At 36.9% G+C, this 72,089-nt stretch overlaps 2 protein-coding genes across 2 annotated transcripts in view; one reads left to right on the top strand and one right to left on the bottom strand.

Annotated features, from left to right (window-relative positions):
• The window catches only part of LOC139712155 (extracellular serine/threonine protein kinase FAM20C-like), a 19,457-nt gene extending 7,309 nt beyond the window's left edge, over positions 1 to 12,148 (bottom strand). Inside the window, exons 1-5 of the mRNA XM_071623991.1 lie at positions 11,850 to 12,148; positions 8,836 to 9,036; positions 7,860 to 7,958; positions 5,759 to 5,871; positions 4,383 to 4,566 (exon numbers count right to left, since the gene is read on the bottom strand). Of these exons, the coding sequence (XP_071480092.1) occupies positions 4,383 to 4,566; positions 5,759 to 5,871; positions 7,860 to 7,958; positions 8,836 to 9,036; positions 11,850 to 12,148 (896 nt within the window). The remainder of the gene's footprint in view (positions 1 to 4,382; positions 4,567 to 5,758; positions 5,872 to 7,859; positions 7,959 to 8,835; positions 9,037 to 11,849) is intronic.
• Positions 12,149 to 17,556: 5,408 nt separating this feature from the next.
• Positions 17,557 to 68,786, top strand: LOC139712157 (cytoplasmic polyadenylation element-binding protein 3-like). The gene is given in 9 exon segments (XM_071623994.1): positions 17,557 to 18,355; positions 18,357 to 19,313; positions 26,332 to 26,461; positions 32,804 to 32,977; positions 35,460 to 35,549; positions 37,955 to 38,073; positions 40,885 to 40,999; positions 58,604 to 58,785; positions 66,277 to 68,786. Coding segments are annotated over 9 exon segments (2,244 nt in total). The 5' UTR covers positions 17,557 to 18,103; the 3' UTR covers positions 66,502 to 68,786.
• The last annotated feature ends 3,303 nt before the right edge of the window (positions 68,787 to 72,089 follow it).

Genomic DNA, 72,089 nt, shown 5'->3' with positions numbered 1-72,089 from the left:
AAGATGGTGCTACCACTTTGAAAGTTGGCATTGGTAATACATAGAATGTGTTAATAGAGCATGCTTCATTTTGGCTTAATCTCATAATCCCTTCACTGTTGTTGCCATGGCATTTTATAACCTGTTTTTTGTCCCATTCATTGCACAGCCAGCATTGCTTGTTAAGATTAAGTGCTTGAATAGACTACTTCAGAGCCTCTCTACTCTATGATATTTTTTCAGAGTGTCTTCTTTCTTTCAAATAATAAGATTGGTCAGGAAAGTTCATTTGAATTAAGTTATATGTCATTTTAAAGCTTAAAGTCTCTACATTCAAACTGAAGAAAATAATGACAGACACCTCACATCCACCCAATGGCTGTTTTGTGTTCAACCGTTCTGGAATAAGGTTGTGTCCACTTCAAACTCGTCGAGCACGTTTTAGGCAATCTTTTATCCCAAACTCAATACATATGTTCAATGCATCAGTTAGACGATAATATTTTGATGGGTTTGGGAATATTTGAGTGTGAAGTTGATATCAGGGTAGTATTTATGTGAGGTCACTGAATGGCTTTATGTTTTTATGAGTGGATAAGGTTGTGTTGATTGAAGGTACTGTTTGTCAATGGAAATAATTATTCGAATGATCTTTAAATGATCACATTGATTTTTGATGGATGTAATTTTGGGTCAGTTGTGTTATAAAATATTCTGTTATTTGGGAATTTTGTAGTTGGGCTTGAAGTGTAAAGTTTATTGCTATGAGATCTGGCTGTGGATAGATTCATTCAGCTGCCGTTCATTTTTGTATATTTGACAGTGCCCGACATTATTGTCCTGATTGAAATGTTCACCGGTATGTTGGTAGTTTTGTTTGTAACCAGGCTTGTTTGTAACTCACATTTTGAAACAGGTTGATTATAGCTGCGGTTCATTCTTTTTATATTTGGCAGTGTTTGATATCATACAGTGCTTATATAGCGTTTTAAGGAGAGGGATATTATTGATTATTAATAATAGTGTTTTGATGAAATGTTTATTGGTAGGTGCTTATGTTGGTTTTGTTCGTAACTCATATTTTGAAACAGTTGTATAGCTGCTGTTCATATTCTGTATATTTGGCAGTGTCTGACAATATTGCTCTGATTAAAATGTTTACCGGTATGATGTTGGTAGTTTTTGTTTGTAGCTCATAGATTTTTTTTTTCTTTTTTAAATTCCTTGTTTCATCTGCATATACATGCTCCAGGGAACAGGATTATGGGCCAGGGACAAATTTCACATTCCTCTCTCCTCCTCTCTCTCTCTGTCTATCTGTATCTCTCTCTCTCTCGCTCTCTCTCTCTCTCTCTCTCTCTATCTCCTTCCTTGGTGTGGGTTATGGAGCAAAGGGTTTTGGGTATATATTGTAAGTATAAATGTTGAAATAGTATTATATATATGTTTGAAGGGATTTGATGTATTTATTTAACTTTATAATAGGGAATATTAGAGGGTTTATTTAGCTATGTTATGTTTGATATTACTGGTTGTCATGCTGAGACTTATGTTAGTTATTTAGGTGTGTGTGTGTGTGTGTGAGTGTGTGTGTTATTTTGAATTTTCTGATATAAGTTTTGTTTGTAGTATTATGTTATTATTTTGTAAATTTAAAATTGGGGGTTGAGAAGGGTTGAAGTAGTTTGATTTATACAATGTATAGGGTTATAAAGAATTGATATATTGTATATGTATTGTGTAATAGATTTGTAGGGTGTTGTTTGTTTTCATTGTGCTTATCATAGACGTAATCATGTAATTGTGATGTAAACTATGTGAACTGTTACGATCATTTTGTTGTAATGTAATGCCAGTGGAAGCCAAATTTCTATGTCTGACATAGACCAATAAAGAATGAATGAATGAATGAATGAATGAATTCAGAATCTGCCCTTAACCAAAATTCCATTTATAGCAGTTTTTGTTGGTTTTGTGATGCATGGTCAAAAATGAAATGTGATGAATGAACATGTGTCTGAATAAGGACAACTATTTATGAAGACAAAATTATGCAATTCTAAGTGTTAAGGTGACGGTAACCAAGAATAGTTGGAAAATCTTGAATGTATGCATTTTGTGACATGAAGACAATTATGCATTTGAATAGGCCTACTTATCCTGAACAAGTTTGCTAGGAATCCTCTCATACTATGGTACAAAAACAACAGCAAAACATGCAAATATTATTCTCGTCTTATTTATTTGTCTAATGAGCCATAAATGTTTTAAATGTGTTTTTTTTAAGGAACAATGCAGTTACAGATTCACAATGAAAATGCTGTGCACTGCCAATCAATGTTGTGTATGTTTGATAAATGTGCATATTACATGTTTAAATCTGGTTGTTGCCCAAAACTATACAAAACATTACAGTGTCTGGTTTTTTTTTTTCATATTTTAACTTCTTTTACATTGACAAAAGGAATGTATTTTTTCATTCTGATAGGCAGACAATGTCCCATAGACCTCATGCACAGCATGCAGCACACACTTGAAACAGTTCTGCATGCCTATCAAATTCACACTTACTGTTCTGAGGATGTCCTCATTTGCCCTTTGTGGTGTGCAAATTCTGTGATTCTGATTTAAACCTACAGGTACTTGAATCCCTTTATAAAATACATGTCATGACACAAAGGCTTGAATCTGCAATCCCACCATCAATAACTTAATCAGTACAGACTACATGGAAACACAAAATAAATGAGAACACAAACCACATGAGAATGTGAACTACACGTACATGACCACAAAAACTATATGAAATTTTAAAAAAATACATGAGAACACAAGACACACAAAAAAAAACCACAAACTACACAGTGGGAACAAAACCTGCATGAAAAACACAAAAGTGCATATGAGAATATAAAATACATGAAAACAAAAAACTGGGGAAATATAATATCAACTACATGAGAACATGAACTACAATAAAACATCAACTACCTGAAAACACAAACTACATGAAAACACGAATTACTTAAAACTAAATGAGAACACAAATGACATGAGAACATTAATTGCATGATAACATCATGAATTACATGAGAACACAAAATACATGAAAACATAAACTGCATAAAAACACAAACTACATGGGAGCAAATACCATATGAAAACACAATATGTAACCGTGCATCACAAAACAAACAAAAAGTTGCACACAGTGATTTTGTATGAGGACTGAAAATAGGTGAAATGGGTTAACCTGACCAATCTTGAGTTTTTCATATTTTCTGAAAGAACAAGTCTTTTTCAGTATCATATCAAAGTTTGGGGCCATAAAACAAACAGGAACTTGTATTTTCAGCAGTAATTCTCAAACCTTTTTTGGTGGAATAGTGTGAATACACTGTGTTTCTCATAGAACCCTCTTCTCATTTCTTAAAAACCCTGTCCATACCAATCCTTCACTTTCAACTCTAATAACTGATTAAAGAATGAAGCTACTGCATTGAAAGTTAGCATTAATCATCTACAGAATGTGTTAATGAAGCGTGCTTAATTTCAGCTTAATCTGATAGTCCCTTCATTGTTGTTGCCTCAGTGGTCAACATCCTGTTTTTTGTTCCATTCATCCCACAGCTAGCATAGCTTGGTAAAGATTAAGCGCTTGAATACCCCCTGTACTTCACAGCCTGTTTTCTCAGTTCTCACTTTCCAGAGTGTGTCCTTTCTTTCCAACATTTAGATAGGTTAGGAGAGTCCATTTGTATTGAGTTATACATCATTTCAAAGCTTAGAGTCTGCTTGTTCAGAATCTGCTCTTAACTAAAAATCCATGTCTGGCGACTTTTTGTTGGTTTTGTGGAGCAAGGTCACATATGATCAGAAAATGCATTATAACTAAAATTTTGGTGAACTTTGACCTTGAAGTTGACCCCCTGACATTTCAAGCAAATGATTTCAAACAAAGTGGTATAGACAAATGGAGTTGTGGCTCCAGAATGACATTTTAATCTAGGTACAGGTATACCATTTACCTCGACCTTTCACGCTGTAAGGTCATGGGATAAACGCCCTTTTGTTAACAACCTTCCAAATAATTACCAGCGAACATTCCATAAATTTTCATTTAAAACATGCCATTTTGAATATAAGATCAGTGACCTTTGCCCTTTGACCTTGAGGGATATTTGCCCAAAATAAGTGCACTTGACCTCATGTAGCATACCTTGGCCTGCTTCCAAGAAAATCCAATTGAGCACTTTAAATCTCGACAAGATGAGAGCCTGCTGGAAGGACGGCGGCATGGACCAGACGGACCCTTTGACAGATAGACCAAAAAACAAAACAAAAAACAAATGCCTTTGGCCCGGCTGGAAGAAACAAAACACTATCAATGTACATGTACTTACACAGCTGCTTCCCTGACCCCATGGCTCCACGGGTATGGCTTGTCCATAACAGGGTCCTCATCACTTTTGTAGTTTGGCAGAAACTGACACATAGACACCTCCAGCATCTCCCCTTTACCACAAACAGGGTGATCTTTGTTACAAAACCATGGAGCACATTTTCCAGTGAAACAACGGTTGATACCTGTATGCACATTAAAAAACAAATTCCACAAATCAATTTTGGGAACCTGAAAAAAAAAAACATTTACAATACTGCATGCCATTACAATAGAATCCACTTGCTACAAGAATTGCTACCAATGGGTATACAAAGACTTCTGTCGATCTGTTTTTGCTTTCAAAACACATGCCAAGGAAATGTTTGTGTTATGGCTATGGTTTCTGTGAATAGGAATCCATGGAATAAGACATACAGAATTTATCAAGAAAATCATACATAATATCTTAAACATATGAATTTGATAACTTCTCTATAATGCATGTTCGATCTTTGTGTTATTCTGCCATTCTTTAGCTGATTCTGACAGCATTGTTGTATTAAAGTTATTATGTCAACTCAACTGAGAAGTGGAACTGAAGTCTAAGCAAGGCTTCGACAAGGATATATGTAATAAAAAGAAAAAGAAAAAGAAAAAAAAGGTAAGACCAGCTCAGCAGTCAGTTTGTTGCACTGATGTGAAGGTCAGAGGTCATAATCAAAGTTTAGAATCCTGCAATTCTGGCCAATCAGCCAAGCATAAGTCAAATTTTAATATTTCATTGGCCTAGGAACTGTGGTTTTGCTGATCTTTGATATGACTGGCCAGCAAATTACATAAAAGTACTAGAAGTGAAAGAAAGTGTCATAACTGTACTGTAAAAGTGAAAATTTTTGTGGTGTTGAAATTTTTGCGCATTTCGTGCCACCCAAAACTAGTGCGAAAATAAAAGCATGTGAATATTTTTGCTTGCCATATGTTCAAGTAGTTGATGTCTTGATTCCACGGAATTAAAAACATGCGAAACTCTTCTTACCCCACCGAGTGCAAAAAAAAAAAATTAGTCACGCGAAAAGATCCACTTTTACAGTAGACACTGTATCATTTTCTACAGTTAGGGTTTCATAGTGATCCCATCAACATCTTCTCAATGAATATATCACATTTAAATGTTTAAAGACAGAACACAAAAATATTTCATGCTTCTGTTTACAGACATTATTTTGGAACTTACCTGCCAAAAGCAAGAGTCTGATAATGTTCAAAACAATTAGTTCCAGATGAGAGAGTGATATACATGCCTGAAATTTAAAGTCTCCTCAAATGATACTATAATTAGAATATACAGGAAGGTGGTTATGCAAAATTTACACAAGTTATCAATTCAATTATCACCATTTGTGAAAAAGGTATTGAGGAGCTCTTTGTCAATCGTCTTCTCCATTATGTCACGCGACATGTTGATAACACGGCCTGCACATGGTGGAGATCGCCGGAAATTGAGAATCCTGAGGATAACATAAAAACAGGTTGAAATCTGATATGTTACTAAATGTGCATGGCAATTCATAACATTTCACTGAATGCAATTTTAAATTATCTGAACATACAAAGTACAAGGCCCTACTCATATACTACAATCTTCTTTGAGTCATTCCTGGTTTTAGTTTGTTTGGTGTTTTTTCTTAAATCAGAGCTAGTCACTGAATTCTTTTACTTTGAGCAATTGAATAATTTGTATATAGTTTGAGGTTTACAAGCACAAGTCAGGTGGACTGTGCCTCATCAGAAGAGAAGGGGACAAAATTTGGCAGTGGGTGAACTGACAAAATACTTATCTTTCACCAATCGATTCAAACATTCTTGCATGGCATGCTTTCTTCATTAGAAATGGTACCACAATAGGTAATGTTCCTTATTTGCAAGGTGAGGTATAGCAAGGGTGATATGAAATATTGACTGCTGATAAAGGGTGATATGAAATATTGACTGCTGATCTTTGGAACTCATGACAGGAGTTTATTGACCTTTGAACTTTTTTACCCCTCATCTTGTAATGGAGACTTAGATTTAGAGTGCACAGTATAAGCTGAAATTATAAATGAATATATCAACAGGTATATACGTTCATGATCAGCTATATTGATAGCCTTTTCCCGACATCCTGCTCTGACACTTCACCCAATCAAACTACTTCAACCTTTGATATCCTCACCTCAATAACAATCAACCATCACTACGAAGGTTGCAAGTATTCAAACAAACAAAGAATAAGATGAAGTTTGGACACTTGCCCCCCACTCTCCAGTTTGACTTCAGGCATGAAAAGAATGATAGCACAAGTCAAGAAGCATCACAGACACACAGACAAACAGACACACAAACAATTACACAATTAAACCTTAGACAAATCTAACACAGGTATACATACAAATATTTTCATGATTGTAACTTAACAAGAAAGAAAATTGACCACACCACTGACCATTCTTTGTTTTGCATCCTTTGTTTTTACCAATACAAAAATATTTGATGACTTGTAAATGAGACACTTAAAGTTATTAAAAGAGAAAGTCCATTCTGACATTATGTTGCTTTGTATGAGAAGAGAAAGATCAGAGAAGCAGATAAGTGAACATTCAGGGGAAAAATTAGACACACAAAAAAGTTATGAACTGATAAACTTTAGAAAATGTGACAAATGGGCAACTCTGTGTGGCATAGGTGTTGAGCAGCTTTCCATGTGTCTGACACACTAAATTTCACTTATTTTCATTTTTGTCTAAAATTTTAGTAAAGGCAGAACTTAGCTACTGAGGAGAACATGCAATCACCCTACTCTCATTATGCCATGAACAGATCTGAAGAAGAAAGAAATCTTCTTTGAGAAAATGAAAATTTGATACTTTTTTTTAAATAAAAGGAATGGAGAGCTGCTGAACATCTATGTCACACAGAGTTGTCAATTTGTTTTGCTCCCAATCTTTAAAAAGTTCATTTGTGTGTGTGCGTGCATGTGTGTATATGCTTTTTTTTTCCAAAAAAAATTCACTGATCTACTTTCCTGATTTTTCTGTTTTCATGCAAAGCAACATAACATCAAGATCATGGAATTCCCTTTTAAAGAACTTCAGGTTTGATATTTAAAGCATGTCAATGTGGCAATTCAAATTTATCTTCTGTGATAACTTGCAGGATTCCCTCTCTGCTTTACTGCATTAAGTTAATTAAGCTCCAACATCAATTTTCTACGTTCATAAGCTTCCTGCTCCCAAATTTTGCAAATAAAGTGGAATAAATTTTGTGACATAGACAAGTCTGGAATCTGAAGAATTAAGAATGAATAAAAAATAAAACTAGATAATCTATGCAATGTTAGAGCAATTAATAAGACTTTAATGGTTATGGGTCATGTGATATACAATGTTTAGAGTATACTTAAGAACAAACAGTTAACAATCTGTCATGCAAGAAGACTAGATTTTATTCTATTTACCTGTCTAGGTGAAATGCAGCAACTTCTGCATTATGTCTTTCAATGTCCAACCAGAATGGCTGATCTTCATTGTAACCATACACAAACTTCCTCGGATTCCTGAACAGGAATAATGCAATGAGTTTGAAAATGGGTCAAATGCTATCCAACAGGATATGTCCCTGTGTGTAGGCCTTTTTGACTACGGTATCTTGATTCAAAGGAGTGTGAACTGCGTGGTTCTACGAAGTACTCCACTCTCACATCAATTGATGCTACAGTGTAGACAAATTCATTTTGATCCATTCCATTTATGTCCCATTTGTCATTAATGCAAACCTCTTTCAAAGTTGAAAAAAAAAGCTGTCAATGACCCATTGTGGCATGCTCTGGCAGTACATTTGTCTGCAAGGCTGAAACCATCTCAATAAAGGGCAAAGAGTGAAATTGGGTCAGAAGACACAAATTTACCACTAACTTCATAAGAAATTACTTTTATAAAATCAGCTTTAAAGCTTTCATTTCACTGACACTAAATTCACATCTCCTGCACAAAGAAAGCACTTGAGCAGAATCTTTGTAAAAGTATCATCTTTATTTACACAACATCAGCAGGGGCGGATCCAGGAATTTTGAAAAGGGGGGGCGCAAAGAATATTTTTGTTGCTACTCCTGGGTTTCCTCTCATTTTTTTCTTTTTATTTCTTTTGTGTTAACGAAAAAATTAAGAGGGGGCACACGCCCGGTGCACCCCCATCTGGATCCTCCACTGCATCAGTGTAATTTCGGATGATTTCTAAAAGGACATCAGTCATCAGTTAAAAATACCTCCATACAATGTATGTCACTACAGTCACAAAAGTGTCCCCAAGTTGTGATCAAAGGAAGTAAGTAATCTCTAAGTCAGTATATTTGTATGAGCAAGGAGGTTTAAGGCACAGATCAAAGCCATTCAGGTGACTATAATTAAAAGATTTTGAAATGTTTATTGGGTAACCTCATTGGTTTCAGCATGGCATAATTTCCATCGGCGAGTCTAACTTGCAATTTCAGCTGACTTCCACCATGATAGAGAGCAACAGATTTGATCTCTGTTTTGACAAGCTCCTTGAGCAGTGCAGGCATGTATCTTGCATTTCTGCTGTACATCTGATCTTGGGTGATGTCATCAAAGAAGCGCTGCCAGGCTGGCATGTGTCTGCTGATAAATACAGAAAGAACCCTGTTAGCAGCAGCAAAACAATAGCTTTTCTACAAGCTTTAGCCACATCATATTCACTCTTTACTGACTGGGAAAGATATTAATGTCAATCTGCAAATTTGGGGCAGGCATTATCATCAACATATTATGTACAGTGCACTCCCGTTATAACGAACACGGTTATAACGAAATTTCGTTATAACGAAGTAAATCTTCTGGTCCCAAAATTATCACCATTAAAGTCTATGGTAAAAAATTCGCTTATAACGAACACGGTTATAGCGAAATTTCCGTTATAACGAAGTCTTTTCCGAGCGCTACAGACAAAGACAAACAAAAGAAATGTGCTCCGTTATAACGAAATGCGAATTGCTTTCGAAAATACCTAGCGGAACAAGCATTTATAGCATCTCTGCATGGGTGAACGCTTCACACCACTGTGTCTTTGTGTCACGCACAGTTTCTGAGGGGAACTTGCGTTTATTATTGTGATACAGTTATCCCATCACATTTCACATAGCTTTCCGGTGTATGATGAGTATTCAGCAAACAGAATATGATATGTACGTAGTTTCCTTGTTTTCGTTATATATTGTATTTGTTCGGTTATAACGAAATTTCGTTATAACGAAAGAAAACTGCCGGTCCCGAGCATTTCGTTATAACGGGAGTGCACTGTATTCCCACTATTTCAATGAATAAAATGATGATAATAGATGTAACCACTGATGATAATGATGTCAGCAATGTTAATCAAACTTGGTAAATGACTGTCATCATAATTATAATTTGTATTAAAAAATCATTATATTATACTCAACATCATTATAATTTTAGATACAGATAGTTTGTTCCTCGTTTTAAACATCATATGACATCAATCACACAAATTGTATATTAAGATCGTTATCATCATGATGGGCAAGTCAATGTATGATTTTCATTCAAAAAAATGCTGTTATGGCAATGCATTGATAGATGATGAAAATTATATGAAGTTTGCACACCTACAAATATGTACATACAAATTTGTACTATTGTGGTCACATGTGCCAAATTTCAAGTGAAATGCTTAAAAAACTAAGGGAGTTAGCTAACTCCACTGGTAATTCATATGATTTCTCATTCAAAAAAATGTTGTTACCATGGCAACACATTGTTCGATGATAATGACAAAAGTTGAACTTTGCAAATTTACATACAAATACAGTTGCAATATGTGCAAAAATTCACATCAAATGCTCAAAAACTGAGGGAGTTCAGTCAATCCAATTTTTTTACCACACACAAATAGGGTGTCTTGCACAATTGCATAGTCTAGCAGTAATACGTGCCAAATTTTAGGTCAATTGCTCAATAAATAAGGGACTAGTTTAATCCACAAGATTTTGCAATAGACCAACAACCCAACCACCCAGCCAACCGATCACCAGTCCATCCAACCTCAGAGTGATTCCTTTACATGTAACCCCATACACACTGTGTGTGGATGAGGGTATAAAAACAATATCAAAATAAGGCCCTCTGTTTAAAAAAAAAAATACCAACACAACACAACTATGGACAACAAAAATAGATAGATAAATCAATCAATTAATCAATGCACAAATGCAGGGTCACTTAGACATCTAAGAGAGTTGAGAAATAAGCATTGGCCTGCAGACCTTTCTGTGACTGATATCAAACAAGAATTAAATTGTAATACCCAGAGTAAATGAAAATTAAGAAAACAATGATAAGGAAAAAATCACAGTTGAAAGTGGACACAACTAAGAGAGAATTGTATGCCAAAGCAGGGAGGTGCTGGCCAAAGGCAATTCAAGTATTTTAAATGAGGCAAAGTATGTGTGACATAAACTATATATATATATATATATATATATATATATACACACACACCTATACATATATATATTTATATATATATATATACAATAAGCACTTGTACTTACATTTCTGTTTTAAGAATGAGCTCTCCAAAATTGAGAATCATTTATGCACAAAATATCTATACACGATTTAATACAAAGATTGTAAAATGTTGAATACAATGTACTTGGTACATTTTTGTGGTATATAGAAAAAAAAAGAAACTTAGAACTGTATGTATTTACATGTAGGCTTTCAGAAGGTGGATGCTCATTACAAATTTATAAACACTTTGAGAAAACATCAAACTCAGACTACACCAAACTATACCTCACAGATACACATACACACACACACACACACACACACATTATACATTATATATATATATATATATATATATATATATATATATAAACATATAATATGAACATATAAACATAATATTAATCTTTGTTCCAGTTTTGTTTTTGATCTTACATAATAAACTGTATATACACATATTATAAACAATAATTGTAGGTTCCCTACATAAAATGACAGATGGTGTCCCCTCCCCCCCCCCCCCCCCCACCATATTTGCCATGGCTGCATAATCATGTACTGTCTATGCCTTAGTATAGAGGACAATATACAGTGGCAATACTTTTTCATGATGAGGGAGGAGTGAAAAGGGGGGATAGTACGACTCATTAAACAGGCCCTATACTTTTCACTAGTGGAAATACCATGCAGGCATGAAAATGTAGCTTACAGTGCATATAAAGATGTGTGGAGAGTGGGGGAATCCACAACATGATGTTGTTCTAACCATATGAAATCCCGTAATACACGTGTGTATGGCATTGCATACTTGTTTACATTTAGAACTTGGATGACACAATACAGCAAATTAAACTCAGTTGATAATGGCCGACCGCCAACCTATTATTATGACCTACCTGGTTTTCTCTCTGTTCAGCGGTTTGGCCTCCCAGTGATGTTTTTGCCTCCGATTGGAGAGTATCCACTGGTCATATCCACTTGCATTCTCATGATCAGAAAACCAGCCTTCTTGACCTCCGATCAAATTAATTCCTTTCAAAATATCAGTGTTTTGCAAAGTTTGTCTGAAAGATTGATGGAGAGTCTCGACTCCAGAGACTAAGTCAACCTCCCTCAGCACTGTGAAAATCGTGATTAGAGTTGTGCACGAGAGAAACACCCAGCCCCAGAACATATACCGCCACCGTATCCTCATTTTAACTTCAAGAAATGAAATCCGATGCTAAGCCGTTCAAAGATTTGTCTTTACTTGAAAAGATCAGTGTCAAGGGATCTTCCATGTCAAGTTGAGAAAATTTAGTTATGATGCCTACCTGGCTCTGATCGTGTCACACAAGTTCTTTCTCCGAGCGGATTGAAAACAAAAAACAAAAACAAAAACAGAATAATACTCAGTAGTCGAGCTAGAGGTGAGTCATGAAAGGTTCTGAATAGTCTAAGCCCACAGTCGTTAAAAGATGACATCTAGCTGCAGTATTCATAAGTCACTGTCGCGTGCCTGGTGCCCGCGTTCAAGTCGCGTTACACGAAAAGCAGCTTACCGCGCACGATGAACGCACATGAAAGGGACTCCCACGCAACACCTCTCCTCGCCAACACGACAGATAGACAATCACGATCATTACACGATTACCTGTTCAGACACAGGCTAATGCACACACTTGAACACACTTCAAACAGTGCACACGCGCGCGCGAGGGTAGGCTTAATACGTATTTATGATTTCCACCATAGTTAAACCATGGCCTGTGCATCTTCATGGTTACTGGGTAAACGGGTATTGTGCATTTCATCTTGACGGATCTGTGTACATGCCCCCTTGGTTTATAAGTAACTGTATACGAAGCCAGCACAACCTTGAAACTGAATGAGAAGAGTAGTTAGTCCCTGGTTAAACCAGCAGTATTCTAGGCCTAACAACAAAGTATTCTCGAGCGAATCAGTTTCACCCAGATTTGTAATGTTGTATATACGTTTTCCATATTCAAATCGAAGTTGAAACCCCTTTCTAGCTTGGAATGGGTTGTAACAATCATTGAGTCAAATTTTATGCCGTAGGCCTAAATGCGTATTATCAGCCTATTGAGACCGATAGATCCTATCAACTGTCTTTTAAATCTTACAAATTCACTGATAAGAGTCACAGATAACCATGTACTCTCTTGTATAGTGCATTTACAACTATTGCCCAACAAAGTGCGTGACCGACAGCACGTTTTTAAAGCCTTTCTGGTAAAAAAAAAATACATAAAAAATAGATAAATAAACAAACGAAATAAAATTTTAAAAAAAAGGAAAAAAAAACTTAACGGTAAGGATCGTATAGTTTTGGTTGAGACCTACATATGCAGGTTTTTAACATTTTTGGTGAGATAATGAGCAATCTCGTATGAAATATGAAAGAGCATATTTCTAAGAGGAATTCCAAATTTATTTGATGAAAATAGGTTTCGAAATGGCTGAGCTTTCCACATTAACGCAATCCTAATAAGATATGGGACCCACATTTTATTAGGATCGCTTTGTTTTACTTTGTTTTTGGATATCTCAGTCATTTCAAAACCGATTTCCATCAAATTAATTTTGGATTCCTTTCAGAATTGTATGCTCTTTAACTGTTCACAAAGAGGTTTCTATAGTATCTTGCAAAAAAGTCAAAGGCTGAAACCTCCCCTCAACCGATACTTGACCACCCCCTTAAAGTGACTCTTACTGTAGACTACAGTATCTGGTTGAGGTGGGGATTCATGTTCTGAACATTCCTGAATGAGATAATGAGAACCCTCTTATAAAAATGAAAGAGCATGTAATTTTAAGAAGGATTCAACGTTTATTCGATGATATAAAAAAGTGATAATAAGGCAACAGACCACGCCTATAGGATATCTTTGTTTCACCTTATTTTTCAATATCTCAGCCATTTCAAAACCGATTTTCATCAAATAAACTTTTGATACCCCTTAGAATTGCATGTTCTTTGACATCTTCATAGAGTGGTTTCTGAATATCTCACAAAACGTTAAAAGCTAAATCCTCAACTTGACCAGAACTGTACACACCCTTTAACCACGTTTTTTTATCGTTGCTGTTACTGTTGTTTTTGTTGTTTTTTTGTGCCAGTTCCGGGTTTTTAAAAAAAAAAAGAGAAAAAAAGTGGAGGCGCCAGCGTTAGACCCTATTAAATACTATGTATTGCACTTGTAGGCCTATTTACAAAAAAAAAAATAAAGTTTATTTCATCATAACAATTATTGTTCACATTTTTGTATATATCTAACAATACTTGACATTTATGATATTGATTAACATTTAACATTGGTTGTTTCTATCCCTTCAGCTCACATTTTAAATCTATTCTGAAGCATTAAAGATGGGTTTTGTTAAATATGCAAATGGTAAATAATGTCTTTAATGACAAGCATTGGGATACATCACAAATGCATCGAGATACACATTACAAATTTCAACATTTTCTGAGAACTTTTGGTCAACAATTCATTTTCTAGTATATTATGATACGTGATCATATAGCAAGCAAGCTTCTGTTTCTGTTGTCGGGGATGCATGCACGCACTGCATGCATTGCTTATTAATATGTTGCGTGCAGTTATTAATTTCATTATCGATTATAATAAAATGATGCTCTTTCTCAAACGAAACAAGATTAATGAAATGTATTCCTTTATTTCGGATCAATTCATGCTATACCTATACTACAAATTTTGAGATATTCGTTTAAAGATTCAAGTATATCGAAGCCTTTTATGGCATTAATAATTTTGTCGTATGAGCAAACTACGACTATTGGCCCTCCTTGGATTTTTGCTTTTTCTTTCCCAAGTATACATGGAGAATTTTTATCGATGCATATAGGTTCGAAATGAAATGAAGAAAAAGACACATCTATGTTTGCTTGTAAAACAATCATCGTCTCACATAATAGGCCTCTGGGTGCGTGTGTGCGTGTATGTGTGTGTAATGTGTGTGTGTGTGTGTGTGTGTGTGTGTGTGTCTGTGTGTGTGTCTGTGTCTGTGTGTGTGTGTGTGTGTGTGTGTGTGTGTGTTTGGGTGTGTGTGTGTATTGATAACATTTGAAGAAACAATGTACATGTTGCAAAGTTGATGTAAATAAAATGTCGCTTTCTGTATAAAAGGCCTTTTGCTAGACAAAGAACGTAATTCAATTTCCATGTACAACAACAAACTCTTTTTGGTCAGTGCGGAGATCGTCCTGGCAGTTAATTGGGTGCAGTTAATTTTTTCTCGCCGGTCTCCTTTGTGCTAAGAGCTCAAGTTCAAAGAGACGCACAAGCGACTTAAAAGCAGTTACGTAATGTAAGAGTTGCGGTTACTAGTACTCAGAGAGCGGAGTCGCGTGCCTCTAATCCCTAGCACAAAGAATCCCGTGGACAAAGAGCAGCCATGAGACAAAGGTTCTTACAGTATAGAACGTGAAAGCTGTAAAATTTTAGGCCAAATTGCCTCGGCAAGTCATAGTATATAATATAGGCAAAGGGAGGGGGGTTGATAATTCTGTATAGTTTTATCTGAATTGACTGTATAACACATGCACGCGCTGCCCCTCGAACGAGGCAAGTGAATGTTCATAGACCTATATACTAAGATATTGTATATAGGGTACATTTATCCTATGATGATAATAATAATAATGTAGTATAATAGTAATAATAAAAATGATAATAACAAAAGCAATGATAATCATAGTAATAATAGTAATCATGATAATAATAATAATAATAATAATAATAATAATAATAATAATAATAGTTAGAAAGCGCAAAACCTGTAGACATATTATATTCTTCTGCGATGCAAAAGCTTTTGAGGTTGTGCTTGATGATAATGAACAGTAAAATTAAAAGATGTGTTTTGTGTCGTGATTTAAAGACTGCTCCGGACTTCTAATGGTAGATCATTCGAGAGTTTGGGAGCTGCACAGGCAAATGCTTTGTCTCCCAATATTACTTTTGTTTTACGTGTTGGAATTTGTAAGAGAAGATACACCTATACACCTGCAGGTGATCAGGTATATACTTCGCATGCTATATTATGTAGGCCTATGTATATTGTAAATTCCAATAACTTGCATCAAAGATTTGCAAGGATTAGCTCAATTCGGGTGTTTGCCGCCATTTTCAATTTTGGGGTGCTAAGTAAACTGGGACATCATCACTCACTTCTCCCTTCATTCAAAGTTATGATGAAAATATCAAAGATTTTTGTTGCTTTCAATTTCATGTGCTTTGAATGCAACTTTTTCTGACGGACAATAATGGATATACACGTTCTTTAGTAGTATAACGTTTTTCGATGAAGCTCTTCAAGTGTAAAAAAAAAATCACACACTTACACTTTCAGGTCTACGCGCGCACACACACACACACACACACACACACATATATATATATATATATACATATATATATATATATATATATATATATATACATACATATTTATATATATATATATATATATATATATATATATATATATATGTAAATCCGTCCGACCAGGAGCAGACGTATACCCTTGTGTGTATGTCTGCTTCAGAAACGGATTTTAATCTAACATCACATCGCATCCAGGTCGTTGATGAAGAATGCAATGACTAACCTGTTTGGTGTCTTGTTTCTATAATCATGCACTCTCCTCGCCAGGATAAAGAGTTTTTAGTCTAATGCCATTTTAGGTTTTTATCACTATGTTATATATATATATATATATATATATATATATATAATTATACAATATGCCTGTAATAATTGTCTAGGCTATGTTACTGTCTGTCCCACTCCCTATACCCCAACCAGTGTCCAACTTCTCACAGAGGGTGGCCTAATTCACCCCGTTCAGAAGCTTTAATTTTTTAATCTTTAGGGCCTATAACGTTAGGCCTAATACAATTACTAGTACTAAACTTTCAGAAATAAAGTAACAATTCATCATGTGGCCAAGTACCAACAGTCTGTGAGTCCGAGATATGAGTGCCCATTCTACATATCAGAAAATTTATGCAAGAAAATTCATCAAATCGCAATTTTTGTTCCACTTCTCCCTATTTATGGTATTATACTCCCCTACATGGTATGGCACCACGATTACAGTTGAAATACCAGGGGCCCGTTGCATAAAACTTACTGTTGAATTTCAATGGTAACTACCGTCAAAATTAGGCGTCACAGCCAATCAGCATCAAGGATTATAAAATTTACCGCTAATTTGAAGACTTACCGCTAGAAAGGAGCGGTAAGTCCAGCGGTAAGGGTTTTATGCAACAGGGCCAAGTATTGTTATAAGCATGTGTGGGCAAAGAAATTCCGCTTTTCGCATATCGCATGCACGTGCATAATGTGTGTGTGTGTATGTGTACAGTGTGTGCCCACCGATACGCATACCATACCATCACCATACTGACCGCTGGATACAGTATGCATGTATGCTTTCATTACACGCCAACAACACACAGAATCCACCGCGCTCGTAGTCTGCGCGCGTACGTATGATTTCACTCAACGTACACGCGCGCAGCCGGCTCTCAACGACACTGTTGATGCCTGCTGCATTACATGCGATGTGTACTCCGCGGCCGTTCATCCAGCCAGCGAGCAAATTGTGCTTCACGCACAGACAAGATCACGTCTACAAAGCTACGACGCGGTGTGTACGGTATTAGTACAGTGCATTATTGCAGCTGTCCTGTGTGTCGTCGGTCACCCCACCGGTACCCGTTCATTTCACGACTTCGAGCTGGACGAGTGCACCGCGGGCAGGGTGAACTGGCCAAAGATAGCTGGCCGTGTGTACGTGTATGGAAGGCACCGTACTAGCTGTCTATGCAATTCAAGTTTCTGCGGTCGACAGTCGGAACTGACAGCGAACTGCATTTGAGGCCTCACTTTACACTTTGATGTGCTGTAATTCATGGTACCACCGCTCACGAAACCGTATAACGTTAGACCTACTGCTAGTTGAGGTGGAATCCTGAGACGAGGAGTGCTATTCCAGTAATCGCCGAAGTAAACACAAGCCTCGCAGCGCCGGTCGAACTCAGACTGCTAAAATCGTCGTTTATGGGAAAGCTTTCGAAGTCGAGGGTGAGGACCTTTTGTTGTATTGTCACCACTAAATGGGGGATATAAAATTCGAATTGAATTTACCGTATACGAGGGCTCTGTCACCGCCGGAATTGTATCCAAATCTGGGCAGTCCGTCTTTGTTTTCCCCTGATTCACTTACAATGCAAGATGACATGTTGCTTGAAAAAAGTGCAGGAAAACTGCATATGCAGCAGCTCTCTCCAAACCCCGACCAAAGTTCAGATAACTCAGAGGAGTTTTCATCTGTCTCAAAGGCAAAGTCTGGAGATTCAAGCCCTTTAAACTGTTCCCGAAAAGAATAAAAGTCAGCCTGACATTGACCACCCATCTGTTACATCTGCAGTTCTTCTGCAGCAGCAACAACAACAGTTGGGAATTGGGCTACATCACCCACAGCAGCCAGTTAGCTTGAGTCAACTGCATCAGCAAGAGTCTGCTAATAGTGTAATAAGCAGCAACACAGCTACAGTTTCTAGTGTATTCAATACCCCAAGTTTCTGGTCAACAGCTAATTCTGATGAAACTTTCTTTCAGAATATTCCAGCCATGAACGGAGCAATGCACCAGTTCCAGAATTTCCCCCTGAATTCTTCTCCATTGTTCAGTCCAACCTTGTCACCCCAGGCCCAGGCTCAGCTGAACATGCAGCAAGCAGCTCACCGTCGTAGTTTGCCCCCACAGCCAAGTGCCCCACAGCAAAACCTCTTTCCCACTTCAAGTCAGCTACAACAGGCACAATTACAAGCTGGAAATTTGCTCTTGGCCAACAAGCATCTAAGTTGGAATGCAGGACAGCCAACATCGTGGAATACAGCCCAACAGAGTCTGCAACAACAGACAAATCCATGGGGCACTGTGGGTTCCCCATCATCTGCCGCTCAGACCAGTCACCATCGTCGTTCCATGCCTCCACTTTCTACCCATGTTTCAACCCCAAGTCAGTCCTCCCAAAACTCGCTAGGATTATCTCCAAACAAGATGAAAGCAACCAGCAACCCTATCATATCACCCCCAAAATTTCATCGCAGTACTTCGCTACCAGGCAAGAGCTATTCTCAACCCCATCTGCCTTCAACAGCAGGTTCTCATCCGACCCACCAGGGCCAGACAACCTTTGATTTCCCAAGAGATGTAGGAGGTGGTGGAGATGCACAGAGCCATACGCATAATGGAACGCAGAATGGGACCCATCATCTGTCCAACAATCACCTGTCCAACAGCACTTTGTTTCCTTTCCAGGTAAGACAAAGATCCTTAAAGTCTAGATTCGGCAATGATATTTGCTCAACTCAGAAAATGTATTCAAAATCACATCTACCACAATGTAGGATCTATGTAAAATATATCAAACTACTTTTATGTCAATGTTGATTTTGTTAAATACATCATAGAATTTCACAAAATCCTTATGAAATATTATCACGTTGATAAACCACCAGAATCTGTCTGGCCTCTCCAGAATCCAAACACACACTAGAGGGCTACATGTGCATTCAAGGTCAATGCACGAACAGTGTACAAGGCCACTGAAAAATGTGCTTGTTGGGGCAAGATTGCATCGAGGACGTTGCAGCACCCATTAGTGTCCGAATTCTGGCAAGTCAGCACTAGCATTCATACATTTAGTTATTGCATCGGCATGTATGGAGACTTTATTTTTCTTTTGTGTTTTTGAGGATACCATCACATTCTTAGTCTGAGCTTGAGATACTGTACTGTAAAACATATTCGCGATATGAAATTTTCACGAATTGTGACACTGAGTACTGGCATTCAATGCCTGCATACAGTGTAGACAAGAACTTTAGCGTACATTTTGATTCAAAGTATGCAAATCTTGGCCATCGCGAAATTAAAATGCATGCGAACATTCCTCGTATTACAGTAAGCCAAAAATCTCGCAACAGAACTGCATATTTCTCAACTTTTAGTGCTTTTTCGGCTACCCTGATTCTTAACACTGGAATTAATTCACACATGCTTTGGAAAAGTTGTGCAATTCTGCATTTTTGACAGCAAAATTTGGAATTCTATAGAAGATTTTTGGAGGTGACTACTAAGGGACTTTCCTGTTGTGAACGGCAGTGCCAGTACATGTATGTGAAATTATGTGATATGTGTGTGTTGTGAAAATAATATGCTAGCTTGTGATACATGTGTGTGATAAGTGTCTGGATTATGGAGGGTGGCCAAAAACTGGTGGTTTTCCTCTAGCTACAGTTGTAGATTCCATAATCTCACAGTACATCTTGTGAATCTTACGGAGGTGCAAACGTGCGTATACAGCACCTGTGCCAATGTTCGACCTCCCTTGCCAAGGTTCGACCATGTGCAAAAACATATTGTAGAGTTAGGGTAGAAAGTAAGTTTCTACTTGTACAAGCCACGTAGCAGGTAGTCGAATTTTTGATGGCACCGTCGTCAAATAGTCCGTCCTTTCGTCCGTCCCTCCATTCGTAATCGATTATGTGGACAGCGTAACTACAGTTGTAATTAATGTTAAAAAAAAAAACAGTTTAAGGTATTGTAATGAAACTTGACTTGCCATAGACCTATTAGGACAACCATGCATTATGGCGGATGCATACCAATCGCCATAACGTCATGTCTACCAATGTTACAGTTTTATTGTTGACCCTTCCGGAGGTGAGGAGAGACTACTGTAATGGATCACCCTTGGCGTCTGTCCGTCAGTCGTCCGTCCATCCGTCGTCCATAAGATCCGTAACGCTACAAAAAACGTGAATGATAATTACTCTCTACTCCTGTGTTTGTAGCACAAATGCACTGTATACCATTTCTAGGGTGGGAAATCTCTCATTTTTCTCCTGAAAAGAGATTGATGTCTCATTCCTTCACTGTGGTTCCTGATTGTGAATGCAACTGCTGGTTGTGTCTGGAATCGCCAAGACAAAACTGGGATGGCCACTTCGTTCATGTAAAATTGTTATGAACAAACTACACAGTTGTATGGTGTTGTAGCAATTCATAAGGCTGGGTTCATATAGAAGTACTGTATACGGTAATCGCTATTCGTTATTCGCTGTTCGCTATATGCTATTCGGGCATGGCGAGTCACATAAGGTAGCACGCGTTGGCGCTGTCAAGTCGACCCAGTACACCACCACCCGCACCATCAACTCCCTATCCCATGCAGGGAAGATTCCTTTCTCCAGCACAACCATCCCAGCAATCTTATTAACAGTTTCTAAACTGAGATGACATTTGCAAGTACCATTTTTTTTACAAGAAAGCTATAAATTGAATATTATGAATAAAAAACTGACCCACCTCCACCGGGGGTCAATTTGGGTAAATCATTTAAAACTGATTATTTTTAATTTGTGAAAAGTTGAGCAAAGAAAATGGGATTCCATCGAGATTTTAATTTGTTTAATAACATTATATTTGATCATTATACACAACACTGCATCAGAATATCAGTCTACATGCTTATTTTTGCTGAAGGGCAAATCCAGACCAAAATTGTCAGCATTTTGTAAACGAGAGATGGTATACGTTGGGCGAAAATCGAACAAGCATGATTCCCACTGTACTACAGTTGTATACTATACGCAGCTACTTGTACTTTGTATACAGCATTTTCGAATAGTGCCCTCTTACATACACTGTACATGTACAGTGTACGTGTATGTGACCCGGTATTAGGAAATCCTGTCGTTCGTCTCAAGCTATTGACGTGCCCTCAGAAACATGCACCATATTATACCCGAATAGTCATACTCCTGTACATGTGAACGCAACCTAATGGTATTTCAGCAATGGCATTTTTTATCAGATTTAGTATCCACCAGCATGTTTCCATGCATCATCAGAGCTGATTTGCATCACATTGTGTGAACAAAAAATGTGCAATGTACTGCACGCTATATAGCTATAAAGGCCATGTGGTGTTTAAACACCATTAGAAATTCACAGCCCTGTGTACCAGTTGCTGTTCACACCATTGTACATGTGTATGTCCGGGATGCTTTAATACTAAATAGTTCGAAATTTATGTAATGTCAGCAAAGAATCCAGCACACAGCTGATGAATTCCCAGGAGTTCCTTTGTCAGAAGCACTGGTGTCATCACACACAGTAAACATACAGTGTACATTGTAGTGAACAGAGAATCACAGGGAATAAAGTATGCCTGTTGGGGACCTACATTGTGTTTTTTATCAGTGATTCAGATGTTTGAAGCAGGCAGTCAAAGGGAAACCTTGAATACATGTGTACATGTACACCCACCGTATGCATGCCAATTTAGACATCAATGGAGACCTCAAAACACAGAGATTCAGAGTGCAATGAAATGTTATTAGAACTGTCACTTCAGTGAGTCTAGAATATGCAAAACATTCATGAAAAGACGGTGTCTGGATGAGCCCTGTGACGCGTTAAAAAAGGTGCCCATTTCATATGACCTCACACACATTTGCGAACTCTGCTCAGTGAATTGATTTGTGTAGGCCTTCATGTCAATGATTGAAAGCAATTTCTGTCTCTTTATTTGTAGCTTAATATTTTCTTATTAAGATTCGAATGGATCTAAAGTGATAATGGGGAGGCTTTCCTCTTTGGATCTTTTTTCCATTTTTACTGCCATTTTTTCGTCAAATTTAAGAGTTTTATTGACTAGCATACAGTGTACAGCGTTTGTTGGCAGTAATGGTGCTCTGCACTGGTCTGGCGCAAACCAGCTGCTCGAATCACCAGCATTTTCTAGGCATGATGTGCGAAACATACAGTACATTGTAAGTGCTTATACCAGGTAGGCCTACAGTTTACAGAGTGAGATGCTTGCTTCAAACATAGTACACCATTTCTTACTTGTTTCGGTACCCTAAGACCCCGTTTACAGTGCAAGGCTCAGCCGCGGCTCTTCCCAGCCTCACTTCAGTGTAAACGCGCAAAAGGCCAAATGCGAGGCCAAAATTGGCCTCGCTCTGGAGGTGGTCTCGGCTGCGGCTCGGCCGCGGCCAAGCCCGGCCTTTTCTCAGTGTAAACGCAAACTGAGCCAAATGTGCGGCCAATTTTAGTCTAGCTTCCCGACCCTCTGCCCATACTATTTCGCTATTCAGGATATTAACCCCCTCAACGTCGAAAGCTACAACTTGTATTATAGTTTAAGGTGGTTTTGTCCTACAAAGGATTTTCCCTTCGGCAAAGGCCTTTGCCCGAACGGCAACTTCGTCGCCACGGAATCCAGTTGGCAAAGGGTCTGAAAACCAGACTATACCAAATTGGGTTTGTTTACAAGCAGAGCGCCACTACGACAAAATATTGAAAGGTTTGAATTAAAAGCAGGCCGAGCCCGGCAGTGTAAACGGACAAAATTGCGGGGCTCGGCCCCGCAATTGAGGCTGGGCTCAGCCGCGGCTCAGCCCAGCCCCGCACTGTAAACAGGTCTATGTAGCGTTTAGAGTGTTTAACTTCACAGTATTAAAAGTTAGAGTTCCTCTGAATTTTGAGTATGAACATGCAGTTTTGCTAAGTATAAGATCATGAGATGTTCATGCTGTGTATGTTTGTGCGTGAAGCTGGGTTGGACTCACTCAATAACATTCTCTGTACTGGATGATATTATAAATTATACAAATACTGAATGTTTATGAGTGCAATGGACAGGACATTTCAAGAAGTGAAAGATGAAATGATCTATTCAACTCGGCTTTGCCTCATTGAATGGACCAATAATTCATCTTTCACCAAATGAAATATTCTGTCCATTGCACGAATGAAAAACCTTTATTACTGGTATTTTGTTTTATACAGTATAACACCTAAAGTAGATCCTTGTCATTTGATGTTTTGATTTAGAAACGAGAGAGTAGCTATGCTGGATCTGAGATAGAGCGAGCGCTCGCTGAGCTCTTTATGCAATGTATGTGATTGGAAATATTGTAGTTACAGTGTATGTTTGATATAGATATTCTAACATTTCAAACATGTATCAGCCTAATTGATTTTATCAATTATTCCTATTTTTGCTTTGATGATGTAATTTTTGTCGAGCCCACCGGAGGTGTGGGGAGACTAAGGGATCGCCTGCGGCGTCTGTCCGTCCGTCGTCCGTCCGTCCGTCCGTCCGTCGTCCGTCCGTCCGTCCGTCCGTCGTCCGTCCGTCCGTCCGTCGTCTGTCCGTAACGCTACAAAAACTTCAATAACTCTTTACTCTGGGCTTCAATTGCAATCAAACTTCGAGGGAAGAGGGGTCATACAAAGTTTCACATTTTACCATTTATGAAGGTCACCTCAAGGTCAAAGCTCACAGCAGGGGTCAATGAATTTTATGGCCCAATGTTAAGTTTTTATGGAGCGTTTCTATTACGGGTCATAACTTTTGATCCATAACTCCATTTGTAACCAAACTTGGATGTTAGATGTCCCTTGGGGAGTGGATGATCACCACAAGGTCAAAGGTCACAAGCAGGGGTCAACGAACTTTTAGAGCCCAATGTTAATTTTTTGTGGCGCATTTTTATTATGGGTCATAACTTTTGATCCATAGGTTCGTTTGTGACCAAACTTGGATGGTAGATGTCCCTTGGGGAGTGGATGGTCACCACAAGGTCCAAGGTCACAAGCATGGGTCAACGAACTTTTAGAGCCCAATGTTAAGTTTTTATGGCACGTTTCTATTATGGGTCATAACTTTTGATCCATAGTCTCCATTTGTGACCAAACTTGGATGGTAGATGTCACTTGGGGAGTGGATGGTCACCACAAGGTCAATGGTCACAAGCATAGGTCAACGAACTTTTAGAGCCCAATGTTAAGTTTTTATGGCACGTTTCTATTATGGGTCATAACTTTTGATCCATAGGTCCGTTTGTGACCAAACTTGGATGGTAGATGTCCCTTGGGGATTGGATGGTCACCACAAGGTCAAAGGTCACAAGCAGGGGTCAACAAACTTTTAGAGCTCAATGTTAAGTTTTTATGGCGCATTTCTATTATGGGTCATAACTTTTTATCCATAACTCCATTTGTGACTAAACTTGGATGGTAGATGTCCCTTGGGGAGTGGATGGTCACCACAAGGTCAATGGTCACAAGCATGGGTCAACAAACACAGTAGAGCCCAATGTTAGCTTTTATGGCACATTTCTATTATGGGTCATAACTTTTGATCCATAGGTCCATTTGTGACCAAACTTGGATGGTAGATGTCCCTTGGGGAGTGGATGGTCACCACAAGGTCAAAGGTCACAAGGGTCAATTAACTTTGAGGGCCCAATGTTAATTATTTATGGCACGTTTCTTTTTTGCCATAAATTTTTACCTTTTTATATTTCTTTTTATCTGTTTGTAGTTATATATCTTTTTTTTTAATCTGTTATATCCCATTCGCGTACAATTTCTTGTACGCGAATGGGCGAGACACATTATGGCACTTGCCTTGTTTAAAGTTAGAGATTTACATGTATACTGTATGTTAGAGATCTTACATTGCACATACTGCACATTATGTACGATTCTATAGACCACTTTCAATAATGTTAATCAGGGCTTTACCTTCTGCAACCATGTGAAATATTTGCAATGTGTACCTGGTAAAAACTGTAAGAGATCTCATTTCACAGGCAATAGGGGGGGGGGAGGTGTTGATGGGGGAATGGCATGCACTGATTCATACAGCTTTACATGTACGTACTCCAGTTGATCACTTGAATACCAATTTGTTTCCAAAAGTTCTACATCTAAGTCTTGTAGGAATGCGTAATAAAATTATTTGATAATGTTGAATTGGTGAATTGATGAAGTCATCCCATCTTTATTTCTCACAATAAAAAATTCACACTTTTGTAGACTTGTGGGCCTGAGGTACAAAGAAAGTACAGGTACAATAGTGTCGTCATGTCTTTTCAGTGATGTGGTACAGCTATTTAAGATGAATGCATGACAGAGTCAGAGAGTCAATATGCAGCACAAACCATTTCCTTGTATTGCAAAATGCAATGAATAAAGAAGATGGACAGATGGTTGAAGGACAACAAATAGAAATAATTAATAAGGCATTGCAATTTCCTGTGACTGTTCCGTCTTGCACATTAACTATCACATAGAGATGTACCTGTATCTTCAAATGCTCAAGATTTTAGGCCTCTTTGTTTATGTTTTGTGTGTCATGTGTGTGGGGGTTGTTTGCTTGTTTGTCTGTTTCTTGTTTTTCATCTCTTTGTTTTAACATTACTGTTATCCATATAAATTATCACTTCATTAATTGCTTTTTTTTTAATTTCATTAGGATAATCCAGGACAACAAACACAGACTGCCACTATGGACCACCTCAAATTGGCCTCCCTGGAGCATCAGCTGTTTGACATCATGCGAAGTGCAGACAGGCCTTCTATGGAGTTTAACACACGTGGTACATGTGAGTTTTTCATTAGTTAAACTGTTACTTTATGAATACATGTTCATTTCATTTTAATTTGTATCCTTAATTTTTTTTTAATTGCCGTCACATGTAGGGCATCAAACAATCTTCAAAAAGTTGTATGACTAATACCCCGTTTTAAAGTCCCCTTGTCTAGGAGGACCTCTGGAAGACCTCCGGAGGATTATGACAGACGAAAATGAGCACTTTTTATACACTGAATTCAGTGGGGTTTGAGAGAACCCCCATTTTGAGTTCCCTGGTCATCTAGCTCAAGGTTGGTGTACGTTTCTATGGAAACCAGTGGTCATGCACTTATCCTCCAGAGATGCAGCAGTTTGTTTCTCCTGCACAGGTACACACACTCCGCCACAAACAGCATACCAGAACTGTGTGCCATGTTCATGCTGAGACCGTTTAGAGTCCTCTCATCTAGCACTTATTGTAAGTCTTCACAATTTCTGGAGGTTGTGCTAGAGTCGCTTGAGGCTGTCTAGCATGACCTTTACCTCAGACTTACATACGTATGTACGTTGTACGTCAGACTCACCTCGGACTCATGCTTTGTGCTTTGACCGTTTTACGGTCCCCATTGTCTGAGATAAACACGGCCATGTTTATAACGATCATTACAACAAACATAACAAACACGTTTATAATGAAATTCCAGTTAAAACAAAGTAAAAATTGGCGCTGCAGCATTATCCTCTCTATGTATTTTTTCTGTTTATTTTTTCAGTTTTAACAAACTTTAGATAAAACGAGAGAAAATTGCCGGTCTCGAGGACTTGGTTATAACGGGAGTCCACTGTATACAGTTGTAATACACTGGACTGTTCTAACAACAAACGAGATTGTATTTTCCAGTTGCCTGAGACTACATACAAACAAAACCAACAAATACATACACTGTGTACGTGTGTGTATTAAAGGAAAAAATACAAGAGGTACATGTACAGACTGTATGTAACCGATTGTGTAGTATGTAGTAGCAGGCATGTCTGTTGAGTACTTACAGACTGTACAAAGCTGGATAGATTTTTTTTTTTATAAAGATACTTGCATACTATGTACAAAATGTACCTGTTTAACAAAGTTCAATAGAGTCATGAGACAAAAAATGTGACTGACAATTTACTTTAGATTATAATCCAGAGGATTGATTTACAGGCAAAGACACACTCTGGATGGTATGCAAATGAATGATATACATGTACCAGGCATATTACTCAGGACTAATTGATATGTTTGTAGTCTATGAAGAAGAAAATACTAAGAGAGAGGGAGAGAGAGAAGAAATAGATGTCGTGCACCAAAGTTAATTTTGTTAGATATTGTCTTTGTTTTGTGCACTACATGTATTTTCCCTCTTTTCGGGGGGGGGGGGGGGGGGGGGGGGGGGGGATCTGTCACCACAGGGCTTTTGTTGATCAAACTTCAAACTAATAATGAGTTTGTTCTCTTCTGCTTGGGATGAAGTTTACCCTTGTCTTGGCTGGCACGTGCCAGACAATTTAGCACTTTCCTGTGCTATTAATGATTGCTTCTGCCTACTCATATTTAGTCACAGGAATGAGTGGAGGTTAAGTCGCTGTGGTACAGCGCTGTAGATTTTCCTGGGATAGAAATAGGAGCAGCAAATAGTCCAGACTCGTGTCAGATGCTGTTGACTCATGTAGCAACCACCATAGTGTATATTTTGGCCTTCTCCAACAATGAACACTTTCCTGAAATTTCAGTTAACTTAAGAGGAGGCTGCATGATTATTCCATGAAATCCAACATACTGTACATTGATGTACCTGTAGCAATGTAACATATTGTACTTTAAAAGTGCTTTCATAAACATGGGTACAAAAGATAAAGCTTTGAGTGATGTGTATCACATAGCTTGTCTACATTGTAAGCATGTTCAGAAGACACAAAAGGACTCAGCAGCTTAAAATTCCACAGGCAATAACTTTAATGAAGACACACACAGTGCATTACCTGCTCACAAAATGTACAATGAACTATTAAAGGTAATGTCTTTTTATGATCAGAGAAATACAACATCTATAGACTTGGCACATCAGGACTTCAAAATTGAAAGCTTTTTCAATTTGTTAAAGATTATCAAGTGTGGATAATGTTTGCAGGAACTGTTATTGCCATTGTTCTTTTTTTTTTTTGTAAGCCAATCATAAATTTTGCATTAAAAATGTTTCCAGGAATAATGTCATGGTTGATAATTTGACAATTGCTGCTAAAAAAGTATGACATGCATACAAATTACCCAATTTGGTATTGTGGAGTATCAGATTGTCATTTAGACCTACAGGTACAATTCTGTGCTGTGTCCATGGTTGGGGTGATTTTCTAAATTCTATTTTTTTTTTTACTTGAGTTGTACTTTTTCTAATGAAATTATGCAATGTAATTTTGTAGCACTCATCATTGTGAAGTTAGTACAGTGTAAAAAGTGTACATTGTACCCTAGCTTGCCACACAAATAAGCTTTACCTGTTGAAGACTGACTGATTTTCCTATAACATGCAATTCCAATTCATCCCAGTCCAAGAATACTCAGGGACTAGTCTTCAATGGGTCAAATGCATGTACACAGACATATGTTTCACCTTTCTGCACTATGCTTTACGCCTTTATGAAGGGAATGTCAATGGTGCCTCCGTTTATACACTGCTGATATCCCAAGAATGCCTGGTAGACTATGTGGTATGAGACAAAACATTGTAACCAAAATGCAGGTACCAACAAGTAGAGCTTTAAGGCCTTTTCAAACAGTGGACTTATGTAGGGAAGGAGTTGCTGCATGCACAAATCGCCTTGGAAAAGAAGGCTACAGTGCTCTTTACATGTACATGTATATAATGCAATGTACCAAGTATTGCCAGGATGTTTGCTGTCATCAGCTTTACCTGAGTTTCTTGACTGAAAAGGTCATTTTTGTGAAGAAAAAAATACAGTGTCTTTCACCATTGTGTACATTATGTACATGTACAGATTGTACATGTAGTAAATGATCACTAGTGCAGTGGTGAGAGATCTTTCCCTAAGTGCTATCTACCTTGTTTCATTGCTCTACTGAAAGCTACTATTATAAGCTGTTATTTTTGCATACAATTATTTTTGCGAGGAGGAGGTCACAGATATTTTTGCGACATGTTGTTTAAGTGATTTGACATCTGAGGCTACCTCACAAGTGTGCTATTACCCTAGCATAGGGCAACGTTTTCAAGATTGTTAGATTTGCAGTCCAACAGTAATTCATGAAATTCACAAAAATTAAACCCTCGCGAAAATAACAGCTTCCAGTATTTTTTTGTTGTATATATTATATAACACTTTGGATGTCGAAAAATCTGATCCACTTCGATTCTTGAATGTGATACAGGAACTATGGCAACCATTTTTATGGTAGGCTATTGGTTGTACCTGTCTACATTGTATTGGGGCACAGTCAAATCTGTTTATGCAAAAGAGATCAGTAAAAGTGTTGAGAGTAAATTAGTGACTGAGTGCACACTCTACGTACATGTACAATGTACGATGTACATTGTTATACAGTACACCGTACATGGTGCAAAACTACAAGTTGATTATGAGCCCATCATCAAAGTACAGTACATACATATAGATTATTCAATGTAAATGTACAAACTGTTATATGGATGATATCAGCGTGCAATGTCCAAAACTGATCAACAAAAACTGTACTCTCAACAGCCGCAGTGTGCAATAGTGTACCTGCTACTGCATGTCATGTCATGTGATGAGCAATAGACCAATCAAATAGTTTATAAAAAAAAAAAATAAGTCCATGTCAATGGTACTACTGTAGGAGTATACAATGTACAATGTATGTGCAAATTGTACCTTTGGCTTACATAATTCTAAGTTATGATATGAAAAGAGAGAGTTAAAAATCATAAAATGATATTTCCCAGATGTATTTTATCTTGTCTTGAACTGGTGGGGTTTTTTTTTTCTTTTTCTTTTTTCATTCATTTAGCAGGAAAAAAAAAGGGTCTCATTTTGTTTTGATTGTCACATTGTTATCCTCCTTATTTGAGACTAGTCCAGTCATAGACAAACATGACACACTTGTTTATGAGACACAGGTACATTGTAGGAAGAGAAATCAATGATGGCTTGTACGTCTGTGCAAAAATCAATTTGTACTACTGATTCAAGGATGCTTTGGTAAGTCACTTTCTTAAGATCTGTTTCAAATACAATGGCATTGTTTTGACTGTTGATCAAAAACATACTGGTAGGACACCTTTGTCCAACCTTGGTAATATGTCCTTCCTTTCATTTGTCCCCTCCAAACCACAGATTGTGGGGGAGATATTTGTACGTGTTTGAAAAATTTTGAATAATTACTTGCTACAATGTATGTAAGTACTGTATAGGGTTCAAGGAAAATCCCATCTGCATACCTGGGTATTACAATGCTGCTCTGTACGAAAAAAAAGGAAAACCATTCACATCATTTATTGGTATCTGCAACTTTTTCATTGAAAAAGAAAATACATATACAATGTACACAGTATCAGGTACAAAATATAAGATACATTGTAATGGTGGTTTTCACACATATATGGAGAAATTTAAACACAATACTGAATCACAATTACGCTATGTGTATTTCAATTATCACTAGTACACGTGACTAAAGAAGGCTTCGCTGATTTTAAAGATTTTTTACATTTCAGAGTGAGGAGAAGAGATGTGGCTTTTTTGTATCAGTGTGTGTGAATATTAAATTTGTTTTAAATGGAAGCCCTTATACATCAACCTACATGTACACACACATTATGTGTCTTCATGAAAGAAAACATGGACAAGAAGAAATACCGCCGAGTGTCAGTAAAGTTAGAATCTACTCAAATACGGCTACTACATGTATTACTGAGTCCGGCCAAACAGCGAAAAAGAAAAATTCAAAGCGACGCTCCAAGTACTGCTCATGTGGCTTCAGGAGTAATTGATGTGTACCTAGTAATGAGTTGTACACTTGTACATGTACAATGTAGGTCCATTATGTAGAGAAGTTAAAATCAGTGAAAATTCAGGGGAAAAGTCAGACACATGCAGAAAGTTATAAAATGAATTTTGAAACTTTCAGAGAATAACACAAATTGACAGCTCATAATATTGAAGATGTATGTTGGCAGCTCCCTTTTTGTATTGTATGGAATTATAGAATTTTATTTTACTAATAAAAACATTTCAATTTTGTCATTTATTATGGCGCTAACTGAACTTACCTGCTGAGGAGAATATGTAAACATGTGTATTACTATCATTGTGCACACTGTGAACAGTGCTTAAGGAATTTTTTTTTTCTCTGGAGAAGATGGAAATTGGTGTTGTTTGGGGGTTTTTTTTCTATAATGTGAATGAATTGCTGCTTAACATCTTGATCACACAGAGCTTCCAATTTGTCTTTCTCTCTAAACTTTTACCATTTGCAACTTTTTGTGTGTCTGATCTTTTCTAAAATGTTCAGATTACAATGTACTTGTCTATTTTGTCTGTTTTCATACAAAGAAGTACATGTATGTACATGGTATGTACAATACATGTACATTGTATGTACAACAGAACATGTATCAAGATGGAATTTCCCTTTCAGTATGTACACATTTTGTATATCTACGCATTCACAAACACACATATAAATGATGCATTCATCTTTCTTATTAGGGCAATGATTCCATACATGTATCTACTTAAAAGGACAACTTTACGTTAAGGTTTTGATTTTTTATTTCTTCACAAAATGGGGATTATCTTAACAGATGAATGCATTGTACAATTGCAGATGTGAACTGTACACTGTATATGTACAAGTTGTAGTGTTACAAGCAATAATTATTGCACTCTCATAAGGAACAGTAAAACTACATGTACATGTACACTTCAGTAGGCAGTAATGAATACATGAAGTACTTGTTCAAAAAGAAGCCAAGACTTGTATGTGCAGTGATTAAGTATAAAGTTGGAATGTAGAGCATACATTTATGTGTAAGACATGCAAAACACTCTTTTCTGTTAAAGCCAACACTTACATGTATGTGGCATATTGGTACAGAGTGATTTGTATACTGATGTGTGATTGCATCAGAATACCACAGCCAGATGTTTATTTATCTTGCATATTGTCTCAAATTTCTGTTGAATATTAGTTTAGAGTGATTTATGAGTACATGTAATTACTGTATATGTATGAATGCACCAGAATATTATAGTGAGGCATTCATTCATCTCATCATACTACATCTCTAATTTCTACTTACACAATGTAATCTCTCTTTCCCATTAATCACTGCAGGGAGCTCAGCCCTTTTCCCAGGCTCAGATAATCTGCTTGATGATGGTCGTCATGACCAGATAGTTCCATCACTGAATTCTCCTGGCCATATCTCACCACGCTCTGTGGACTACCCTGGAGAGCGATACTCCAGAAAGGTGTTCGTGGGAGGACTGCCCCCAGATATTGATGAAGGTGCTGTATGTTTTATGTGCAATGTACATTATGTGCATGTGTTTCTACGAATACCTTGTGATTTTCTTATTTTCATGAATTGTAGAAGCTGCTGTAATAATAATGGTAGCAGAAGGAGTAGTACTGGTACACATGTACAGTGTAATACAGTCCAACCTCACTTTTCAAAAAGCTGGCAATGACAGAATCGACGCCCATCCACATAAAGTGATATTGCCGGATATAAAATAGCCAAGATACGCTTTAAAAGCGCAACGCTTTTAAAGGGATGGTATAGTTTTGGTTGAGATGGGACTTGAGGCTTCCAACGCTTTTTGATGATTTTTTTTTTAGATGATGAGAAGCCTCTTATTAAATAAGAAGGGGCATATAAGAGGAATTCAAAGTTTATTTGAAGAAAAGTGGTTTTGAAGTGGCTGAGATATCCAAAACAAAGGGATCCCAATGAACCATCTTTTATTAGGATCTCTTTGTATTACTTTGTTTTTGGATATATATATCAGCCATTTCAAGACCGATTTCCATCAAATACACATTGAATTCCATTTAGAATTGTATGCTTTTTACCATGTCATATAAGTGGTCACTAAGTATCTCGCAAAAAGTTAAAAGCTGAATTCTCACCTCAACCAATATTTATTCCATCATCTTTCTTCGACTTTTATTTCATTTCTGTTGATAGCTAAGTCTGTGAATCATTGATCTTATCAATGATATGCAATGTATGTATTACTGAAACAAGTCTTGAAGCTAAGACGTATCTTCAGGCACATGACAATCTACAAATTATTACTTTTTTGTGTGCATGTGTTTGACACAAAATCAAATCAAGAAATTTACATTGCACACAATTTGAAATATGTGACTGTATTCTATCTGCAGTGGCTAATTTCTGGTCCAAAGTATGCATCATTGCTTTCATTCAAGTGCATTGCCAAAGTGTACTGATGATATATTTGTACATCTCTAAGCTAATGACATTACATTTGCCTGTGCATGGTGACTGCAGAAAATACAGTTGCTTCCTTGGTGCAAAGACAAACACGTATTACCTTGCTGTTCAAACATGAACTTTGAACTTAGATGAGCTCGATTTTAAATCAGAGTTGAGGGCACTGTTTTCCAAGATAACAGCCTTGCTATCAAGTTGCCTAGTCACCCCACCAGTGCAGTGAGTTTGCACTCTGAATAGACCTTTTATCTCAGGGATGTCATGGAGGCACAATAAAGGGTGATTTTATGAAATTGTAATGTCTAAGAAGGAAATCTGGAATAAGTACCACAATGACTTTCCTTTACATGAGGTATTTAACTTTTTCTTTCTCTGACAACCACAGATGTACACACATGTAGCTCAACTGTTACATTGTACATAGTGTCACTCTATCTTTATTTTGAGGGTTACTCTGACCTCTCAAAAATAGAAACATGCTTTTGTTATCATATTCTCTGTATTAGTACAAGTCCCAAATCCATTGTAAATAGATTGATTAAGACTACTATGAGTATCAGGATGATCATTATCATGACTACAGTTATTTCTACTAAGCGTTGTGATTGTTGTTTGGGCTTGTTGGGGGAATGCAGTGTATTTTGATGCAGTGACCACAATAATGATGTTTATTTTTATTTCACTGTCATATTGTTTTGGCCATCTTGTCAATTTCATCATTTTTCATGGCTAACACTGCAGTAAATTTTGCAGAAACTATAATCACAGTTAAGTCTAATTTCAGATTGAATCAAAATAGATTTTAAAAAAATATATGAAAAGTGTGTGTTAGCCCTTTACGTGCAGGAACATGGCAGAGCATGTATGAATCTGTCAGAAATTATAGCATCTTGGAGGGAGCAGGTTAATTACATCATGTAATGGAATCAAAGCTTTTTCTCAACTCCCCAGAGGATTTGACTTGTGCAGAATTGATTGGACCTTGCCATGGCCAGCAGGCATTTGCGTTACTGCGTTTTCAAACAATTGAACTCACATGTATAAAGAACTGTGTGACAAGATACTGTAGATTCATGCACATACACGTATACACACACACGCACACGCACACACGCACATAATGTTTTTGAAAATCAAGATGTCACAAAAATCTGTTATTTTTAAGTGTAAACACACAATGAGAGAGAGAAAAAAACTCTTACTTTAGCCATCTGCACCACAATCCAAAATTAGGTTCATCTTGAATTCTTTTTGAAACAAAATAGAGGGTCCCCTGCCAATGGGTTAACTTCATGCACTAAGCCAGGTAAGGTCATATTTCCGTCATTGTTTTAATAGGCATGTGCAGCACAGAGATTTACAGTAGCCACGGTATTTTTTTTCCATTTGACATTTTTTGCTAATGAGCGGATGACTGCAAGTATATGATTTTTTTTTTTCATTGCAGTCTAAACAGTAATAAGTCTTGTGTGTTAATTGACCCTATGCTTGTATTTGAACTTCTTTCATTCTCTCTCTCCCTCTTTCCAGATGAGATAACTGCAAGCTTCAGGCGATTCGGCAGTCTCGTGGTAGATTGGCCGCATAAAGCTGAGAGTAAATCATACTTTCCCCCTAAAGGTGTGTTGTTGAGATACATCCCAACTTATGGAGATTTGTACTTGGTCCCATTTTGGAAATTGTTTCAGGCTAAAGTGACTCAATTGGACAAGAATTTGACCAAAGATAAGTCAATGTTAAGTTAAATATGCCTAATATTAGAATAATGTAGTTCATGATTAAAGGATATATTGAAAGGCTCTCTATGATGCAGTTGTAACATTTTTACATGAAGGAAAGGCCTCTTTTTTTTCAGTTCAATCATGCTTTAACAAAATTTTTCTTTGAACAGTTAATGGTAAATCACAATTTTTACATAAATTTTGACTTTCTCTTGAATGTATAGCTCTGCCCCTTAACAGACCATTGAATATCATCAGGAATAGAGGCAGCTTGGCCTACCAACTTTTACTGATTATACATGTAAAAGGCTAATGAAATTCAAGCTATGAATTTTTTCCTGCTAACAATCAGTAACAAGTTTTTCTTTCCGCCTTTCAATACTAAATTAGTTCAATACTCTGAATCCAGTTTGCGTGAATTAGTTGTTACCATGCTGAGGAAATCTCCAGCTAGCTATCTGGGTGTCAGGAACAACTGGTTATTATTACATGCATGAAATTTGACAATTTTAGTGACCTGGTCCATTTCCTCAACACTATTACTATAAAACCAGAAATAGTCGCAAATTGGAGCCGACTGCCTTTTCATGGCATTAAATTTTCGGGAATTGCCACTGGCAATCAGTGCATATAGTGTAGACAAGAACTTCCGCATGCATTAGTGAATACTGGCTTTTGCAAAATTCTGAAAATTACAATACACGCAAAAATTTCAGGTTTTACAGTATGTCACTTAATGTCATCAAGCTCCTTTTTTTAAGGAAAGGTTTCAAGTCATGTAAATCCATATAATTTCTTGATTTTTTTCCCAAATAGTGTGGCATGATACATGTATATGGATCCCATTTGATGATACAACATAGTGACTGCTGGTGCTTGCATTACAGAGAACCTTTGAAAAATTACAGTTTGTTATTATTTACATCTGATTAATTTCAGTGAATTCTCTCACATTCTGTTCATTTAAATTGTCACTTAAAGGCTGTAATGCATTTTTCAAGGTTTTGTTGGTAAGAATAAAATAATGTTTCAGACTTGTGTACAGTACCTCACCAATGATGAAGGATGTTTTACAATACAAAGCACAGAGTCCTTACGTGAACTCATTTGCCATAAAGATAATGTAACTACTGTACTGTGTAGGTCAAATTCTCACTAGACCCTTATCTTATCAGTTAGTTAGTTGATCCACTGAAATCACTGCCCCCCCCCCCCCCCAACAAAAAAGGAAAGAAAGAAAGAGAGAGAGAGAGAACAAACGTGGGACTCCTGAGTTTGTGCTTTGCTATAAAAGACAATTTTGTGATACTAACTCACAGCTGCCATTACCATGTCTATAGAATGTGCCTAAAGATTCTTAATTCATACACTGCAAAGTTCAAAGTGACTGTAATTTTTCAAGTTTTCAGACTCAAGAAAGAGTAAATACTATTTGCTTTTCCCATGCCAACTTTTCTTTGTTATCCATAAACCGTAACATTTCCATGGTTTTCTTCAAACCCTATGGTCTGATGTAACCAAAGTTAGCAGGACTCATTTGGGGTACAGGATACAAAGTTGTTTTAACAGTTCAGTCAGCCCCTATTGTAGTATAATAGAGTCATAATGTATGTAAATTCCTCTAAAAGGTAATAAATTGTTTATGACAATATCTGCGGTGGTTCAATTGCATCTTCTAAGCATTAAAGGGAAATTAACCTCAAATATACAAATGTACACGTGGCTTTTTATTGGTGTATAACCTTTATTTTTGATAAACTAATGGGATGATTTTATTTATTTATTCATTTTTTTTTTTAGTCTTGATTTTGTCAAGGCATTGCCTGAGGTATACTGTATATGCCAAATATTTAGCAAGTCTAGTTCTTCATGAATCGAGATTTCCCAACAATTTTGCGAGTGGTTAAATTAGCAGGTGTGGATGACAGTGCTTACTGGTGAAATGTATGCAAGCATGCAACACTCGTGTCATGATCAGAGTTAAATTTTTCCCGTGTTCTTAAATTTGCAAATTGCACCTGACTCATGAAATTCAGGAAAATAGAAACCTCTCAAAATTTTCTACAGCGTATACAGCATATACAAGATTGCAATTTAATAGGTGCATTTACAATGTACGATTGTAGTGCACGGTTTTGGATACCCCACTCCATTATATGACAAAATCTTGTGATGATGCTTCTGTGAATTGTATGCTCTGCAACATGACTGGTCACTCCATACTTTAGTCATTGAAAGCTTTGATACATCAACAGTGAATGTACGTAATGCACAGAGAAGTTGTTTCTCTTTTCCGATGTTCAGGTTATGCATTCCTGTTGTTCCAAGATGAGAGGTCAGTCCAAGCTCTGATAGATGCTTGCATCAAGGAAGAAGATAAACTCTATCTGTGTGTGTCAAGCCCTACCATCAAGGATAAGCCAGTAAGTCCTATATACATGTATTTTGTATGTCATCCCACCATATTTGATGATGTACTACCCCAAGGGCTACTGTATGCTTGTGTGCTCCTTTCGTACTGTATAAGTGACATTGCTGAACAATTTGTGTCATTTTTTTTCCCCTTCACCTTCAAATTCCATCACTTCTTTTCGTTCATTCAGTTGTGACAATACTTGCACTTGTACTTGTCTCATTCCAGGGAAGTATATTCATATCTTCATCATGATTGTGATTATTAATTCTTTGGTGAATACGCCAAAGAATATGTATCTCTCTCTCTCTCTCTCTCTCTCTCTCTCTCTCTCTATATATATATATATATATATATATATATATATATATATATATATATGTATATATATATATATATATATACAGTTGAACCTCTCTTATCCGGCCTCCCTTTATCCGGATCTCTCTATTATACGGACGCAATCTCGCCGTGATTTTTTTTTTTTTATAATTACGGGAGGAAAGAGGGATTCCCAACTCCTTGAGAACTCCTACACAAACACACATGAATTACATATACTTGATACATTTCTTCATAATTATTTAGGTAAATCATCCCAAGAATTTATAAAAGAAAATGATTTCATTCTTGCAAACACGAACCTCTATTTTGGGGTCTGTTACTGAGTGTAACAATGAAAAGGTTGCAGCATACACATTACTACATGTGGTACTACAATGGGCTACATCAGTACATGTGTATCATGTACATGTACAAAGCATTGAGTCTCCCGTATCCGGCCAAATCCCTTATCCGGATGAGCCCCGGTCCCGACTTGTCCGGATACGAGAGGTTCAACTGTATATATATCTGCTAGTTTTGTATACTTGACCACTTCAGCAGGTTTTCTCTTTGCTTCTTTATAAGAAATGGAGTGGGGTTTTTTACATGCATATGGTATGTCTCGTCGTCATAATGGACTGATGGCTTTAAGTCTCCTCCGAAAAAACTTGGCAAATTAGGATAGAGGTGCTGTGAAAAGGCATTACTGCTGTGCTTAGACTACAACCAGGGACCTTAACACATGCATGGAAGCCACAGTCTTATCATAATCTTTATAACAGCTTGGTCATGACACCTCCTCAATGATATGGAATAATTTCACACTCTGTATTGTAACTAGAAATTGTAATGACAAAGTATGCCATGTGTCTGGATGGTAGTATGTTTAATGAATGTGATTATGAAGATAATTTCTGCCTTCTTGCCAGTGATGAAGAAAACTGTGATCATTTAAACCTTCATAATTTGAATAAAGTGCATTTCCACATAAATGTACATGTATTGTTCAAATTGGCATTGCTAAATAGAGTAAAACTACATATATGTAGAGAAGAGATGATGTCGTCACCTCCAAGTCTCCCATTGACCAATACTCCTATCTTTGTACTATTTCTTATTGTAGCTTGAAATCAACAAGAATATTGAAGTTCTATCCTGGCATTAAATTATTGTAGTTTTGCTATAACCTTGAAAATATTATTGGGGGAAAAAAGGGACTGTCGTTATTTAATTATTTGACTAAAAACATAATTGTACATGAGGTATATATAGATGATTATAATGATAATAACTGTGATATAAATAGCCCATTATAATTGTCTTTAATATTTCTCTGTGGTTCACATCAATATAGCACTGTATTAGATGGGTACATTTAGATGCATATGAACATCAATCATACTTTGAGTAAAAATGAACCATTACAAATATGAAAGGAGATAATATGAAAAGAGATAAGAAGGTATTTGAAGATGAGCAGTTGTTGAGCAAAATCCCTCCAGGTCAAAGGTCACCAAACTTTATCTGAAATGACATTTTCCACTCTAACTGCATGTAATGTAATTTGTTAAAAAGATCAAAATGAAAAGACGAATACTTCAATTAAAAGGTCACATTGCTTTTGCAACAAATATAAAATGCATTTCTAGGCACTACAGGTTGAATGTCCAGTGATGATGTACTAGTAACTTGGTAGTTGGGTCACAATTACAAATTAAATGTAAGATAGCAGTAGTTGGTCAAAGGTCACCATACTTTGGTGCAAAAATGCCATTCTCAAGCTATGGCTTATTCTAGAACGTAATCGGCAATATTTAGTGAGAGGGCTAGAAATTTATCAATATTTTATTCCTTGCACAGAAAGAAGGGAAAGGTATAAAATCAAGATGAAAGTTCACCAAAATGTGCACAAAATAAAATTTTGTGACTATCAATTCCTTAAGGTTAAGGTTTTCATAGCAATTATGTTACTTGATGTAATGGAGAGAAAAAAAAAATTAGATTATTCCTGCAGAGAGTTAAAGGTCAATTTTCACATGGCAGCTAGTGATTACTTGAGAAGTGGAGATATCCTAGTTGACTGTGTGCAACAGTCTAAATGCTGTAGATAAGAATATTGTGTACAAACCACTGCCAGAGTTGTGAAGTGATTGCTTCTAGTTTTCTAATGTGTGCTTTATATGTGTGATCTTATGTCTTTCTATTGTGATGATCTGCTTATGTTTTCTTCCAAGTATAACTGCATCAGAAATTATATACACTGTAAATACACTTGATACATGCCGAACTTTTCTTCAGATATTTGCCAAAGTTTATAAGGTCATGCAAATGATTTATGTTCATTTGAGTCACTGTCAACAGAGTATTGCATGTGTTTTAGCAGAATCATCAATGAACAAACAGCGTCAAAAGTGATATACATCATGTCATAAAGCTACAGATCAGCACCAAGGCTCACTAAGAAACAAATATTCGAGTGTCCTCTTTATTTCCACAGGTACAAATTCGTCCCTGGAACCTGGCAGACAGTGATTTTGTCTTGGATGGATCTCAGCCTCTGGATCCGAGGAAAACCATATTTGTCGGAGGTGTTCCCAGACCATTGAGAGCAGGTAAATGACTTGTTCAAATTTCATTGAACTTGTAGCATTAGTAAGAAATAGGCTACCATGATCACTTTATCTTGAAGGACCTGGTAACATGGTAATCATGAATCAGAACAAGGGAAGGATCTCTTCTTTTTTTTTTTGGGGGGGGGGGGACAGGGGAAGGTAGTGTAAAGCCTATCTGAAATAGTTTAAGCTACCAATTTTTTAGTCTGTTTGATGCTTTGCTAATCTCATTTCCATGAATATATCAAGTATTTGATTAGCTGCCCAGAAGGATCTACCAAAGCTATCCACATAACAATTTGAGGCTTTAACCATATTTGCCGATCTACGGGATATCCCGTAGTTCGAGCAAAGAGTGCAATCTCCAGTAAATAGGATAATATGGAGCATAAATAACTTGGAAAATGACACATATTTATAGAGCTTTTTATTGCCTGTGAACTCTGACCTGACATCCCACAGTTCCTTAGGTCACTTCCTGTCACTATTGCTTAGATTGGCAGTCACTTTTGAAGTTTACAACTGACAGAATAGGTCTACATCTATGTGAGATCGATCAATGCCGTACATATATGCGTACATACTGTACTGTACTTCACAATGGAGCATGACACGTTTCCCCTTCAGCAAGGCACTTTGTCCGCATTGCTGCTCTCCATGCAGGAGTATAAATGGGTATGTGATAAAGTGAGAATGTTTCTGTTGGTTGATCAGCATGTGTGCACCTGAAAAATGGTGACTGCTTGGTATACTCCCCAGGGTGAGAAGAGTGAGCACGGTTCCTGCTGGTTGGAAATAATGTATCCAGTTACCAGAGTACTAATAGTCTAACAAATCTGACATGCAAAATATATGAATTAACTTTTATTGTTATCATAATTAGTCCCATTCATAGGTTTATGAGCTAGACTACAGTAGTTCACAACTATCTGTCAGGTCCCATTCAATATTCCTTTGTCTTTGGAAGCATTATAACCTTTGACTTACAGTATATACCATTTCTCCTTACTTTTTTTGTCAGTGACATTAATTTGAATGTGAGAAAGCAAAGTTGAGTGAAATTCCTTAAAATAGCCTCTTGCACCAACAGCTTACAAACTCCATTACAGGTTGTACGTGACCGGTGGATATGATTACAGTTAGCAGGAATGGAGATGGATGACATTGCTATATCTCTGCCCTTTAGTACACATTGCCTGTTGATCCTGCGGACAACTTCATGACTCACATGTATCATAGATGGAAGAGTTATTTTGGCAGAGATCCAGAATTTCAATTGTTGGGTCATACATACATGAAATGTTATTGTTTTCAAGTGTCTCCAGCAGGAGTTTCATTAGTTTAAGTAAATACACACATGAAAAGAAGGATTCTTTATGAATGAAGCACAAATGAAGTGCTCCATTGCACACAATGTGATTGATGGAGCAGTGGCATCATAGCCACTGCTGCCAACCTTCATGAAGCCGAAGAGTAGGATGACCTTGGATTTACTTTTGTCACATTTCTGTGACAAAAGCAGACTTTCTAGACAACTGCTAACAGCAGCAACAAATTAAAATGTTTTCACCAATTGGCACATTTGCAATGCCTTATCCTGTCAATGGTGTATGTATGCAAACTAACCAGTTGCCTAATACTGTATACAAGGGAAAGTCTCCAGAAAGACAGATATTCTTGAGTTACCTCCTATTTATTTGTTTTCCATGCATAGTATCCCATTTAGTAAATATAGAAATGTATACATCAGTAAGTCAGTCTGCATGACGTATGTGAGAACTGAGGTGTTGACATGCTAAGCAAGAATGCAGCCATTTCTTGGTACAATACATGATGTACATCCGTAAAACGTGTAGTAGCCCTGAAGCCATGGCGCAAAGGAATAAACTATTTAAAGTAGATGAGCTTATTACATCAAACTTAAAATAAAAGATGCATAAAAAAAGAAAGATCAAGTCAAGGTCGTCTATGATTTTAAGGTCCACAGAATTCCAACTAAATTAGCCTTTAGACCTTTAGTGATTAATCTTTGATATAATCCACCCTAACATTTTTCAGGAAATCTTTGGTTTGAGCAAACCCCACCCCCCCCCCCCCCCCCAAAAAAAAAAAAAAAAAAAAAAGTAAATCCAACCAGTTTTCCAGAATATTATACTTGCTGAGCCCCATCTGTGAAAAAAAAAAATGTGGATGTAGCTTGAGATGTACAAATGTATGGCGATGTCACTGTGGGAGGACATGGCAATTTGGTACCAACTTACAATGTACAGTTGTATAGTCAGGTCCTAGAAATAGCATGATTGTTCACATTCATAGAATGATGTCAAAATGATGGTGAATGACATGGGATGATATATTACTTGCATATAATCTTTTATATGAATTTCAAAAACTTTCCATTCTTGTAATAGTTTGGTTAAATTAGAATTTTTACGTGTTTTAGAGGGCATTCGTCATGAGGAAGCCGCAGGCAGACAATTCATTGGTTAGACTTGTACCACAGCCATTTCTTGAGTTTGGCAGAAGAGTCTGGCCAGTCTTGTGTTGCACACAATGTCTTCCATACATTTAAATATTAAAAAAATAATAATAATAAAAACTTGATTGAAAGTCCACAGGGTCATTTCATCTCGTGTTCAGTGATTCACCCTCTCTGTACGAGCTTAATTCATTCATTTTTCAATCAGCTTTACATGTAATAGCAGATTGTTTTTATTGCTGTAATGAGTGGATAGTAATATTCTTTACCTTGCATTTGAGTTGTGAATTATCTGTTTATCTATTCCTGCTAAATGCCTGCTTGCTGCTGTATTCCTGTTTGTAGCAAAACTAGCAAGGACAAAGTAAGTTTGTATTACTTCCCTGGAGACAAATATTTACAAAGGACTTGGACAGCCAGAGTCAAGCTGTGGAGCAGCCAAGAGTATGTTGGTCACCTGGGTAGTGGCTAAGGTATGCATACTGGCTCTACGCTGCTCTCCATTGACTATGAAAAAAAGGAAAGACTGTACTGTAGACCTTGCATTTAGGATTTAAGCAAAACACTCGTGAGCTGTTGTTTCCTAACCATTGTTTGATGTCTTCTTGCTGTCTTCTTGCTGTCTTCTTGCTGTCTTCTTGCTGTCTTCTTGCTTGTGAACTCCTGTTTTTTGCCCAAGCACGTGACTCAGCTTGAGCTCCTTTTTCATCATACTCTTGTTTATGCTGATAGGTTTTATGTTGACACTATCACAACTCCAGATAAGTGGCAGTTTTCTTCACTGTCCGAATCATGACTTGCAAGCATGTAATTGATCTCAGTGTCATCTTCAGGAATGTATATTTGTAATTCTTGTGGAGATTCTTCCATTTTGAAAGAGAAAAAAGAAAAAGGAAAAATAGGATTTGTTGAAGCATCAAGTATGCTTGTTCAAGGCACAAGGAGAAAAGGTCATTTAAGAAGTTTAATTCAAGGTCAAGATCAAATACAAAAATCATGAGTTTTCCCAGGGCACCTGAATAGCAGTTTATAGAATTTCATCAAACTTTATACATCTACAAAAAACAAGCATGTGGGAATATCCACATAGAGGGGAATAAATAGAAATAAATACTACTGAACTTTGATCCTAACTAATCGGAGTCTTCTAAATAGAATTATTTACTTTTTCTACTCTTCCAAATAAAGCATATTATGACATATCCAGAGAATGATAAATGTATTTTTGTGATATATGTGAAATACTTCTTGTAACATTAAATAACGGTAATGGTGAAATCTTTCCTGTTCTCATCTAGTGAAGATTGTTAGATTTTCATAGTGCTCAATGATGTCCATCTAAATGTTGTTTCAGAAAACTTTTCTATTTTGTATGTTTGTTTTTTTGCAACAGTGACAACTTTATACCAGGTATCATTTTTACTTGCTTATAATTATTGAATTCTCATCTTTGCGCTTGTTAAGATCGCAATGCAGCGCATGATTTTATTCAAACATTTTTTTTAAAGTCTGAAATTGATTGTATGACCACACAGTATGACAATGCAGTGTACATGTAGATTACAATTTTGATGGTACACTGTAATGATTAGGGAACCAATACTCAATCTGTATCAATGTTAAGAAGCATTTTACAAAACTTGGTGTATTTGACATTATTCATTGATATAGATTTTTTGGTGGTTATGATTGTTCGTTTGGCCAAGTTAACCTCCGTAACAATATGGATAGAATTAGAGAAGCCCAGTCCTTAGTGTAGGCATGATATATTAAATCCTAGATTAGGAATGAAAGTCAAAAATATGATACCTGAACTTCATGTTCTACATAGTAACTCTGAATATATCATAGCTGAATAAAACCAATTTGTTTGTTTTCAGGTAGGATAAACATCACAACTAGCTGTTGAAAGGTTAGGCCAGAGTTTGGCAAATATAGTATGAAGGTCAGGGGTCAAATACCAAGTTCATATTTCAATATTCACTTGTTTCGGACACTCTCTTCAAAAGATTTCATCATTATGTGCAGTGCAGTGCTCTCAAGAATAGGGAAGCTTCACATAAAAGGAGAATCATTTGGTGCTTTTAGAGACTCTAGTCAATTTCAGTGTAGTGTTGGTCAAGAGTTACTTGAAGCATAGTGAGAGAGAGAGAGTATGGTTGCTACCAATGTCAGAGTCATAGGAAGTCTCAATTACCCACTTCCTTCCTTCTTGACTTAAATCCACTTGACTTTAAAATCCATTCCTACTCCCTACACTTATCTAAAGCACACTACAGCATTAGTGTTTACATTACATGTAGTATGTTCAAAATAAGATGCTTATTAGTGTAGCATTATAGACCACTATGAACACAAGTTCTATCATAAAATATTCTAAAGTGAATGCTATATTCAATTCGTTATATTTTCATTGCGATTCAAATACCAAGAAATCTTGCACTTCGTAATTATCCCAATAATTCGCCTAGCGGTGACCATGCAAACACTGGACCAAATAATTTCTAGATTTTATATCCCATCATTCAAAGTGCACATCAAAACAGCGTGTGAACCACAACAACAGCGTGCACACTACACCTCTGTGACACACAAGAATACAGGACAAAGAGAAGCGCACGCAGCGAAGTGCACTGTGTGCGCCAATTAGCGGATATTTCTGTCTGTGTGAACAAATCTTGAGCTTTAGATTGCGATCATTATTGCGCTTTTTCTCTCCATGTGAACACTTGCACAAAATCTTGAGATATGGATCACAATTGTTATCCCACTATTTTGTATGTGAATGCGGCTAATGACCTGCACAGAAAACCCGATTTACTGTACAACCTGAATATACAAATTAGTTACAATCCCAGAGTCTGAAATTCTAACATTTAACACAATCACTGAAAAAGCACGTATACAGGAGCTTGTTCAAGACTTTGACCATAATTGGCTATAGGATATGAAATAGATGGCAGGGTTGCACTTTGGTATGATGTTAGGAAACTTAAGGGTGACTGGCAAAGTAACAGTTATGATGTCTTTTTAATAATATATTCAAGAAATGTTTTAGGAAATGAAAAACATTTGGTGTGGGAAGGGAATAAAGAACTACAGAGAAAATCTGTGATACAATATCTGGGTTACAAGTTCGAACGGCAGAATGACCCAACCTGAAATACTGCTAAGATAACCTTATATATGATGCGATTCAAGAACAAATTTTGCTGCATTGATTCAATCATGGTGAAATTGCTTGAGTTATGATGCACATGAGGATTATCCTGGACTACAGTTGTATGTGTATACATGTAGGTCAAAGGGTCATTAGAGATCACATGCTGTACAAGCTCAAATGCAAGATTCTTTATGACATTGCAACCATTTTACCAATTGTGAACAATCTCAGGTGGGAGATGCAATGGGATATGTTGATTTCGTGTTGCTGTCCAAGGTCTTGTGCGTGGGTTGAAGGTCATTAAGGTCACATGTTGAAGTTTACCAGCAAAACTCTCTTTGTTTTTCATATATCCATGATACTGTAATGCAGTGACCAACTGCAGCCAAACAGGATACTAGTTGTATTATGTGAACTCAAGTGTTATGGTTCTTTTTTCCTTTGTCTGTTTGTTTGTCTGTGTCTAAGATTCATGTGTGGAACTTTAAACATCATTTATGGTATCCATCTATTGTTTAATCCATAACTTTTCAAAGCAAATACAGATTACAACCAAGTGTAGATCAGTGATGCATTGTGGGAACCTATATGTTACAATGCTGGTAGGGGAAGTACATACACACTGTGTATGCCATTGTCAAATTTCGTCTTTATAAGCTTTGATATTTCCCTTTCATTTCTATACATAATGACATTTGTCAATTTTCCCCACTGTAATTGATTAAAGTAATAGATATAATTTCCTTCTGGCAGCTTGCACAGTTGAAATGTTCTCATCTTCAACCATGCAGTTACCAATGGTACCTTTTACATTTCTTGTTCTACATTTTATTCTTAGATTTTGTTTCTTGCATCCACTATTCATTCAATGATATTCTTAAGAGAACCCATTGTGGCTCATTGCACAACCCAAGGACTCTCAACTTTAAGGTTCCTGGTTCAAGACCACAGGCAGCAGCGGTTTCTCTCTAGGCAAGGCACTTTGCCCTCATTGCCCAGTCCTTAAAGGGGATGGCTAGTAACTGATTAGTGGGAATGAGTGGGAATGCTGGAGGATATTGTTCCGATCCTTGTGGGATTCATTTAAGAGTACATTATATATCTATTGTTGTGTGAAAATTATTTGCTTCAGAATGGTCTCATATTCAAGTTGTTAACAGACCGTTAACAATTGCCCCGTCACTGTACAGGCATGCTAACCTGGAAACATTAAACTGCACATTACTTGAATATGAGACCATTCTGAAGCAAATAATCATGTAAGAAAAATTCAAAAAAATTCAAATGCACAAACACAAACACATTTCACATTGAAATGCACCCTCCAAAATGTTCTGAGTGGGTGAGCACAATCTGGCAGTTGCCTTGTTTCTAATCAGCTTCCTGTCTACATGCGGAAATCTTTTTTTAAAGCCGATAGACTTCTTATAGTGCTGAGCATGCTAAGCAGGTGAAAGTGATCCTCAAAAGAAGGATAGTGTAAGTGAGATAGTTTTGTCATTTGCTCTACAGAGGAACAGGTTAATAGTTCAACTTCTAATTACAGGTTGCCAAATACCCCTCCCATCCCCCCCCCCCCCCCCTTACCCCTTCAAGTTGCAATTCTTGTCATTAGGATGACTCCTTCAACCTGTCGCCATGGAGTGTAGGATGAGATTAGTGCAGACAGTGTCTGTTCTTGTGTGTGTCTGTTCAGGATGTGCCTGAAGTGCAAACAGTTTAGCAAACGTGTATGTGGCACTCCCATTTTTTAGCTTACCATGAAATAATGTTTTAGGCATCTAAAACCTGCAGTCCGTACGTACTGCTTTTGTTCAAGAGAGAAGAATACAGCTGTAGGGTACTCTTAGTTTATACTCTGCAAAGGTTGGAATGTGAAAATAGATGTAAGGATTGATACTCAGCATTGCTTTATGAGTTCACATGGCACACTTTTGCCCTTGGACACAAATAAAAGCAATTCATTCTCGAAAAATTGTTCATGTTCAATGTAATCTATAGATGATAAGACCTGTTCACATGCTTTGACCTTTTCATTTTATAATCCCATCACAAAGGACAGAGTAATGCATACTTTGAATGGCACTTCCCCCCAAAGTAAATCGAGGGCCTATTACGTTGTCTGGAGTGTCATCCATGGCCTGACTTTTTGCCCTGAATCCTCACCTCTTTCACTTTCTCTGTTTTTCACGTAGAAGTACTGGGCAGTCAATTGTTGATACTATACAGTGTACCCCATCAGGGTTTCAAATATGAGCATGAGTTTATCATGACATAAAACAGAAAACTGAAATAAAATGTGAAAAAAAGGAAAAATAGCTGATATGTCATGCTTATCATCATGAGCAGGAGTGGCGTTGGTGAGCAATGAGATGATGATTGGCAAAGAATCAGTGGTTTGTGCATGCACTCACCTTTCAGGCCCCTTCTCCTCAAGCCATCTCACCCTCGTGGCAATATTGCACGTCATCCCGACTTGCCGTGCATATGGCCTGAATATTCATTATGTGGCTCGCATGTGTATCTCCTTCATAGTCGTTCCTTCATACAATGTACATCAAGGCATTCTGTAGTACTGTAGGGGGATTGTGTCATTCCTCCTGTAGGCATTTTGTATGCCCTTGCTGACATCTTCCCTGGGTATCTTATGGTAGGTTACAGTGTCTAGCTTCACATACAATGTATGGCCTAGACATCCTATACTTGTATGCAACACATTGTAGAGTTGCAGTTTTTTATGTGCACGGATACGTACTGAAGACAAGACATGCATCACACGTGACAGGCTGCTTAGTGAACAGCAGTATACTGCATATCAGAGAAAAAGACCTAGACACAATTGATTAGATTATTTACCAAGATATGGGCAAAGATAAAGTTACTAGTAATGTGAATTTGTGTTTGGATTTTGTTGTTGTATTTTAATTACATTGTATGTTTTTTTTTTTTTTTTATTGTGCACATTAGTTATTCAGTTTTGTTTACCAGTATAGCTGCCAGCAGTGTGTGTTCAACAAATCCCTGTTTTTCAAATTCATGAATTTCTTCCGTCGAGATGTTTTCATCGCAACTGATTGACAAATTGCCCTACATCGACGTCGATGTAGGGCAATTTGTCAATCAGTTGCAAATCCCTGTTTTACGTAGTACATGTAGTATAATAATTTTTCAATGGTTGGCAATTTGCTGCAGTTTTGTGTCGCGAAAAAAGCTGTCTCCAATCATTCATGAATGTTTCTGGTTTTACAGTACACGGTCTGTCTATACTCTCTGGGAGTTCCATGTACTTGCCTGACCATTCTGTCTACCATCCATGATTTGACAAATTGGCCTTGTTTTGACTTGTTTTGATTTCTTGTTCTTCAATTTTTTCCTACCCCCTCAGCAGTTCTCTTTTGTGACCTGTCTCGCTACATTTGTTTGTTTTGCTTTTTAGTATAATGCTGATATCGCATATCGGCATCATTTAAACTTCATCCATACAAGATAGGAAGAGATAACTTGCATTGTGTCCTTGTTTTCATCCCATCCATGATCAAATTCTGTTATAGTTTTTTTGTTTAATTTATTTCATTTCCTATATGGGTGATTGAGCTGTTTGCTTTTGCAAGGTACAGTCTGTATGTACTGTACCTGTCTGTATCTCTATATCATACATTGTAAGTACTCAACATAGAATCGTTCCACAGGGTGATATAAAATGGGATTGGTGTGGATATTATACAACACCTTAGAATGATGTCGAATTGTGATTGGACAAGAACATGTCACATGACATTCAATTATCACAATGTTTCTCTTCAAAATGTACCTCATAACAATAGTAAATTTCAGTTGTAAAATGCATTAAAATGAGTTCTTTCATACCTTGATTTTCAAAAAGTCCTCACCGTCGGAGATGGGACACCCCCCTCCCACACCCTCCCCCCGCTCAGTCGCTCCGCTCCCTCACAAAGTCCCTCCTCCTTTTTTAACTTTTCTCCGTCTCATGCCTGTTTACTATTTTGACTTAGATAAGATAGATGCAAATTGACCCATATGTACGATCTTTTCATCGCACATGGCGATCTCTATTACAGTCCCACATATACAGATTCGTGTAAGTTCTCCATACAAGAAACCTATGGGAAAACTGTGCACAATACATCGCAGTCTGAATGCTGCGTATACACTGAATAAATCTTGTTAGAGTACGCGTCCGTGTTGGAAACAGATGACAAACTGATCAAGGAAGGCTTATGCAAGGCGCTAGATCTCTCCCTCGTACATCCGATATCCCCAGAGCCGTTTCCACTTCCGGGTTTGTGCAATCGCGATCGCAATCAACAAGATATTTGATATCGATAGCAAAAAAGATAATAAAAAAACATGGGGTCGGCGGAATTTTTAGGGTCGGGCGGGTTACGCCAATGCAACATTTTTTTTTTTTTGGGGGGGGGGGGGGGCCTTAGCGGTATGCGCGTACTATGTACACAAGTAGTGTAGTCATCAGTGTGATATGTAGTGCAACGAAGACAGTGAATTTAGCATTGCAAAGTTATTCCGAAATGTGTGATGACAGTGATTTAAGCATTGTAAAGTTATTCCGAAATGTGTAAAGTGTCAAAAGTAACAGCAAATTTTCAACTTTTACCCAACTTTGGAGGCTCAAATGCAAGTACATATGTTACAATGTAGGTTATGAAATGTTTAGGGTTGATACACATGTACTATTTTGTGCATGATTGAAAATCATTGTACAAGGCGGTGCGAAACTATGCCAGTATCTTGCATTAGATTGCAAGTGCACATGTATGTATTAAGATATCAAATAGTAAGGACCTCCTGCACTCATCTCTCTACAAAAATCTGAACAAGAAACTAATTACTTTTTTTTTTACTCGACCTTATGTGTCTTATGTTAAGTGATAGAATAAGAAAATAGTGAAGTAATCCTATGTACACATGTAATTTATGCAATTAGTTTCATGGTTATATAAAAGTGTAAAATATAGTATCGATTTCCCAACGTGTTTTCAAAGTCACCATTATACTATTTTGATTAAAAAGTCATATAGGTCAAGTCATATTATATAGCTCATAACCCAACTTTTCAAATATCTTTATCATCAAATTAGATGTGAAGCTGAAGTAATTCCTAGTAAGTTGTTGATGTTTAGCACATTTTCAGGTGAAACACAGCTCGTACTTGATTCACAGACACACAAAATGCTTGAGTTACATGATCATGATAGTGAGTGAGACAGTGAAGTTGGTTTCTGATGCATTGTAACCAGGAACAGGTTTGGTTCAGTACTTATGCTGGTACATCCACAGAATGTGAGCCTTATTCCAATCACTAGCTACTTGCTGGTTTGTATCAGACATCCGTGTGATGGTCAATTCCATTGTGACTTATGGACAAAGTGACAATTTTTGGCAATTTCAAACCAGTATTTTGAGAAAATAGTTGCATCAAATGCATTCTTCTCGGTTCATGGTTAGATCCATCATATTACAGTTTATGAAAACACCATACTTACAGTTTGAAAAGTATCATTGCATTACGTACAGCAACGAAAAATTGCTGTCGTGACTTATGGGACCTCTGAGGACCACCGTTTTTCACATGGGAAAGTAAGTTCTGAAATATTCTTACACACAGAGAATCTGAAAAGATATTTTCTTTCCTGAATGTGGCAAAGGGTTGGTGCTTACCCTGAGCCAAGTGGTATGAATATCTACTCATTGGTACAGTAGCAGGATAGGGAAAACCAGTGTGACTGATGGGACACAAAAACGTGACTTATGGGAGGCTATCAACTACCACATTTTGAGATTGAGAGAATGATATTTACTGATGCCGGAACAAGTTCTAGAACATCATAAAACCAATCTATGACCAAAGAACATTCAGAAAATAAGCCATCTGAGAATTACACAAGTTGTATTATGGTCATAATAGTGTATCAGAAATGATACATAAATTCTGCAAAAATTGGCAATTATCATGAAAAATGAAGGTTTTTTGGACATAACTCCACTCCACGTTCACCGATGTTCACAAATGAGGTATCAAAATATCCGTTGTGAAAGGCTGCTTTGAATAAACAATACCAGATCATCTCATTAAGCTTCATTAATAATCTATACTCAATAGTTTGATTTTCATAAAATGCAACCTTTCCGTGAAATTGACCTGAGGATGTTTAACCCACAGTTGAATCAAGATGGGTTTTACAATAGTCAGCTCAAGCTTGCGCAAACAGACATGTAATCTCCTCTCACAATGAGGGAATAAGTTGCATGGTCAGTTATTTCATTGTTCCAGATGTACATTGTATATTGTAAAAATCTTAGACAATGCTATCTTATAATCTTATCTAATATGTATGCCCATGATATTTTATCATGGTTACTGCCTAAATACTGAATAATTTGTGCTTATTCATGTCAAAGAAGGGCAATTGATCAATCAGTTAGAATGTGATTCTTGTCATTGAGACAATCACCACTTCCCCATACATATATATACACGATGTTATGATCCTACAATACTTGTTCTTTGATTATTTTTTTTTACACATTTATTTGATGAGAAGAATAATTTTCCATAAAGCATGACACTGTAGTCCAACTGGGGTTTTTCATCAAATTTACACCAAGCAATTTAAGGCTCTCCTGAGCCTGAAGTCGGTAGTAGATTATTGCTGTCCTTTTGCTTCATCATCATTTATCCACCTATCATCATCATCACTATATTATGTGTCTTGTTATGTGCGTCATTGTGCCATCCTGAAAGTGTTTACTTTTTATCTCAATTCAAACAGTCTGAATTTATCCAGACTCAGGAGAAATTTAAGGGAGGGAATCCATGGTTCTGTAAATGGTATAGATGGGCCCAATTTTGGCCTAAGGTGGGCCCAGAGAGTGCCACCTACCAGTATATTAATTTCTAAGATCTTGTGCAGATCTAGAAGCAGAACCAGTAATTGGTTGTGCATTTAGATTTGCTAACAAGCAAAGCATTAAATTGCTCATGACAGCAACAGTGGTGGCCTTTTTGGGCACATCGGGGATAACAAGTAGGAGTGAGGCCAATCGGTCCGAGTGATATTTTCATCTGCTCTTACATCTTCATCTCCCGAAAGTGTGTAAATTTCAATGGTCATCAATTGCAATACCTACTAGGCAGTGCCACATGTAAATGATGTAAATTTAATGTTTAAAAAAAATTTAAATTGATGCAAGTGGCAATGGTGGCTCTTGGGCAGAACAAATCAGAAGTGGGTCTTTGTGATCTGATTTTATTGCAAGCTCATCTCCTAATGCAGATACAGTGTATATGTTCAGACTTTTCGCAAGATTGTCATGAATCATTTTGATATGTCAGATTAAGAATTTTTTTTCAAAAATTTTCAACTGTATAGACGACCCCCATAGGAGCCTGAGGCAAAGGCCCAAGCCCCAAGCATGTGTAAAGCAAAATTGTGTTATTTTTGTTTATTGCTTATTTATTATTTTTTAATCCAGAAAAAAGTACGCCAACATTATACTCTTTATAATACAAAGCAAGAAGTTTTTCATGTCATTAAAATCATCCTGACCTAGCTGGGTCCCTATAAAACATTGGGGGGGGGGGGGCAGGCAAGTTGTCCAAATTAACATTGTCATCTTGTTGTTTTTTTTTTAAGACCAGCATGTAACATTTTTTTTAAAAGGTGTTCATAACTTATGTTATAATCATAACCAATATTCTGAGGTGTTGGGTGAACATGCTTGTTGAATTATGTGTCACATATTTAGGCACAGAAGCAGGCCCTTTAAGCAATGCCTCCCCCCCCCCCCCCCCCACCACACACACACACACTCAAGAAAAGTCCAAAAGAAATGATGATAGCAAACTTCTCCTTCAGATCAAGCAATTATACACCCTTTGTGATATTTTGTGTAGATACATTTACAACTGAATGTCATGTGGGGAAACTATATCAGTTGTCTATGACAATTTAAGGAGGGGTTCCTCTGATGGAAATGACCTTTTAAGTTTAATCATTTTGTCCAAATGCATTCAGACTACATGTACACCATAAGTAGAAATCATCCATAGGGTTTGTGCATGTGTTACCAGTGAGGGCTTTGACCTGAGCCTTTGAGGCTTACCTATTTCTATTAATGCCTCTTCCTGTAGTTGTACAGATGGACGAAAAGTGGTGCATGTATTTTGTGTATAAGAACTTCGAAGAGGTAGTTCCATTTCAATTAAAGACAAAATGATCAAGAAGCACCGCAAGTCCACTTGAAGCTCAGGTAAACAGTAATTCCCATACAGGCTTTTGTATTGGTGTCTTATGATTGGGCTGAATTCTTTTGTTCATCTGTACAACTATTCAAGAATTTTCCTTGGTGCAAGTAATACATAATGGATGATTCTAGTAGAGTGGCTCTTGCAATGTGAAAACAAAATCTCTGTCATGGCTGAGTGTGTGGAAGGATGTGGATATTGTAGCAGTTAAAGATGCTGTTGGTCTCTTGTACATTTCTGCAACTTATCTAGCATCACTCATTACAAGAGAGCATCCTTATCTGCTAGAGACAATGTATCAAGTGACATACAGTAATGCACCTTCCTTCCTTCATGTAGGTTCAAGTTCTTGTTAGCTTTGGGATAATAAGATACATCAGTGTGTTAGGAGACTTCATACATACAGTGTACATTGTCCAGCACAGCTTTGATGAAAGCCTACCGGGCAGGTCCTGATATATATTTAAATCTTTAATGTCATGGTGAAGTGCATTCAATTTATTGACTTCATATGGTCATGGTATTATTATTCTGCTGTTCTGCAATTCAAGTAAAATGTGGCAGAATATGTTTATTTGAGGTTAACGAATACAGTTTGTGTAAATCTCGCATATTATGAAGGGTTATTTTCCAATGCATGTACATGTTGTAGGACATATAGTACGTAAATGCAGTACTCATGTTGTCAACATTTCAAAATCCCTTTGCAGACCCTCATAATGATGAAAATCCTGCAGATACAATTGGTATGCCTATGCCCATCCACAAAATATGGACAGGCAAATATTCAGATTCAGTGGTTAATAATAATGTGACCATTTACTACTAGGGAAACTTCTTCCTTTCAGAATTTGACTTTTTAGCGATACTGTCCAAGGGCAATTATTTTGTTGTGCAGAAACAGTCAATTGATTGCATGTCATTGTGCATGAACATTATGTATAATGTGTGCTGTTGGTGCTGTAGTGAAATAGTAAAATTTTGGTCCTTGATGGTATTCATGTTCGGCATACAAAGGCACAAATACAAACATGTGTGCCTCGTTTGTTTGTTGTTGTTTTTCCCTCAATTTTGTAGGATATATAGTATAGTTGACTCCAGTGTCTTCCCTAGACAACTTTTCACCAAATAACAGTAGCCGTGAAACAAATCAACATTTCCCTTTATATCGGTCTCACTTTCTCTCCTTCTCTCTCTTAGATGCCCATACATCATGACAATGATCTGTGAACATTTCTGTTATTTTTCGCTTTCTGGCAGTCATGGGTGAATACTTCCCCCCTCCCCCCCCCCCCCCCCCAAAAAAAAAAAATGTGTGTTGTCCCGTTTACCCCATTTGTACTGAGGGACCATACTGTAGGCCTATCTAGCATCACAGCTTGCATTCCGAGTCATTACTCTCATGGGTAGCATACAAAGAGATATTGATCTCAGTTTATAGTAGGTTACACTGAATTGTAAATGAAAGCTGAAAACAGCTGTTCCATTTCAGTGGCATAACTGGCATACAGTATGCATGCTTGTGAGTAAAGTGGGATGCAAATGAGATGTTAATGTATGTTGAATCCCTTCCATGTCATGCTACAAAGTAGTCCATATTGAGCTGGCAGCCAGCTGGATCGAGGAATGGCCAGCTTGCTTGTGCATTGCTGGAGTAGAGGAATGTGTTTGAAAATGCTCTCAGTTAAATTCTCAGGATGGATGAGCTGACGAGAGAAGGGTATTTACTGGCTGCCAATCAAGAGGGGAGAGAGGGGGTTATTATGCCATGGCATTTTCAGCAGTGCCTGTGACGTGAATACAGAGCAAGCCATGCCCACATAAATGCTATGCACACACTCACACACACATACACACACACACACACATACACACACCATATACACCCATATGTGCACACACAAACATATGGTTGGTAGTTGGAGGAAAAGCTTATGCATGAAACACAGACAACAGCCCATCAGACATTGGATTTGCACAGAGGCCCACAAGGGCAAATGAAACAGACAGGCATTGAAACATATTATATATACCTCAGTGGTATACCAGTATCTGATGATTGTACTCCTGTAAGAAACACACATGTCTACACACACACACACACACACACACACACACACACACACACACACATACTCACACTTAGGGTTTGGATCATTATGGTGCAGCACACACAGGAGAGTCCTAGACATGTGTCATTTGCGTGGTGTAGCTGAATGCCTTCACCGGGTACTCAACATAATTAGATCTGAGGAAGGTTAGCCTGACCGGCATTCATCACGTGTGTTCAGGAGATGGCTTCCATAGCTTACAAATACCATTGTGTGCAAGCTCATAAAATTTGTATTTGTCATGAACATGACAGGATATGTACAAAACGGAGGTGAATGATGCTTGCAACTGTCTTTGTTTTTAATTGATCAATTGAATTGGCTGCTTTGCTAATGTTTACAATTTATTTATATATTTCTCTGAGGACAATTTTAAACCGCACTCTTGCCATGTTATTTATATGATTCGACCACATTCAGGTCCAGAGAACAAACAGATGGTAACATTCCTCTCCTAGGAAATAAAAACAAGGGAAGAAAATGAGATGCTTTCTAGACAGACACACACTGAAAAACCCTCTGTGGGTAGATTTCCATAGCAACCTATCCATTCATGTGTCATCCAACCTACTTGTTTTAAGTGCAGGAAATTGCGTTGACAAACTGCTTTTTAATGCATTTAAAGATGTTTTAATAAAATCGATTTAGATGAAGTTCTACGAGAATTTTACATGTATTCTTATTTACATTGATTCTTATTTTGTAATAGTATGATGGAAAATTCAAAACTTCCAGGTCTGTAAACATTAGAGCAGAGAACAGTGTTTGTAAACAAGACAGGATTATGATCATTGCACATGTTCTGGGTGTGGTGTGTCATTCTGTACAAACATTGTATGTGTGTTATAAATCGACTTCCTGTGTCAGCTGAATCTTACCTTGAGAGCAACCTAATAAAAGGGTTGTCCCGATGTCCAGTGTTGTGTATTTACCCAAGGTAGCCTAGAGTAGATTTTGGCAAGAATTTCCATGACATCTCCTGGACAACACTTACAGGAACATTTTAGGCAGAGTAAGGAGAGCTTGTCGGACGTTGTGCATGTGTCGTCAGGGAAATTCTGGTCAGGTCTGATGAGACATTAGTGATTTTAATATACAGGGAAGAAGCTCGATGGTAGTTGGTACATGTAGTTCGACCACAAGTTTTTTTTGTTTTGTTTTTTTCTCTCTCATTGACGACGATAGTCACGTCATTGTACATTTCATATGATACAGTAGTCAGGCCTTCATGTAAGGAGCATGTAAAAGTCTTTGTTTTATGTTTTAATGTAATGTTTGATAATAACTGCATTATTTTTGGCCAAATTTTGCTGTAAACAAAGAAACCATTTATAGTTGCCAAACTGTTTCAAGAAAAATAGTCTTATGACAGTTTTGGTATACCGGTAGAAGAAATGCTAAACATACATGTTTGTGAAATATTTAAGATCAGCTTGTTAAATGTCTGTTTCAGCATGGCTGTGCATTTTCTGTGCAAGAGATGCCTTTAGTTTAATTAAGCCCTCGTTTTGACACTTTCCCATTCTGTTTTATCAAAAGTATGTGTAATTACTTCTTCTTCTTGCAGTTGAATTAGCCATGATAATGGATCGTCTGTATGGTGGAGTGTGCTATGCTGGTATTGACACTGACCCTGAGCTGAAGTACCCTAAAGGAGCTGGGCGTGTGGCCTTTGCAAGCCAGCAGAGCTACATTGCTGCCATTAGTGCTCGCTTTGTGCAGCTTCAACATGGTGACATCGACAAGAGAGTAAGTTATCAAGATTTTAATCATCTGGTATTATCAGTATCAGAGTTTAAAGTGTAGAAAAGTGTCTATATTATGACATGTGTGAATAGTCTCTTATTTGCCTTATTGCCAATGTGAAATATGAGAAAATGTGATTTAAATTAATACATTCTCTGACATGTTATATCCTTCTCATGTTGGATTTAAAGGGCCCCTAAAATCCAAATGCATGTTGATTTGTGTTGATTCATGATACCCTCAACATCACTTTTGCGGTGAAACGAATATCTAGCATAACTTGCATGTTCCCTCGCCATGTCTTTTGTTAGTCACATTAATATCACAGCAATGTGCAAGTTATGCTGAGTCAAGGGAAGGTGCATTCCAATGTCTTTGTTAAACATTTCAGTACTTTAGCAGTGATTGACAGCTGAGGTCATCTGAGGAATATTGGTTTGGAAGGATTTTTTGTGGGCGTTCCCAAGTAATCTGAAGAAAAATGGAGGAAAAAATTGTTAGAAATATATGGAATGTTTCTAGATATTTGTTTCACCGCAAACGTGATGTTGAGGGTATCATAAATCAACACAAATCAATATGCATTTGGATTTCAAGGGCCCTTTAAAGGGACTGTACAGTACTGGTTGAGGTGGGGATTCATGTTTTGAACATTCCTAAGTGAGATAATGAGAACCTCTTATGAAATATGAAAGAGCATGTAATTTTAAGAAGGATTCAATGTTTATTTGATGAAAATTGGTTTTCAAATACTGTAAACGTGGAAATTTTCGCGGTACATTAATTTTCGCGGATTTCGCGCTACGCTCGGCTAGCGCGAATTCAAAAGCGCGCGAATATATCTTCACAATTTTCTACGCACATTTTGAACGGGATGAATTGTGTGCGCTTCATCGATGATACTGCTACGTAGTACAATGTACAGGCATGTTTACGCTACTATTACTGTGCGAAGAGACGATACCCTAGATTGCTGTGTACTGTAGCATGCATGTGTGCACCGCACGCATCGATGCTACAGTCCCCCGTGACTACGGTACTAGAGTCACAGCTGTACTACGTATTTGAGTGCTTGTACTCGCAGTCGAGCCGCTCGCTACGTCGCTTGTCGTACGCTGGCATAGCAAGCTATGTAGCAGAGGCTTTGGATGAAAGCAGTGAATGTGTACTACAGTAAAGTAACCTGCTGCGGAGCGCGAATTTAAGAACCCGCCAATACGTTTTCGAGCCGCTCAGCGCGAAAAATTAATCGCGCGAAAATATTGACGTTTACAGTAGCTGAGATATCAAAAAAAGTGATAATGATAAAAGACGACAGGCCACCCCTTTTATTAGAATCTCTTTGTTTCACCTTGTTTTTGGGTATCTCGGCCATTTCAAAACCGAGTTTCATCAAATAAACTTTTGATACCCCTCAGAATTGCATGCTCTTTGACATCTCATAGAGTGGTTTCTGAATATCTTGCAAAATGTTAAAAGCTTAATCCTCACCTCAACCAGAACTGTATGCACCCTTTAAACCAACAGCCTCCTGATAGCTAGACAGGCATGTATACCCACTAGACTACCAAGCTTCTATCCTATAGCCAGAGATGGTTCTGATCCCTTGTAGCAGTGGGTACCATGTGTTTATTCAAATCTATGATTCTTATGTTGCATTGTTATTTCCTGTCCAACACATATTGTGTAAGGGGTGTAAAGGAATCACCCCAAAATTGGGTGGCCGAGCGGTCCATCAGTCAGTTGGTCAGTCAGTTGGTCCATTGCAAAATCTTGCAGATCGAACTCCCTCATTTTTTGAGCAGTTGACCTAAAAATTTGGTGTCTGTGATGGCCATTACAGGCAGATGCAGAAGACACCTTCTTCTCCAGTTTTCAGGCAAAATTTGGCACCCATGTTGAGCTCAATGTGAAGTTATGCCAGACACATTTTTCATGAGTAGCAGTAAGTGTGTTACAATAGTAACAACACATTATGGCTGCAAAATCAGATAAGGCTAGCAGATTGAAGTACCTCTCCAGCATTCAAGTGATTTACATGGTATATGGCACTCATGTTAAGCTCAATGTAAAGTTGTGCAAGACACATTTTCCAAGAGAGGCGAAAAGAATGTTGCCAGGGTAACAGCACATTGTGGCCCTCAAGATCAGTTAAAGAAGAATCCACTCCAATTTTTTTTCCAATTTTATAAGAGAGATCATTCCCTGCTGAACAGTGCAACATTTCATATACAGAAATGACAAAAGTCTGAATATTTCAGCTGTATAAGACTTGCCTTAGTACCACCCAGGATAAAAAAGAACAAATGTTAACTCTGATATATTTTGGTATCGGAAGAGGTTTTTACCTTTATTAGCTTAAAATAAAAAATTTCCAAATTTCATCCGTAACATACATATGATAAATTTTGCAGGCATAACATCATCAGTTCACTCATTTGAATATTCATAAGGACTGGTCAAAAAATGTTTTCCGAAGAAATGTGACATTTCAAATGTCATACCTTCCAAATTTCTTTTCAGATTTTTGTAATTTTATAAAAGTTCTGTAGGGATTTTTTCTTTCTTTCTTTAGAGTTTATTCATTTTTGGGTGGATTTTCTCTTTAAATGCTTCTAGGTCAAACTACCTCTCCAGTGTTACAGTGATTCACAAAAAAAAACTGGCACACATGAATAACTCGATATAAGTTGTAGAAGTCACATATTTCCAAGAGTATTGGAAAGTGTGTTGCCATGGTAACAGGGCATCCCCCCCCCCCCCATTATTCAAAAAGCTTGCAGATTAAAGCACTCCAGTTTCCAAGTGATGCACACCGAATTTGGTGCACATGTTGTGCTCAATGTAATTTTGTGAAAGACACATTTGGCAATAATACTGGAAAGGGCAATGGCAGAGTGATTTGGCTCAATCTTTAGCAAGTCTGCTTCCCAATCTAAGTGGCTCACGTTTAATTCCCGAGTCTAGCTGAGCAATGTTCTGTGTAATCATACCATCCTGTCTAGTAAGAGGCAAAACACTCTTTGCCTCATATGGACATGGAGGTCCCATGTGAGAGAGAGTCACAGCTCATGCTCGTAAAAGATCGCGCTTTAATTATTCATCACAAAGAGCAGGGAGCATGGATGCAGGAAAGATTGTAAGAGCAGTGGAAAATGTGCTGCCATATTACAAATGCATTACACTGTGTGACTCTAAAATCAGGAAAATGTCTCGCAGATTGAAATACTTCTGTAGTTTGTTGTGATCCGAAAGAAATTTGGCACATGTGGTCATTAATTGAAATAGATACACACAGTACCTGCTCAAGAGTAAAGGGATCAGAACCATCTCTGGCTATTGGGCAGAAGCTCTGTAGTCTGTGACACCTGTCTAGCAATCAGGATGCCGTTGATTTGAGTCCAATTTATAATAATACGTATGCCCATGATTTTTATCATGGCTACTAATAAAACCTCTGAATAATCAGTGTTATTAAAGTAGATGAAGGGCAATGTGTCAATCAATTGCAATAAAAACAGCTCAAAACAAGAACCATTAATTTGAATAGTATTATTATACCCCCGCCAAACGAAGTTTGAAGGGGGTATATAGGAATCAGCAGACGGTCGGGTGGTCGGGCGGTCGGGCGGTCGGGCGGTCGGTCGGGCGGTTGGGCGGTCGGGCGGTCGGTCCGTTGCAAATCTTGCGTCGCGAACTACTTCTTCAGTTTTCAACCGATTCCCATAAAACTTGGCACAGATGTGTGCCTTGGGTTGTAGATGTGCAAGACGTATTTTTTGACAGTACCCAAAAGTACGTTGCCATGGTAACGGCATATTATGGGCAAAAATGGGTACAAATCTTGCGTCGCGAACTCCTCCCACAGTTTTTGATCAATTTTTATGAAATTAGGTACAGATGTTCATCTGAATATGTTAATGTGCAAGACACATATTTCCTCAGTGGCAAAAAGTGCGTTGCCATGGTAACGGCATGTTATTGGTAAAATATAGGGCAAAATGCTTCATGGCAAAACTGCTTCATCAGTGTTCTTCCAATTCTCATGGAATTCATATTGAATGTTTGTCTTAGGATATAGGTCAGCATGACACATTTCTTGACAGTGACAAAAAGTATGTTGCCATGGTAACAGCTCACATATTATGAGCCAAAATGATGGAAAATTTTGTGTTGCAAACTACTTCCTCAGTTTTTGCCCAATTTCCATGAAACTTGGTACAGATGTGTGCCTTTGGTTGTAGATGTGCAAGACACATTTTTCGACAGTACCCGAAAGTACGTTGCCATGGTAACGGCATATTAATGGCAGAAGATCAAGGAAAGATCTTGCGGATTTAACTACTTCCTCAGTTTTTTGACCAAAGCTTATGAAATGTTGTTTTGACCAAAGCTTCTGAAATGTTGTTTGGCGGGGGTATAACCAGTCGCTGTAGCGACATTTCTAGTTATACCTGTTGCTATAAGTGATCAGTTCACCATCTCTGGCTATCGGGCAGGAGCTTGGTATTTTAGTGGATATGATGCCTGCCTAGCAATGAGTAGGTTGTTGGTTCGATTCCAACCCGAGTTTGTATGCTCATGGTTTTTATCATATCAGCGACTAAACCTTTTGATGATCAGTGTTTATCTACTTAGATGAGGGGCAATCTGTCAGTGAATCGCAATGTTGTATCCTGTTATCCATTATATGTATACACAATGTGTTGTACAAGTAGCCATTTGTGAGCAATTGCAAGTGAGGGTTTAGTAAATGAGCTTATATTGCTCTGTGAAACGATTATGGGCACTCCATCATTTTGTATGTGGTTATGATAATCTGAATTATGATTTTGATGATAGTAATACTTGACCAGTTTTACACAACACCTTTCCACTATGATGGAAACCTTGTTAAGCAGAATATCAACAACTGTGTTCAAAGCATCTCTCAAAGACATCCACATCATACACTGTACAAGTATGTTATATCAGCTAACTTAGCTATAGACAGATAAATCTACCTCTTGTTAAAGGCCTTATTTACCATTTGCAGATGAAACAAAAACCCAGCTTTAGTGCTTCAAAATAGTTCCAAAATGTGAGTTGGGGATAGGAACAACCAATGTAAAGGTATTAATTGTACAATCAATGTGGGAGTATTGTTGAATATACAAAATGTGAATAATAGTTGTGATAAAAATGTTTCGAGAATAAATTGTCTACAGTTATGGTTTACTGAAAAGAATAGTGAAATCTCATTTTAAGCTTTATTGCAAAATTTTCATATGGAAGGATGATTTGTGATACAAATTACTTGCACTTATGCATGAAATATGATAACTCCAATATTTTTAAATCCCTGCTCCCATTGGTAAATAATGCCTTTAGGCACGTATTATATGTACAGTATGTGAGTTAGCATTTATGCTTCCTCATGAAACATGACTAGGCAGAATCGCTGATCGTGTATGCACCTTTTTGTGCATTTTGAATTGACTTTTGAAACAGCATTAATTTGAAAATGAGCATGGACGCAACCATGGTCTGCACTAATGGCATTTCAAAAGCTGATTATCGCCCCCCCCCCCCAACAAAAAACAAAAACAAAAACGAGCATAAACGCACCCTTACAATGTAGTTTCCGGATGAGGACAAGTAGGAAACAGGGTAGAATTCTCCTTTTTCTGTTATAAGAGAATTACTATCACAAAACTTTGCATATATATCTTAATATATTCAAGGAACGAGTCAAGCTCACTTATTTCATGATTTATTCCTCTTTATACACCATTTTTCGTGCGTTATTGGTTACTAGTTAAATAGCATTCAAACTCTGCTCACCTACAGCAGACATGTTCGAATCGTTGAACTCACATATAATGTGCAGAAAGATGGAATTCTGTGCACAGCGGACTGAATGGAAGATATGTGTTTGCTGTGAGAGGCCTACCTTATTATCAACCTTAGGAACTGTTTACCATTGGGAGTAGTGATTTAAAGAATGTTTTGAGTTATCACACTTGATGCATTGTGTGTAGATCAGTTGTATCACAAAACATCCCACCATATAAAATTTTGCAATAAAGCGCAAAACATTTAGGGGATATCACTACTTTTCTCACTAAAGCATAACTGTAGATTGTTTAGTCTAGAAACATTTTTATTTTTTAACTATTGTTCAAAATTGCTTATTTAAGAATACTTAACATTTATTATACTGATTAACTTTTTCACATTGGTTGTTTCTATCCCTTACTCACATTTTAGAACTATTTTGTAGCACTAAAGCTAGGTTTTTGTTTCATCTGCAAATGGTAAATAATGCCTTTAACAAAAAGTCACCAAACGAGAGGCAGTGTGATCTATCAATCTGACTTTACTAGCTGTAGGAGGAGACATCATTCATCTCTCGCAGTTACCATGACAACCCTTCTTGGTGTTTGCAGTGATTAGACTCACTTTGCTACACTGCCCCTAAAGTGTTACAATTGACACACAGTTGTACACCATTACGCATTATACTTATAGCCTGAGCAGGCACAGTGATACATCATAATGAATGAAAATGTTTTTTTAGAGTGATGTTGGGGTTGATATGATGACATTGTATAGCTGTCCACTTTCATGCTGGCATTCAAGGCATAAATTATGTGAATTTTATGTGTTGTGCAAACTTGACATTTTAAATCAACTCAAAATTAAGGCTTCACTTTGCATTCCTTGTGCATCATGAGAGAGGCCATCCTACTTTTACATTAGATATGAATGTTTCTTTCCTCTTTTTTTTTTCTTTTTTTTTCTTTTTTGGTACCATAACAAGAAGTGTAGGACAGTGTGATTTCATTTTCATAAAATGATTCAGGTGACATATTGCATTTTTAAGCATCTTACTGAAAGAATTTTGTGCAGTATGTTAAAAATCTTCAGTATTTCTACAGCCTGCATGATGTATCAATTACTACAGTGTCAGACAACTTCCTAGACTGTAATTTTCCCTATATGTAAGGGATTTATACCTTATTTTGAAGAAAATGAAACACTTGATGGTAAGGTATCATACAGCCATTGTCTGTTGTATTTAAGTTTCTGACATCACACTAATCAGTGTACAATTGTACAATTAAGGAAGATTTAACTTACTCGTGTCATGCTGAAGAAAGGAACAGTAAAGAGGTGGAAGGAGCTTCTTGGAAGTTAAACTGTCTAATTTAAAGCTGTTGGTCTGTGACCCTGACCATAACGCTGTTTAGCAGCTGTGTTCTACTGATTGACATGATGTTTATTGAGAATGTGATGTACATGACTTACAAAAATATGCATTTCATGCCGAAACCAGACTTAAAAACACAATCAAAGGTAAAATGATCAATGAATATTATCAGAAGTTACGTAAAAGTGCTCAACTTTGTAACTGTATTTACAAAATAAGGCATACGTTTATCCTTAGTGCTTCATAATGCTGTCATAATCCCCTACCACACTCAGTAATATTTCTCTGATGCCAATCCACAGGTCGAGGTCAAACCATATGTGTTGGATGACCAGATGTGTGACGAGTGCCAGGGCACAAGATGTGGTGGCAAGTTTGCACCCTTCTTTTGTGCTAATGTCACCTGCCTGCAATACTACTGTGAGTTCTGCTGGGCCACTATCCACTCACGACCTGGCCGAGAGTTCCACAAGCCACTTGTCAAAGAGGGGGGTGATCGCCCACGATCATTTCCATTTCGTTGGTAGGTCTGTAGGTGGGATCGTGCAGATTATGAGCACCTCACATTTACTTCAGTGTTGAGGGAATTACAAGGAGTATACTTATAATGTGTGAAGTGTTTTCTTTTTGCTTGACAGAGAGCCCAAGGGCATTGACAAGAATGGAGCAAAGCAACCAGCTGTGACATAAATGAATGTAGTACATTTACAAATTTCTGTGTTCATGTGTGTGGCGTGTTGTTCTTTCAGATGTACCATAGCCGGGTTTGAAAGTCATTTCTTTAGATAGAGAGAAGCTAAAATATCTATTGTTGAAGCAGTGAGTGTGATCATTTCAGAAGTTGGAGAACTTCAGTATTTGTTGGAGGAATTTCTGTTTTCCACTATTTAATTTCCCTTACAAGAAGTGGATTCTTGCCAGATTTGTGCAAAGAAGTCTTTAGAACACTATATGAAAGATTTTATTTTTCGAGGAAGCTTTTACACAATTTTTACATTGACATTTTGTAATCCAGGAAATGCTATAACATTTTTTCCCTCTTATGCAGGGGACGATGCGAAAGCAGGAAAAAAAAAGAAAAAAAAGTAGCAAACATTTCTGGAGTAGTTCTGTTTATGTGACATTGACCCAGGAAGATGAGATTCTTGAATCGCACGAGCATTAATGCCAAAGCCTCTATTTAAATATTATTTCTGTGCAATTTGTGTAATCACAGTACACATCTAACAAAATAGAATGCCATTTTCATTATTTTCGTATTTTATGTATTCTTCATATATATATATATCTATATTTCTAAAATTATTTTGGAAAAATATGTGAAGTCACTGTTTGCTTGTTTTCAGTGAGAAAAAAAAAAGAATATGTGTCAGGGACAAAGGATTTCATTTTATGAAGTGGGTTGAAATAGTCATTGTCAGTGTTTCTTTTGAGTGCATTAGATGAAACTGGATATTTGTCTACACTGTCTATTCTATATCAGAGCATCCTTATATCATTCAGTCATTTATTAAAGAAGGTAATGTCTAATAGATGTTGCTCAATACATATAGTATACTCATGTATCAGTGTGTTTGGGTGTGTGTGAATGTGTGTATGTGTGTATAAACATGACTATTTCAAAGGTATAATCACAGGAGCAGATTATTGCCAGTTAAGCCCATAATGGACACAATTTCTTCAAGCCATTACAGATGTTATACAATACACAATATACATGTAGGTCAGAGAGATGTTACAAATTTGTCCAGATTCTGTTAAGTTACTGTGCAATGTTTTTGGTTGTAACATGACTGTGGGGTAGAATTGCTGCAAGAAATCTTATCTCTGAAATAGAATATACATTTTGAGGACTTAAGTAGTTTGACATAAAGATAATTTACTCTTCAAAAACTGCATGTGTTGATGCATGGATGCAATGCTTAAAAACAATAAAAAGGAAAAATACATGTATTAGATTCTCTCATGTACTGCATATATAAAAACAGTCAAAAGGTGTTTGTGGTATTAACTGTAACTTATACATTGTATTTGATATATATATGATATTGATATATACAAAACATTGGTACAAGATATCTTAGTTATTAATGGACATAATGTGGATTAACACACAAAGCTATGATGTTAATTTTGAAACAATACTCTGATATTATGTGGCTGGGGACGAAATATGGCTTTGTAGTGTCGTTGCAAAATAATATAGCCAAATATTTGAATACTAAAATACAGGTAGTAGTGTTGCATGTGTAGTGTGAATTGTTTGAAAAAAAAAATAATAATCTCATGTTTCATCACAAAAAGTTGATTACAAAAGCATGATGTGTGGTTTCCTTGCAAGCACATGTACTTGAGCATACAGTGTATGCCTTCCTATCATTGGGAAGTGTTATCTGATGTGATACAAATGCATACCTAGAAAAATATCCATGTACATGTATTGTACATGATTAACCATTGCTTCATTTCGTTGTTTTGTCTTGTGAATGTAAGTGGTGGTTTGCAATACAAAATGACAAAAACAACAAGCAAGCAAAAATAAGTCTAATAGAATATGAGTTTTTAAAAGAACTGTAGAAGAATGCAGTTTTCACAAAGTATGTGTTTTGTATATGTATACATATATACACATATGAATATTGGCCACATTTTTGGCAATCTTCAAATGAGATATTTGTCATTTTCCAGGTTTTGTAGAATTTGTGGTTTTGAATTTATATGATGTATGTGTGCATGAGTGTTTGAATTTGTAGTGAGAAGTGATAAATTTTCAGCTTTTTGCTTTTTATATCCATAGTTCTTAGCATATAATCTCAAGGAACAAATGTATTTGATATATATGTTTGAATCTATACCTATTTTTCTTGGTACAGTATTTTAGTAACAGTTACAATTGCTACACTATATTAGTCACTCTTAACTTTTATACAGAACCAAGTAATTTTCTTAATGATTTAGAATATAACATTTCGTACACACATTTTGCAAATGCTTTAGTATTAAATTTTTGAAAAAAAATATCCTTTCTCACTGAAATTTATATATATGCATGTATTTTAATTATTTATAAACAAACATTATCAAATTTGCATATGGATGTGATTCAGAGTTTGTAATTTTTTATTTTTCTTTAATGTTATAAAAAAGTACAAAGAAAAAAAAAAAACTTTCAGAAATTTTCACATTGCCTGTTTTCCAGAGCGTGTATTGAACTTTTTATTATTGGCTAGGTTGTTGATACAAAGACAGAGTTAATATATATGGTTTGAAAAAAAAAGAAAAAAAGAATGTAATCAGTTTTTTGTTGTTGGTTTCTTCTTTTTTTTGTAGGTATTGTGCATTTGCCTACGTTATCTTTTCTACTTTTCCTGTGTGTTGTGAAGATAGAAATATTGCCAATGTTTTCATCTGGGGTTGTACACAGCGGGTAGTAGTGTATAAGTCCTTAAAGTAGGTATTATATGTTTATTATTATATCTGGTGCTACATTGTACACTAGTCTGTGATTCTGTGTGAGAAGTAGATGTTATGCTGTGAGGATTCTGCCAGAAGTGTTTGATCTTTTTGTTCTTTATTCATTTTGGTGGGTGTTGTTTTTTTTTTCAGTGCAATATGAAGTGATTCAATAATTTTGTAGTGTCTATTAACTTATTGCCATCTAAGCCCTGATTTGTACTGTACTGCACAATGTTTTGTTTAAATGATTTGACAACATTCAGTCAATTTAAGATTTATCTAAACTTATAGTGAATTAGAAGCAATTGAATTGGCATAGATGAAAAAAAGAAAAACCAGTTTGACAGTGATTGCCTTTAATGTGGAAAATAGTTATTTGAAACCTGAGTATTTTTAATCAGACAGTGTTTAATTTTTGCCATAATGACTATTGCAGAGTTCAGCATAGCTCTTCCATTTTATTACATTTTGCATAACAAAATATTTTCACTTTAGCTTTTATATGAAGGATATCTTTGCTAGCTTTTTACAATTGTCATCATTTTTAAAGGATGAACTTTTGCATACAACTTTTTGACTGCTTTTTGGAATGTTAGAATTTTATTTACACACTGTAAATATGTAATCATCATGAGGTGTTTTCATGGACTTTGTGTTTTTACTTTGCTAGCTTGTCTCATAGAATGAGCTGCAGGTGTCTTATCGACCATCAGCAGTGCTTCTACTGTTTCAATGTTATTTCCCAATCGCTGGGTGTGTGCAAATCACAATTGATTCATTCTTAGTGGTACACTGTACCATAAATTGAGTTTTTGTTTGTTTGCTTATGAGATTTGATATTTCAACATACCTCTAGCCCTCCCCTTACAATACATGTCAGATTTGTGTGCAAAATCATCTTTATTCCTTGAAATATACAGAAAGTTTAAGTGGTACTTTCTATTTTAAAAATTGATTATTTAGACCTCAAGAGTTTGAGAAAAATTTGGAGAAAAAGCTTGCACACTAGTTAATGCATAGCATAGTCCACAGTCAAGATTGTATTCCAACAAACTCAAAAATCGTCTGATCCTTCACAGAAGCTTACTTTATTCTCTTAGTTTTGCCCAAGTGCACATTGCCTTGGGAACCACATATACTATACCTGTATATTGAAGTTGCTATTTGGGAGTTGAAAAGCAGTGTGCCCCGGAAAGAATCAAATATTGCTGCAATCATGTCATAGGAGGTTCAGCTACAACTGGAAGAAGTTATCATTAAAAGCTTTTAAGTATGCATATACTAAACTATTCATTGTTTTATAATTGGTGGTCATGTTTAGGTATGGGATATTTAACTTTGAAAGTTGTTACATATGGGATATTTAAAATGATATGCATGCTTTAAATCCTAGTAAAAAAAAATGTAGGCAAAGTGTGAAAAGGTTTCATTTATTGATAGCAGTTATGTCGTGTGTGTCACTTTCAGAGTAATAGCTTGGTAGCCTGGTTTTCGGGGGCAGACTTTTATACAACTCTTGGTGGTAGCCATATTATATATTTTCATAGAACTTTTGTGACATTATATTCTTCTTCTTACTGCATATAGTATTGTGTACACATATTTGAATGAAGTGTTTGTATTTTCAGGTAAAGCATGGATGATTGCCAGAATTTTTGTTATCCAGAGGCAAAAGAAGAAAGACTTGAGAATTCATTATTTTTGGAACTTGCTTTACAACATTCCTGTAATGATATTGAAAATTTTAGGCACTGTTTTTGTGCAGTTTAGTTCTGTATTTTTTTTTTTCACAATTTTTTATTATGTGTTCATCAAACTGTTCCAGTTAGACTGCTAGGGAGATTCCCGCATTTCTTGATAAACACATGGATAAATATGAAGATTTGTTTTACATAATGTAACACACAAGGTAATTGTAGATGATCCAATTTCATTATACCTAAATGCAATATACTTCTTCATGTAACTTACATGCAATATTGAAGGGAAAGTTGCAGAAAAAAAATAACAAATATTACTGTGGATTTGATTATAATACTTGTGGCTGTTGCCATTCTGGTTTGTGTGTAGGGGAAAAGGGGGTCTGGAAGGAATGTAATGGATTAGAATTCATGTATACACAAATGTCTTTGGTGTTGCAAATGGAATTTAGAAAACAACTTGCTTTTAGCACTTAGGCAGATGATGGGAAAAAAGAGCAGTGCATGTTTCCTATAGCTGAAAACATAATTTGTTGTCAGATCTTTAACCCTGAATGTTTCTCAGTGGTGTATAGATCTAGACTTCTGATTACAATACCAGCAAATTGTCAGGATAAGTCACTAGTCACGTATTTACCCATTTTGTGTAAAACCAAATTGTAATCAAAGTGCAAATATATTGCATTATACTCATCTTCATATCCTTATTCATGTGTATATTGAGAAAGAGATGAAACATTGTGGTTGCATTTTCTGCACAAGTTGGGCATTGTTTGTTTGCTTTTGAACTTGATGTGAAAACCTCAAAATAAATGTTGAAGGCTAATTACAGCATTTCTTTCATGTCACTTCTGTCATTTTTATTCAAGTCAGAGTAAGCATTGTTATTACCTCACTAGATGTCATCAGTGGATGTAGTCTTTCTCAATGGGTGGGATTCACACATATGCGAATTAGCG

The sequence above is a fragment of the Diadema antillarum genome, unplaced genomic scaffold, assembly GCF_040938485.1.
Source record: "Diadema antillarum isolate AM-2024a unplaced genomic scaffold, OU_Dant_1.0 seq00001765_RagTag, whole genome shotgun sequence".
Taxonomy (NCBI): domain Eukaryota; kingdom Metazoa; phylum Echinodermata; class Echinoidea; order Diadematoida; family Diadematidae; genus Diadema; species Diadema antillarum.
The sequence above is the reverse complement of the archived record's forward strand: the minus strand, read 5'-3'. Positions and strand labels throughout refer to the sequence as shown.